General features: G+C 35.2%; 4 protein-coding genes and 1 long non-coding RNA gene across 5 annotated transcripts; 2 read left to right on the forward strand and 3 right to left on the reverse strand.

Annotated features, from left to right (window-relative positions):
• Positions 1-19,643: 19,643 nt before the first annotated feature.
• LOC131023840 (thaumatin-like protein 1) lies at positions 19,644-21,057 on the forward strand. The gene is made up of 3 exons (XM_057953452.1): positions 19,644-19,870; positions 19,957-20,614; positions 20,696-21,057. Exons 1-3 carry the CDS (start codon positions 19,810-19,812, stop codon positions 20,958-20,960), a joined length of 984 nt encoding a protein of 327 aa, XP_057809435.1. The 5' UTR covers positions 19,644-19,809; the 3' UTR covers positions 20,961-21,057.
• A 15,029-nt stretch (positions 21,058-36,086) lies between these two features.
• On the reverse strand, positions 36,087-42,011 carry LOC131023841 (calmodulin-lysine N-methyltransferase-like). The gene is made up of 7 exons (XM_057953453.1): positions 41,787-42,011; positions 41,510-41,687; positions 41,283-41,362; positions 37,946-38,006; positions 37,750-37,865; positions 37,012-37,144; positions 36,087-36,632 (listed from the first exon to the last, which is right to left on the reverse strand). The coding sequence occupies exons 1-7, from the start codon at positions 41,881-41,883 to the stop codon at positions 36,353-36,355; spliced, it is 945 nt and encodes a 314-aa protein (XP_057809436.1). The 5' UTR covers positions 41,884-42,011; the 3' UTR covers positions 36,087-36,352.
• Positions 38,830-39,852, forward strand: LOC131023842 (uncharacterized). Its single transcript, XR_009101538.1, has 2 exons — positions 38,830-39,382; positions 39,494-39,852. It is a non-coding gene; the product is annotated as an uncharacterized LOC131023842 (long non-coding RNA).
• A 6,184-nt stretch (positions 42,012-48,195) lies between the features above and the next one.
• On the reverse strand, positions 48,196-53,352 carry LOC131023843 (oligopeptide transporter 7-like). The gene is made up of 6 exons (XM_057953454.1): positions 53,040-53,352; positions 52,407-52,974; positions 50,296-50,865; positions 49,352-49,607; positions 49,074-49,256; positions 48,196-48,971 (listed from the first exon to the last, which is right to left on the reverse strand). Exons 1-6 carry the CDS (start codon positions 53,068-53,070, stop codon positions 48,357-48,359), a joined length of 2,223 nt encoding a protein of 740 aa, XP_057809437.1. The 5' UTR covers positions 53,071-53,352; the 3' UTR covers positions 48,196-48,356.
• Positions 53,353-53,368: 16 nt separating this feature from the next.
• On the reverse strand, positions 53,369-55,025 carry LOC131023844 (rhodanese-like domain-containing protein 17). Its single transcript, XM_057953456.1, has 5 exons — positions 54,846-55,025; positions 54,348-54,421; positions 54,202-54,272; positions 53,868-53,921; positions 53,369-53,516 (listed from the first exon to the last, which is right to left on the reverse strand). Exons 1-5 carry the CDS (start codon positions 54,986-54,988, stop codon positions 53,424-53,426), a joined length of 435 nt encoding a protein of 144 aa, XP_057809439.1. The 5' UTR covers positions 54,989-55,025; the 3' UTR covers positions 53,369-53,423.
• Positions 55,026-72,089: the final 17,064 nt, after the last annotated feature.

Here is a 72,089-nt window from a genome sequence, read left to right on the forward strand (position 1 = left end):
GAGACCTAAAATAAAAACACTTCTTAAAATATAAAATATAAAAAAAATTCAGCCCTTAGATCATCAAGATCTACGGTTGATTCGTAATCCTGTTGGATGAATTCGTGGTCCTGTGTTCGAATCCCAAAGGTAGCAAAAATTTATTTTTCACAATTCGTAATCCTGTTGTATGAATTCATACTTGTTCTACATAAAATTTGTACATTGAAAAACGTTTTTATTTTTATTTTAAGAAGTGTTTTCACGGTAGCCCATCCCTATATATATATATATATATATATATATATATATATAGGGTAGGGTTAATATAAAAACCCCTCTTAAGATGAAAACTAGGAACCAATTTAAAGCCATTGATTTAAATAAAATAGAGGGCTGAGATTAAACTACAGATGCACAATTTCGATTGCATATATGCACAGTTTCAATTGCATAGATGCACAATTTCGATTTGTTTGAGTATTTTGCATTGTTGGTTTCAATTGCATAAATTACATATTTTTTAAGTGCACAGTAAAATATAATAGATGCACAGTTTCTTTTGTTGACTAAATCCTAACCATTAGATCTAATATTTAAAAGGTCAAGATTAGGTTCCTAGTTCTCATTTTAACAGAGGTTTTTATTAGAACCTCTTCCTATATATATATATATATATATGTATGTATTTTTTTTAATGTGGATATGAAAAATAATAAAAGTAAAAAAGTTTTTGCATTACTTTTTACATGTTAATGGGGTTGGGCTAATACTTTTTACCTAAAACCATATACAAAGCTCCCATAATAATTTAGTGAGGTTTGAATAAAATGTTCGGTAGATCCAACATGGATCATGCAATCTTGAGGCAAATTTAGGTACTTTTTTTCTTTTTCTTTTGAAAGGCAAAAGATATTTCCTTTTTCCTAACTTACATAAATTTAGGCCTAATTTTATGTGTATATAGGCTTTTCTTTGTGTAGGAAAGTAGGTCAAACAATTTGCACTATTGTTAAAAGAAAAGACTTAATTAGTTTGGAATTCTAAAGATTATGCCCTATTTGCCAATATTATGATTTTCTTTTGAGGTGGTCTCCTGTGCACCTGGGTGCAAATGCCACTAACATTTACACTAAATGACACTAATACTATTTTATTTTATAAATGACACTATCATGTTATATAAATAACACTATCGCGAAATGACACTAACATTAAATGACAATATCATGTTATCGAAATAACACCGTACACCTGGGTGCACAGGAGAATTTGACTTTTCTTTTTGTATCTCTTATTTTTAATTATCTTCAATCTCTATTTCATTTCATTGGTTCTCGTTTACTTTGTTGGATTTGGGCGAATATTTAGAAATTATCGAACAATATCAAATATTTATTTTTTTCTTAATTTTAAATACTAGATAACCTAAAGCCCTTATTTCTTTTCGTAGAAATTATTTATAGAGGGATTTTCATTTTTTTTTGTGTGGGTGAAGAAATAAAAAATAAGCGTATTTTAAAAACTAAAAAAATTAGAAATAACAATTAATCTTATGACTATTAATATGATTAAATTAATTCTAGAGACGAGAGCAAGTTAAATTCAATTTTATAAATAGATTAAAACATGTGTGAGAATTAGAGATTGGACATTAGCTAACAATTTATTCTATCTAAATACGCTTGCGACATCAACCGACTTTACATTTCTAATGTCAAATCCTAAAACAGTTGAACCACGTGTTTTTAGGTTTGTACATTTCTAAAAAAAATTAAAGAGATTTGATTTGTACAATTTCGAAAATTTTAAATTTTTACATATATAAAATTATTTGTTTTTAGGGTTAATTACACCAAAAACCATGAACTTTGGGCCCATTTCCAAATTTTCCATGAACTTTGATTTTTATCAAATTTTCCCTGAACTTAAAGGCGGGAACAATTTTTCCATGAATTTCAGCTCCGGTAATACTCCGGTCTGAGCTGGCTCCTACGTGGCAATACCGAGCTGACAAGGCGCCTACGTGGCTCGGCTCGGCTCTGCTCTGGCCCTGCGTTGGCTCTGCTCTGGCCGAGAGCAGCTCTGGCTCTGCTCTGCCTCCGGCACCCGCACCAGATCCGGCGTCCCTGCCGCCGCCGCACCAGTCACCTCCATCCCTCGTTCTTCTTCTTCCCCAAACATCCATCGCCGCCGTCAACTTCTTCTCCCTCAAAATATCTACTTCTTCCCCAGATCTCGCGTCGCCGACCTCACACCACCCCTCGCAGATCCGCCGCCCCAAATCCCGATCTGAAAATTGGAAACTCAAACAGAAAATCCCAATCGACCACCTCCATTGCCGCCGTCCACCGCAGACCTCGCCCACCACCTCGCAGATCCGCCGCCCCCCTCCGCAGTACCTGGTTGTTGGCTATGCTGTTGTTAGCCAACGCCTAACAAGATGAAGTCGGTTGCGTGGAAACCCTAGAAACTAAGGGTGGCGGCGCAGAAGATTTCTTTCTGATTTTCACCGCCTCCGCCGCCGCGAGGCCGGCGCCTCTTCTTCTCCCCCTTTCCTTCCTTCCGTTTTCTCCCAAATTCTCAAGCTATAAACTACTTAGGGTTTTTAAATTTCCCCATTTCAAATATGATCCTCCGGCAAGTCGGTGGAGGATTGGGAGGACGAAAGCCGCCGTCTTTCCGCTCCCAGTTTTCGTCAAGTTCGATTACTTCATTCATGGTTGCTAAGCTCTGCAAGATCCGGCAAGTCGCGACTGCGCCGCCGCCCCTGCTCCCCTCTCCTCTATCTCACTCTGCCTCCCTCCCTCGTTCATCTCTCTCTCTCTTCCCCCAATCACCCACATCAAGAAGCGCAGCGTCCGCCGCCACCTTCATCGGCTCCTGCCGATCTCCGACTCTGAATTCCTGAAATTAGGGCTCAGAAAATCGGCCTTCCTCCAGCCATTACAGTCGCCACCTCCGATTCCAAGCCACAGTCCCCAGCCCGCATGCCTTGATTTTTTAGGGTGGCTGAAGAGGCGGCGACCTTCGCCGGGAACGGAGGAGAGAGATGAGGGAGGGAAGTCTGGGTTGAGAGAGAGATTAAACGACGTCGTTTTATTAATTCTCCGGCAATTCCATGTCATATTTCAGTCAACTGAAAAAGTGCCAGGTCAGACCGGAGTATTACCGGAGCTGAAATTCATGGAAAAATTGTTCCCGCCTTTAAGTTCAGGGAAAATTTGATAAAAATCAAAGTTCATGGAAAATTTGGAAATGGGCCCAAAGTTCATGGTTTTTGGCGTAATTAACCCTTGTTTTTAAATCATATGCACTCATTTCAATTGTCACATTAGTGAAATATATGTTGAATGTAACTTTATAATTAATAAGTATATCGTGAACTATTCTAAAAAATTTCCTACGTGGTTCTATTAGAGATCCTATTTTTATTAAAAGTTAAATGAAATTTGAAGGGGAAAAAAAATTAATTTCATGCCACGTGGTACCATCATATGCACTCATTTCAATTGTCACATTAGTGAAATATATGTTGAATATAACTTTATAATTAATAAGTATATCGTGAACTATTCTAAAATTTTTCCTACGTGGTTCTATTAGAGATCCTATTTTTATTAAAAGTTAAATGAAATTTGAAGGGAAAAAAAAAATTAATTTCATGCCACGTGGTACCATATGCAATGTCTAGAGTACTTCTACGACATTTAATTTCGAGCATCATATATATATAATCAATCAATAATCCGTATTATGTAAATGACAATCAATATAAAAAATTATAATACTTGGATAAGTGAGGTAAATAAGCTCAACTTGGAAACCCTTAATTTTATATATATATATATATATATATATGTGTGTGTGTGTGTGTGTGTGTGTGTTTTAGACAACAATTAAATATAGGTGTAGTTTGCAAGGTTGATAAATATGATAGGAGTTATTTCAGTTATTACGCCAATTTATTCACCAAACATTTAGCTTTCAATTGTCTATCTATAAAAAAAACTTAAAATAAAAAATAAGAATCATTTTCAGTACTTAGATCATCAAGATTTACGATTGATTCATCACCTTGTTGGATGAATTCATGGTCCTGAGTCCAAATCTCGTAGGTAGCAAAAATTATATTTTCGCAATTCAGATATATACACAAAGAATTCATACGTGTTCTACATAAAATTCATGCACTTCAACTAGTTCGTAATTTATATGTTGTGTTTACACTGTAGCCCTCAACATTCATGAGAAATTGAAATTAGATCAAATCCAAATAATTTCAAAGTAGAACAAACTTATTTTTCTTTTATGGATGGTATTTTACAATGAGAAGATTCTCTTTGATTCCACTATGCTAATTATTGCACTTGTTTTAGAAATATATCATACCCTTTCAACTCAAACATTTTTTTAATCTTCCGAAGACTAAGAAATTATTGAGTAAAAGAGAAATATAAAGATTTAAGAAAATAGGTAAACGGCTCCATCAATCTTAAATAAAGGCGTCATGGTATTTTCCACTTTATCATATAATTATTTCTTACCCGCACGAGAAAAGTTCATATAATTAGATAAACAACACTATCATATCCATCAATTCAACACATTGTTTGCCTATATCTATGGCTTCCTCTTGCTCTTGCTCTCTCACTTCATCTCTCTCTCTCTCTAAGAAAATTTTAGGTAATAAAGAAGATGGACACTAGCCCATCTCCTTCATCTCTACCTTCACTCACAACCAAAGATGAGTTTGAAGAGCTTGAAGTGGCGGAGTTCGAGGCCAATGCGCTATGGGAGCTGCTCCACGACGAGCCTACAAGGGTCGAAGGAGAAGCTCCCAAGCAAGCTACGGAGGAGGTCACATACTCGAATCCCAACTCAATCGTTGAGACCTACTGGTGCCTCAACGACGACGACAACAACAACAATACGGTCCAAGATTTCAACTGGTTTCGTATGATGGAAGAAACCTCAATACCATCCAATGACATGGGAGGCTGGTATGGAGAGCCATGCATGGAAGAGATTCTTGAAATAGGAGACTACTCATTTACACACACTTCACACACTGCAATTTTCTCAGATGAAATTGGGTATATAGGATTGTGGCAATGATAGTTAGAAAATCCCTCTATATCAATTGCCCAAATTTAGGGCTTTCTTCAACGGCCCTTTTACTCATAAATCACAAGATGATAGTAACAAACTAGGTTGCCACTAGCTATAATACATTCATACTTTTCACACTTTGTATCGGGTTGGGATACGGTGAGAATCCAATTTCTCTTTATAACGTACCGTAGTTTCCCCTCTTCTGCGTGGTTCGCAGGTTATTATCCTATTATAAAGACATCAAGAGAGATTGAGAAATCCATTTCTTGAAAAATGCTACAAAATTTTCTACTTCAAAATCATGACATGACATACATATCTTGAATCAATTTCATGGAGATTAATTCAATTAATGATGAGTCACTAAAACAGGCCTTTCAAGGTTAAATATAGTGGTACCTTGAAAAGGAACATTTCAAAGCGGGGACCAATCTCTTTCAGATCAATTGATTTACGTTTCTCGTAGAGATGATGCCTGCATTACAGGGTAAGTGAGAATGACCATGGGATAGGAAAACAATGGATAAAATACAACTGGATGTTATCTAAATATATTCAAGTGGCCTGCTAAGAAATATATTCTTCTGCGCTGGTAAAACCTCAATATTTGAGAAGTTCATCTTCGATGACAATGGATTGTACTGCAATAACGTATTTCATAAAGTCCAATATACCAGTGAAAGACGTCACATATGGAGCTGGACAAATCTTCAATCAATGAGATGGAGTTCCAAAATTTTCACTACATTCTACGAGGATAAGAAAACCAAAAAACAGGAATTCTCAGCATGTGCGTTGGGAGATTTAAGCAAAAGATTGTACAAACTACGAAGCAGTAGTCAAATATAGCTAGGCTTGTTTTAGATTAATTTCATTATTTAGTAAAGGTGAAATTAAAATATTATGAATTCATAATGGATGTCAGCATGAAATGACGAAACACTGGAATAAAAGACGACCCAGGAAGATTATGGGGATGACTTGTCTGTAGTAATGTTTTTGTTTTAGTTTGCGTAAAAAAGATGTGCCTGGTTGAAAATGGATACTAGAATTAGCTCCTCATCTCTAAAACACACCACACAGACACTACTAAAGAAATGATAGAATGGAGATAAAGATAAGGGGCTCAGATCTCAACCAGCACCATGAGAAAATAGATCACAAATTCAGACGAGAAGATGCCAACCTGAATGAAATCCAATCCGACTGAGGCTCACGAGTTTAATATTAGTATAGATAGATAAACTAATCCTTAGGGCTAGCTTTTGCTGTCAGGGGTTAGGGTTCATAGGATTTGAGGATTCTGGGCGACGAAGAGAGAGATGTTGAAGAGAAACGTGAGATTGAGGAGAGAGTATCTCTACCGGAAGAGCTTGGAGGGGAAAGAGCGCTTGCTCTACGAGAAGAAGAGGCCTTGGAAGGTAAACTATCTGCTCTTCCGTTTCAATTCAGTTCCAATAGGTAACGTTTTTGTTGTTATGTGTTATGGTTATTAGAGGGAAAGCCGATTCCTACTGAGCTCAGGAACAAACCGCTGGTATTTTCTGATGTAATTTTGGTGTTTTTGAATAGCTTGAGAATCTGGAGGATGTAAATAGTATCAAATTTGTTGCTTGTTTAGTGATTGATGTTCAGATATAAGAGGTGGATTGTGGGTTTGAATTCGAAACTGAGTTGCTTTTTTTATTGAATATAGTTCCCCGATCGAGCATTGACGATGAATATGCAAATGCAAGTGTGAGTGATCCTAAGATTTTGCTTATCACTTGACGTGATCCGAGTGCTCCCCTTGCGCAGTTTGTGAGTTTAATTTGGGCTTTTGTTCATAGTATGTATTGGTTGGTCATGGATGTTATGCTGTTTCTGTAGGAATTGAAGTTGGTTTTTCCAAATGAATCGTGGTGGTCAGGTTGGTTAGCTTCACGTCTGACGAATCCTTTATGTTGGATGAAAGATAAAGCAAGCCTATCAGTTTAATGCAATGCGCCGATTATATTTTAGGCTATCTCGGAAATTATTGAAACATGTCGGTCACATGATTGTACCGATGTGATATCAGTACACGAAAATACTTATACTGCATACTTTCGATTACACAATGTGGTGAGTAAGCACACTTCTCAAAATCTAGGCATTTAATTTTTTGTTTTGACATAATTCTGATGAAAGAATCTCATAGCTAGTTATAAAGATGATCATTAACATCTTTAACTCTAAGGTCTGTCATACTTCCATTAAACTGATTCATGAATCTTAATTTGGGGAACTATTTTGGTATCAAAGTTCTATCAGTGTTTGCATGACAAGTGCTGCTTAACTACGCATGCAGACTAGGATGGCCCAAACGTTTATGCCAAAGATCCATTTTATTAATAGCTAGACAAGAGATTTTACAATTGATATTGCTATTACAAGTGGAAACTACATTGACTGAAGAGTAATTTGGAACAGGAGAGGCTGACCTAGCATTGAACTGAGACAAATCAATTTGATATATACAAGCCTTTATCAAGTGTTCCCTTCAACAGAGTTTGGAGACTCCTCTTGTCCTTCACAAGGCAGCAGGTGTCATGAAATTCAAACAAGACATTGTTATCCTTAGTAAATTGTGAGATGCTAAGCAGATTTTTGGTTATTTGAGGTACATAGAGAATGTTGTTGAGAAGAAGAGATTTGTGAGGAGAGGTATGTGACTGAACTAGAGAGTGACCAATAGAGGAGATAGGGATTGTCTTACCATCACCAACTGTGAGATTTTCTATCCCATTGTAGGGGGATTGTAGCTGCAGGTGACTCAGATCATTTGTTATATGATTGGTGGCACCACTATCCACATACCAGAAACCTTCTTCCTCATTGAATTCATACTCAGGAAGTTTGTGAAGATTTGTAACATAGGCTTGTGGTGGAGAGTTTGGAGTATCTGCACCAGTAAATGAGACATCAAATCGCTTAAAATACTTTAAAGCTACATGACCTGTTTTTCTACATAGTTGACAGACAATAGCAGTTTCCCCAGTGTACTTGAAACTCCTTCCAACCATGCCTCTGCCTCGTGTACCTCGACCTCTTTGCACGTAGTTGGCCATTGGATCATTGATGTATGCTGACTGTTGAAGGCAAATTTCATGTGACTGCAGTGCATGCTGCATTTCCTGAAGTGATGGTGGTTCAGTTCGATGTGTGAGGTTGATCACAACAGCTTCGAACTCTGGTCCACATCCATTAAGGATGTAATCGCCTAGCTCATCTTCCTGAATATGATGCCCTGCAGCACTCAATTGGTCAGCATAACTACGCATATGAAGGAAAAAATCATCTATAATGAGAGATCGTTTTCTCTGTGAATTCAGGTAGCACGCGATTGTGATTGAAAAAGTTGCTCCAGTGTGTGCCAAATAGCAGCTGCAGGAACTAAGTGGCCTTGAAGCTAGCATCCAACTGACCAGGAACTGATCCTTGCGGATCCAGTTCATATATTCTGGATTTGAGCTTGTGATTGGTTGGTAGTAGCTGTGGTGGTGGAGCAGCCGTAGGAGAGATCAGATCTTCAAGTCCATGGGCTCGGATGCCAGAATGCATAGTTGCTTCGGTCTAGCCGAAGAAATAATGGATGCAAATTTGGTAAAGATGATGATGAAGCGGAAGCTTGAGTATAATCGGTGGCCAGGACCACAAATGAATAGGATCAACGAAGAAGAAACAATGAAAATAACAAATCAAAAGAGAGAAAAACAGAAACGATCTCAGATTTCGTGCAGCCGATTTGTTTTCTCAAAAAATGTTCTAGATACCATGTTAGATAAGCTAGGCTTTGAGAGAAAAGCAATATTCCGATTTCATTTCATAATGAATTGAATTACAAGGTGTGAAGGTTACATCTTTTATACTCGAGCTACAGAGAGAGAGAAGAGAAATCGGTTGTAACTAATTCTAATAACTAACTATGCTAACTGACTTCAGCTGAATAGACTTCATCTTCACACTTTGAGAGACGTCTGCATGCATGTGAATGTGATAATACTCCAGAAACAAGCCTATATATATGGGATGGAGGGAGTCTATAGAATATTTAATTAGCAAGCACAAGTGACCACATCATGCATGGCCCAAATTCTCATAAGCTAAAAGCGCAAACATTGAATGCTTTCGGTCTTCGTAATTAGGAAGCAGTTAATGTTTTTTTTAGGAAGCAGTTAATGTATCTCCTAACTATCTGACTGTTGTTACTCAACATATAATTTCGCGATATTAATGAATAATTAATATGGTTGCTAGATGTCATGTCGACTTACTCGATTAATAGAAGGCGGTTGGCTCCAATTTAATTTCGACCAAAATACATAAAATGCACTATTGGGTGATTTGCTTTCGTGTTCTAAATGTGTATTTAATTATATCAAACTTTGAACCTTGTGTATATAATTGCGAGCAATTTTTGAGTTTAATTACTTGATTATTAATCATAAAATTCGATTAGAATCTATAACTGTTTCAATAATGAAATCCAACAAATCATAAAAACCTGATTTTAAAAATGGATCTATGCAATATCAGTTTGATTTCTCATAATTTCCTCTTTATGCGAGAAAAATAAATTTACAAGATTTGATTAATTATATGTTAATTAAAATGCAATTTTAGTTTTTCCGAAGCAATGTAGTTTTGATTAATTTTAAGTTGTTTGTACCATACCAACTTTACCATGTACAATGAAGTTTATTTCATTTTTTCGAAACAGAAAGAGGGTTAGTGTAGTAATGAGATATAAGGAAAAAAAAAAAAGAAAAAAAAAAAGAAGAAGAAAAAAAGAAAAAGCTATAGAAACAAAAGGCGAAGAGGTATTTTCATCATTTTGATGTCTAACCCTCTGGTATTTTTGATGTCTAACCCTCTGGTATTTGAACATCCGCAATGAACCTTGTTAAAGTATTTTCTATACTTTATATTTATTGTCATTATGTAGATAATATATCTTCGGATGTTCTTTTTTGATGTTAGAACTTTGCCTTTCGATATTATAAGTTTAATGAGAGATCATAACAGTCTTATACTTGTCGGTTTTGTGATATATTTAGAGATATGTTTTACATGTTTTGATATAATAAACATGAATTCGAATCTACAGCTGAAAATAGGCACATTCGTTTTGTACTTACAGATAGACTTCAATAAGCCTACAACTTGATCAGAGAGAATCCTATTCAAACATGGGTGTTGCTAGGATTTCTCTATTTATATGGGATGAAGAAGACTGAAAGATACTGCCGTTTTTCTTGTTAATCTACTGCATACTGAGAGTATTTTCGTGACTTTTATTCAGAGTATACAGTGCATGTGAGTGTGTTCTGCTACTTCACTTATTTCATGTTTGGAAATTAATGAAATATCATAACCCTAGTTTTGATGATACCAAAACTCTTAGATTTTCTTTTTAATAGACTACAACTTTTCGAACTCAAGTGTTAGAGTTCAGTTATCTAGTTAGACTGAAGATCTGAAGACTGAAAACCATCAGATTGAAGATTTGAAGACTGAAGACTGCTCGACTGAAGATCGCATGTGAAAAGACTAAGGTCAAATACTGATGTATTTAATGGACGAAGACTTCACTGAAGATTCAGTTATAACTGAATAACTAATGCTGGCCACGTGGAATTAGCGGACTGATACTTAAGTCAAGTATCAATTGACATTCTTCCTCGGACTGAAGAATTAAGTTAAAAAGAAACCACGTACACACCAAGTACAGCCGCATTAAATGCAGAGATTTTGAAGATCATCATTTCCTGAGCAGAGCATTCTTTTTTGGTGCTAAATTTTCAGAAGCACCATGCTCCTGCATCTAGAGACATCATTCATCACCAAATCAGGAACCTCGAAGATTGAAGCCTTAGCCAAAATTCAAATCTATCTCACAACGGTCAAATTCTTGAAGACCATCTTGCCAACGGATCTATTCAAGACTTTGCCTATAAATAGAGCTAGAGGATCATCTTCAATCTTCACCGATTCAAACGCTTAAGCTGAAACTCTGCCAAAATCGCAACTCATCAGCCTATTCACTGCCATTCAAAGTGGGAATCGAAGAAGAGAATATCCAAAGATCAAATCAGTCTATTGATTACACAAATTCTCTTACATCCTTAGGCAAATCCATAGTCTAATCCCTAGCTTAAGTCCCCGATTACCTAGAGCTTATTCTCTGTAATCTAGTTGGTATTTCGAACCCTTTTCAACTGATCAGCGAAAAGAGAGTTTGAGAGAGAGAGTTCGAGACAGTGAGCAAGACAAGTGTAGTCCTTGCAACTGCGAGCTCAGAAAGAGATAAGAAGTCCAATCCAGAGTATTGGCACTGAAACAAAACTTTGTTTCAGTTGAAGGTTTGTTGTGCACCCGTAAGCACAAGCCTAGAGTGATTGTCAGTGTGATCAACTGACCGTGGACGTAGGAACTTGTTTCCGAACCACGTAAAAATTCTCGTGCTGTTTATCGCTTTCAGTATTTATCTTCCTTATCTGTGCACAAGCTTCTTACTTAACTGAAACTGATAAATTGCAAAGAGAAACTTAGAATCTGACAAGGTGCTAATCTCAAAGGCTATTTCTTAAGTTTATTTTTTGCTGCTGGTGTTATTAGTCTAACTGATAAATCCTTGGATAATCAGTAAGATTCATAACACTCATCTGATTTCAAAATCTAGACTAAAACCTTACGTGGATTATCAGTAAAGCTTTGTGCCTAACTGAAATCAAAATACTGAAGTTATTTCAGTATCAGTTTACACCCTTGTTTCAACTGAAAATATCTTTGACTGTTGACTTAAGTCCACTTCTTTCAGTATCAATCGATACTTACTTCAGTTATTCAAAAGATTTTCGAAAAATAACCTATTGGTGTATTCCCCCCCTACACCAGTTCAGTGATCCTCCGGGTCCCAACATTTCATTCTTATAAGTGTCGTTAGTTGGATTATTCTTTTATTCCTTACACCAGCCTGTTGGTGTAAGTTTATATTGTTGGGTTTAGGTGGTGAATGTGTAGCATTCACACACATTCACGCTTAGAATGTGAGTTGTTGTCGTGCTCTCGGTTATTCACGTTTGTGGAGGTTTTGGAAGATATAGAGGTTAGGAAGAACGAGTCTTCGTGTGTAAGTCCTTTGTATATCTTATCATCATTAATGGATAATTTACTTTGAACGTGACCTCCAGACGTAAGTATCTTATCAACGAATTGGGTAATCAATTTTAGTGTTTTTCTTCTGTACAATTTAAGCACAATTACTATAATTATCTTTCTACACGTTCTAATTTTATGTGGGTGCGAGATTTATGTGTATTGAATAGGTGACGATTTCAAACCTTGCAAATATCGGTAGTAAGATATTTATCATTTTAATTGGGTGAATGTAAGATTAATCTTTTTGAAATTGAACACACACGCGCTCATATCATATGAGTGGAATACTGAAACATAACGAGCTTACCACTTTTTAACTGTCTATGAAGAAGTTCCCAAGGGGACACCAAGCGGTGCGACCTCCTGTGTGTGAACAGTGAGGTCCCGGGTTCAAACCCCACTGCTCCTCCTCCCCAACTCCCCCAAGTCAAAAAAAAACTGTCTATGAAGAAATCTACATATTCAGCTTGCTAAAAAAGCAAAATAAAATATTAATTCTAATTATAAAAATATGTGGCAATGGTGGACATGTTAATTTTACCACTAGTAGACAAGAGAGCTACATATCTATGCATATATCCGATTTTTTAAAGTTAATGTGAAAGAAAGAAGATTAATTTTAAATCAATTAGAATGGAAAGAAATAAAGGGAACCAAAAGAAAAGGCGTTAGGTGAAAATCATATCATGATAAGGAATGACTAAACTCCATTGGTTGTCAGCATTTCTATGCCTTTTAATTTATTCACTATTTTTTCTATTTTGTTTTGCCTGCAGCAGTTTGTAGATCATATATATATATAGGAATATTATGTTACATACCTTTATGTGAGCACTTTATGTGAGCACCACTCATATTTAGCCCTCGTTAGTATTATTTTTTTTTATTTTAGATATTTATTTTTATTCTAATAATTCATAAATTATTATTTGGATCATTAATTTTATAAATAATACTCCCTCCGTCCCGGCCAAGACGCTATATTTGCTTTTCGGCACGGGATTTAAGGAATTGTAGATTAATGTTTTAAGTATGTAATAATAAAGTGATAAAGTAGGAGAGAGAAAGTAATAAAGTGATAAAGTAAGAAAGAGAAAGTAATAAAGTGATAAAGTAGGAGATAAAAGGTAATAAAGAAATACTCCACTTAATTAGTGTTAATTAAGTGTTTAAATTTTTTTATTTTTGCCAAATATATAAATGTAGCATCTTCGTTGTGACGGCCCGAAAAGGAATATGTAGCATCTTGGGCGGGACGGAGGGAGTATAAAAATCAAAGTCCAATTTGTTCATATTCCCTTTAACTTCAAATAATTAATAAAAAGAACAAATTAGACTTTGATTTATATTTTATATATAAAATTAATGATTCTAATAACGCGATTTATGAAGTATTATAATAAAAATAAATGTCTAAAACAAAAAAGATAATGCTAACGATGGCTAAACGTGAGTGGTGTTCACATAATATATGTAGCATAACATTCCTACACACACACACACACACACACATATATATATATATATATATTTTGAGGGTGATCATATTTTTTTAGTACTCCCTCCGTCCCATTAAAGTTGGCTACATTTCCATTTTGGGTGTCCCACTAAAGTTGGCAAAAAATTAACTTAATTAAAGCCACTATTTATTTTAGTTAAGTTCCAATTAGTTCATTTAATTAAAATTTTCTAATTAAATCTAAATCATCTTTATTTAAAAACACACACACAAAACACACACTAACACACGCACACAGCCACCCCACCTCCCCCCAGCGCCCCACCCCCTTCTCTCTTCTTCTCCTGCGGGTGCCACCCCCATGGTCGCCGCCGCCTCCTCTCGCCCCTCTGGCTGCCGTCGTCGTGGTCTTTGCCGCGACCACCGCCGACCCTTTCCCTCTCCCTGGCCTCTGCTCTCTCCCTCTCGCCCCACCTCTGACCTCCATGTCCCTTGTCTCAACTATCTCCCTCTCGCCACCCCCATGGCCGCCGGCGCCTAGATCTGAGGTAATGTGGTTAACGGCGGCAAGGCGTAGATCAGTGGATGTCACCGGAAATAGGAAGAGAGTAGGGGCCGCGAATGGAGGATCTAGGGCTCGGCGGCGGCGGTCTTCCGGCCGTGCAGTCGCCGAGAATTGAAGAAAGAATAGAAGGAGGATCTTGGATCTATGGCGCAACTTGGGGTGCTCGTTTCTTTGAAAATCTCTCAGATCTTCTTCTACCTAAGAAAATCTTTCAGATCTTTCTTTGAAAATCGTTTCTTGGATCTATGGCGTGAATTTCGTGAGCGATTCTGGCTCTGTTCTTCCCCTCAAGAACAATTTCTTGAAGAATTTCTTGGAGAAATCTGGTTTGGGCAAGATCTTGTTTTTTATTTCTGGCTATGCGATTCTCTTTGAGAAATTTGATTTGGGTGTCTGATTTGCGATTTGATAGAGGGGCGAGGGGCGATTGCGCCGGCACCGCCGGCGTCGATCAGAAAATGAAACAGATGCAGAGACGCATTGAGAAGAAGACAGATTTAATTAAATACCTTAATTTTGATGAACCACATTTAATTAAAACATAACATTCCCTTCTTAATCTCCGTGCCGAAAAGAACGTGGTCAACTTTAATGGGACGGAGGGAGTAAAATTTAGTTCTGTATTTCATTGGTGATGGTGTTTTACGAAACCAACACCTAAAACTATAAAGAGAAAACGTGAACTATACCTAGTGCAATTGACTGGAGAAGACGAAGTAAAGATGATCGGAAAACTTGCTCGAGAAAAACTAGCTGTTGTATTCAAAAGTATGATAGCGTAAGTAACAGTACACGAGCTCGGGCCCTATTTATAGATTTACAAACGAAGGGGTAAAATAGTAAAAACATCTGCGGTGCATGCGTCTTGCGTGATGGAAGGGTACGCTGGTAATTTCGATAATATGCGGGAGACCTTCCCGCGCGTTTGTTGGCTCCTCTGATGGAAATGTCTTTTCTGGCGGAGGCGTCTTCTCTGGTGATGTTGACATCTCTGGTGGAGGTGACTCTTCTGGTAAACACGTCTTCTCTGGCAAGGGCGTCTCCTCTGGCGGTAGTGACTTCTCTGGCACGGATATACTTTCTCTGATGGCAACGACTTCTCTGGTATTGACGACTTTTCTGACTAGGATGCTTCCTCTGGTGAAGATGACTTCTCTGACGCGGATGACTTCTCTGGCGTAGAGGACTTCTCTGACGATGACGACTTCTCTGATGGCATTGACTTCTCTGGCGAGTGTGTCTCTTCTGCCATATTTGACCCATCAGTGGGGTCGATTCCTCTGATTTGCATTCTTTCCCTACTCTGCACATATTACTCCTCATCAGGTGAATATTAACTATGCGTACAAACACAATTAATGTCGTGTTTCCACTGACATGCATGTAAGTAAGATTGATCGGTTCGGGTTCGATTATTCGTATCCAAATTTTCGATTATCCAAACTCGAAATATATTATATTTCACTAATTGTTCCCGAACAGTTTTAGGTGTTCGATTACCCAATAACCATTTCGGTTAACTGATTCAGTTATTTGGGTATTCGAATATCCATTTAAAAAATGGGTGCTGATATTTAGACACTGAATGTCTTAGACACTCTAGGAAAACCCGGTTTTTTGGCTCTGTGTAGAATGGGCCGGTTTTTTAGTGTTGTGTGTTTTTACTAAAATATCTCTTACTAAATATACTCAATTTATTGTTTTGTATTTTTCGGTTTTATAATTTTCGAAATTTAAGATTTTCTGTTTCCTTATTTTTCGGTTTTTAATTTCCGAAAATTATATAAATCATATATTTCGAAGTTTATATGATTTTTTATTCCGAAATTATTTTGATTTATTTGTTTCAAAATTTTATTATTGCTTTGTTTCCTCTAATTTAGGGATTCTCCTAAAAATAATTCTAGATTTGTTTCCACACATATTATTTTTTCCGAAAATTCTATTATTTATTTTTATCGAAGATTTTTTTTTCCAAAAATTATTTTTTCTTTATTTGTTTCCACTAATTTGGTGATTCTCCTAAAAATAATCCTAGATTTGTTTCCAAAATATTTTTTTTCTTCTGAAATTTAGTTTTTTTATATTTGAAAATTATGTTAGTTTTTTTCGAAGATTTATTTTTTTATTTTTTTTCAAAAATTATGTTATTTTTGTTTGTTTCTACTAATTTAGAGATTCCCCTAAAATAATCCTAGATTTGTTTACACTAATTTAGAGATTCTCATTCTTGAAAAAAATAATCCTAGATTTGATTCCACTAATTTAGAAATTCTCCTAAAATAATCCTAGATTTGTTTCCACATAATATTTGAGTGATATTTTGCCACCTTGTCCGGTAGTGGCAACCGCATTAGTCAATCGATAGAAATAAAAATAAAATGAATCATACGATGGGACATCGATCGAAAAAATAAATAACATATACTTGAATTAAATGTATTATAATAATTTTATATTTATAATATATTTAATTTTCTAATTTTTTTAAATTCACTAATTTATTTCAATCAATAAATTACACTTTATTTAATTGAGTAAAAAAAATTCGACTTCATTACTCACACTATAGTAGTTCATTTTCTTATTATTATACTGCGTTTAATACTTTATTATAATACATGACATAAAGTATTTGTTATTTAGTTTTTCGATCGATGTTTCATCATATGATTCATTTTATTTTTATTATTTTTCAACTTCACTAATGTATTTCAATTATATCCTTCAATTTTATTTCATTGAGTATAATTATTTCAACTTCGTTATTTACACTATAGTAGTTTTTGTTATTGTCATATCGATTACAATAATTTATTATAATACATTGTCTTCAAGTATATGTTATATAGTTTTCCGAGCAAAATTTTATCGTATGATTCAATTTATTTATACCAAATCTCCCGTAAAAATTCAATCCCCCAAAATAAATTTCTAGCTTCGCCACTGCGCACATGGCACCAGTGGGGTACTAGTTTTAGGAAAAAAACAGAGGGGTACTAGTTTTAGGAAAAAAAAAAAAAAAGAACCAATAATCTTGAAGTGGTACGTAGGACGTGGGACACAGAAATTATGAGATTCATGATTTCAAGCAGTCTGAACTTTAATTGGGAGAGAATATGTCGGTATAAAGAAAATATATATTGTGTTGGAAATTAATGTCTCAATTTGTGTTTCATTTAAAGTTTTAAAATTTTGAAATAAATTAATCTTTTATTCAAAATTTCAAAATTATAAAATAAGGTAGTTTAAGAGATCGATTATGGATAAAGAATTTCACAAAATTTCCTGTACACCCGAGGCCGAGGTATTAATGTCATTTTGATATAATGATAGTGTCATTTAGCGTTAGTGTCATTTTGAGATAATGTTATTAATGTTATTATATAACATGATAGTATCATTTGTAAAACAAAATAATATTAATGTTATTTTAAGATAGTATTAGTGTTAGTATCATTTACATCCGAGTGTACGGTACATTCGAGCGAGTGTACAGGAGATCACCTCAAATGATTTTGATTAATTCTACAGTAACCCACATCAAAGTCAATGAGTAAGCTGAACAAAAAGCACGTACATGCTAACTACCGATAATATGGTACGGAGTAATATATTTGATTTTTTTTTAACTTTCTTATCAAACGATATCCTTTTTTTTGAAATAATTCTTGATATTCTAACAATGTCGGAATTTATCAACGAATCACCAAATTTACAAGTGTAAAAAGTAAAATAAAATATTAGAGGGAGTCAATATTAGGAACTACTAATAAATTCTAATTGGGATAAATACCGTACAATATAAAGGGTTAATTGTATGAAAAATACATGAACTTTAGTCACTTTTCCATTATGTATATAACTTTTGAAAATTATATTTTTAATCATAAATTTTGCATTTGTTCCAATTTTTCCATAAAATTGAGGTCCAAAAAGTTGACGTGTCTTTAAACATGCAACGCGTATGTAACACGTCATTAATTAAAACGGCGTAGCACAGAAACAACGTCGTTTTGATACTGTGTTTCTCTATCAACTTCTTCACCGCCACCAAGCTGTTGTAGAAATGCCTCTCGCCTCATCCCACTCGTCGAGGATGATGGGCGGAGGGGCCAATTCCCTCACCTCTGCCGTCTACCATCTTTCCCCCACGGTTTCCAGATCTACGATTTTGCGGATCTCGCGGATTTGTAGATCTAGGGTTTTGCGGATTTGCATATTTGCAGCGGAGCTTCAGATGGAATCAGCGGCGACGCTCTCCATCGTCAAAGGAGGAGAAAATGGGGATCAGCGACGTGAACTGTGCTTCGTATTAGTGTGGGCGTGTGAGTTTAATTCCGGAGAGAGAGAATCGAGGGAGAGAAATGTGGAAGCTAAAGGTGGTGCCCTTCGCCAGAATTCCAGCGGTGTTGGTGGCTGATTCATTCAGCGTGAGGGCGACGCTGGTGGGATTTTTGCAGGAGGTGAGGAGAAAACCAATTCGAGTTTCATGATATTCTTAACTCAGCGAGTCGGGATCTCGAGCTTGTGCAGCTCGTCGATGGAGGCAGGGTTTCCTCGTCCCTCTTGCTCTGCCATTGCAGGGATGTTTTGCATGTTGTGACGATGATGGGTGTGACGAAAACCTTGCCGGAAATTAGAAGAAATAGGCGGCTGCTCTGAGTTTTGGGAAGGAGTATCGTCGATTCTGATTCCGAACTCCGGCGCTGATGTTGTGGTGGTTTCCGGTTGGGGATTTGCATTTTGGTTTTTGCTTTTTTTTTTTTTAGCTTTTACAAAACTACGTCGTTTTGCATGATCGTCGGTGCGTCCACATCTGCAAGCTTCCAATTGTTTAAATGGCACACTTCCGGTTGCCATATAGGCGCCACCTCAGCATCAAAATGGGTCGGAGCTCAATTTTAAGTAAAATTTAGAATAAATACAAAATTCATAATTAAAAATGTAATTTTCAAAAATCATGTGTAAAATAGAAAAATGACTAAAATTCATGTATTTTCGTGTAATTAACCCCAATATAAATATACACACCTCGTGCATTTTATGAGATGACAACCGCTATTTGTGGCCAAACAAACACAAATAACATAACTCAAGTTTAAGGAGTGCTTTACCGACTAACTAATCAGTACTCGCTGCTTCAGTATTATTGGGATTTGTGGGTCTGCAGCTTGGTACAAGTTGGCAGTTGGGATTAATACCACAGTGACTTCCATTTGGAATTCTAATACTATTAAAATAAGGCCTAATTAATTGAGGCCCCAAGAAATGAGTATAATATTTGGAGTGAACCGTGAGTGTGTGTATCTAGATTTATATATATATATGAGCACAACACATGATTAAGATTCCCTTTCCACTCACTCCTCTCCACTCATTACTACCTCCACTGCTCCTCCGTCGTCGCCGCCCTCCACCTTTAATTCATCCACCCAACTTTGGGGGAGGAGCAGCTGCACCACCACCACTATTATTACCCATTTCATTTCATTGCTCTACAAATTAAATGGCTTCTTACTTCAAGATTCTCTTGATCAGTCTTCTCATCCACATCTCCCAAGGTAAAGGTATATTTATCATTTGTTTTCTTGTAGGAGTATAAATTTAATGTTATGAATTAATTGGATAAGAAATGGATGATGGTATGATGCAGGAGTTAAAGGTGCAACATTCACATTTGTAAACAAATGTTCCCAAACCATTTGGCCAGCAATTTTAGGAAGCCCAGTGCTAGAGACCACAGGATTCGAGCTCCCGAAATCCGGCTCGCGCGCCTTCCAGGCCCCGACCGGCTGGTCCGGCCGCTTTTGGGGCCGTACCGGCTGCACCTTCGATGAATCGGGGCACGGCTCCTGCGCCACCGGCGACTGCGGCTCCGGGCAACTGGAGTGCAACGGCGCCGGCGCTACCGCCGCCACGCTGGCGGAGTTCACCCTGGGGTCCGGCTCCATGGACTTCTACGACGTGAGCCTGGTGGACGGCTACAACCTGCCCATGCTGATCGAGGTGAGCGGCGGATCGGGGCAGTGCGCCTCCACCGGCTGCGTGGAGGACCTCAACCAGAGGTGCCCCTCCGAGCTGAGGACAGAGAACGGCGGCGCGTGCCGGAGCGCGTGCGACGCGTTCAACACTCCCGAGTACTGCTGCAAGGGCGAGTACGGGTCGCCTGCGACGTGCAAGCCGTCCATGTACTCGCAGGCCTTCAAGAGCGCGTGCCCTAAATCCTACAGCTACGCTTACGACGACGCCACCAGCACCTTCACCTGCACAGCAGCCGATTACGTCATCACCTTCTGCCCCTCCCATCCTAGGTACAATTCCCGATAATCATGTGATTGAGGATTAATAAATTATATGGAAATCCAACTCTACATCTTTGTTTGCTTCTGCAGCCAAAAATCATCAAAATCGGATGATGCGGCTAGTTCCGGGTCGGGTTCGGAAGCAGAATCCGATACAGATACCGGGTCGGCAAGTGCAGGATCCGGGTCGGTTCAGGAGGCGATTTTGGCAGATGGGTCATGGTTAGCTGATTTGGCAACAGGGGACTCCACTACAAGACTATCTCCTAGTGCCACAGTACAAGCATTACTGGCACTAACTGTTGTACATCTCGCTGCTTCACTTGTACATTTTCAATTGTACTACATTTTTTAGTTCGATTCGTTTCCAGAAGCTTACGTTAGAGAAATAACCCGAAAAAGAGGTTTACGTGAAAATTCATGTCTTAATAAATAATTGATTCATGTGACAAGGACTCGCCTTATTTCATTTTGCAGTTACATACTATATAGTAGTATTTTGTAACATCTGCGGCAAATTGCATGTAGATATAGTAATAGGTGTGATTTGTGAATATGGAAGATTGATTTTTTTTTTTTTTTTTTGTAATGGAAGAAAATGTAAGTGCTTCAAAGTTGTTAGTTGTTAGAGCTTAAGCACTCTTCAGCCAAAACATCTTTATGGAATGCAATTTCCTTGAATTTTACAAGTCACTCTCTTCATAAAGCATTTATCATACATCAAACTCAAAATAAATTGCGAAAAAGTATTACCTCTCAAATTAATTTTTTTTAGACAATTTACCTCTCAAATTAATTAAGGCTACGTTATTCCTCAAAAAAAAAAGGTTACCGCTTTTCTTGTTTTTTTAGAAGGTCGGGATAAATTTATTGATCACAAGATCATGGAACATGGAGATGACCCACCACAAATGACGGGGGTTTATTCCTAACATGATGTGAATTAATATCTCTCCAGTCTTTGCTAAGCAATGAGCAATAACATTACTTTCTCTCTAGACATGACGTATAACGCACCGAAAGTTCTTGACAACAAAAATCAACAATGACACCAACTCCATGATATTTCTTGCAAGCTCTCTTGCAATCGGATTCCACAAAAGCATTAGAGTAACCCAACTCTTTGAGCCAAGAGAGGGCCTTAATCCCAATCAGCTCCCCTTCCTCCCCGAAAGTTTGATAGATTTGCCAATGATAAAGTTCCCCCCATGATCACGAACCACCATGCCAACTCCCATGGCATCAGCATCATTGAAAACTTCCCAAATAACTGATCCCAGGTGTATAGGGTGCCACCCCAAACAGGCAGCCGACGAGACCATTTGAGGACGAGCAGGTATGACTCTTTGGCGTGCAGAGAGCCATTCCAGTCGACTTCCTGCCGCCATCTCAACGGAGCGTGGCGGAGATGGATAAGTGCTCTTCCAAACCACCACGTTACCCGTGCCTTAAAGGGTGTTTGACTAAGCTTATTTTAAAGAGTTTATAAACTCTTGGCGCTTATAAAATGTTTTAATAACTTATAAAATATATATTTTTTAAAAACTTGAGTTAGAGGATTTTTTAGGACAATAACTTATGTTGATTTGGAAATTAAGACAAACTTTCGGATTTGTAAAAATAGGACACTAATTTTTTTTAGAGTAAAATATGACACTAATTAATAAGCGTCGTAAAAATAGGACATTTCTCGGCCGATAATTGGCCGAGAATTAGCCGAGAAATATCATGCGGGTGCAACACTTATTAATTAGTGTCTTATTTTACTCTAAAAAAAATTAGTGTCCTATTTTTACAAGTCCAAAAGTTTTTGTCCTAATTTCCAAATCAACCTAAGTTACTGTCCTAAAAAACCCTTGAACTCTAAAAACTTATAAGTTGTCAAAGTGTTTAGATAATTGAGCATATAAGCTAGAGAGAAAATTTTTAGTTAGAGAGATTATTAAATTGCGATTTTATTAAAAAAAAAAGAAAAGAAAAAACCTAAAAAAACCCTTGAAAGCACAGGAGAAGCAGACTAAGGGCCGTGCCTCATTAAAACCTTTTTACGGAAAACCCAAAGGGAAAAACCGTAAAAGGGAAAAAGAGTACTCGTCTAAAAAACGAAGGAAAAGGTGAAGAGCGGAAGGGAAAGTTTCCGAAACTCCGGTCTAACCATCGTCCCCAAACTATCCCGGCTCTCACCCAAAGAAAACAAGCTACACGGCCGGTAAGACGCCGTCGCCGGAAGCACAAACAACAAAACAAAAAATAAGGAAATCAACACGGCCGGTTATACGCCGTCGCCGTGAGTTCTCCACAAATCTCAACCCCAAAAATCCGCTTAAGAAAAGAAAAAACACAATCGGCAAAACCCCGTCGCCGGAAAAAACCCACGAACCAGAACCCTCCCAAAGTAAAACGGTGAAAAGCTCGGCTGCTGAGTTTCGAACGCCCGATCACCAAGTGTTTGATGAAAGGGCCGAACCAACTCCAAACTGTGCACCAAATGCTCGATAGAAAGCCTGCACCACGCAAGCAACAAATCTTCAAAACTGGAACTGCCCAAGTACGACTCCAGAGCAGAGAGACTCCCGAGCTGCATCCGATCAGCAGAGCCTGGTCCAGCCCTACGTTCCAAAGCAGCAGAATCCAAAGCTGCCGCGCTCCGGAACCGCCAAATACCAGCAAAGCAACAGAAGGTCCGACCAGCAGCAGCCAAAAACCGAAAGTCAGAAAACCTTTCCGTTCCAACCCTCTGAGTCCGAGCAGAAGAAAGCAACAAAGCCAACCCCCAAACCGAACAGTCGGGCCGCACCACAGCCAACAAAACAGCCAAGCAAGACCGCACCATTCGAACACGCAATCACCTCCACCGGATGTGGCTATGAGTGGCCATATCCAGATTCGCCGCAGTCTTAATTTCCTCAATGGCATGGGGCCACCACCCTTCCTCTCTTGAATAATTCGCCATAATATCAGCTAGTTTATTTCCTTCTCAGTTAGAGAGATAAAATCGAAGATATATGAAATTAGAATGATATGTGATGTAAATAAAAATTATAGTTTAATTATTTTTGTAGAATGGGTATTGCTTATAAAATAATGAGAAAATAAATTGGGGTAGAAGAACTTATAAATTTTTAAAGCTTATTTTGACAACTTATAAAATCTTTAAGAGCTTATTTTGCCAAACGCTTTGAAAGAACATATAAGCTCCTAAACAACTTATAAATTTTTTCAAAGAACTTATAAACTCAGTTTAACGCCCTCTAATTACATAAAACCATTCATGAAGAATTTCCTATTGTCCACTGTCTAACAAAATTGAAAACAAAAAATCATCAATAAACTTAAACAGTACGATCATGTAAATACTTTAATGGATGGTATTGTACACAATTTCATATTTAGAAATTCATAAATTCCAATTTTATCAATAACTTTATAAGTTGACCTTCCAACTTCTTGCACTCATACAAATATATAAGGACATCTTTCTTGCAAAAATTCTTACGAATATGTATGAGGACCACATCTAATTATAATTTCTTAATCTCACAGGAGATCACATTTTCTTCTTCTTCTTCTTCTTCTTCTTCTTTCGTTTTGTAGGTGTACGGTGCGAATATCTCAAAATAAGATTAGAAGTAAAATATCAAGAGGCAAAGGGGAATTTCTTAAACTTTTTTAGGGTCCTTTTGTGTAGTTATTTGATTCTAAGAAAATTACTTCTTGTGGGACACAAAAGTGTAAACTTTAAGGTAAAATTATGTGTGAAAGCATTTTGAGGGGACACTGAAATTGGTGGGTGTGTCTGCCAATAACGTTGCCTTTTCTTTAGGTGAAAAAAGAAAAATCTTATTCTCTGATTTTTATCAAATCTTTGAGTAAAAATTAGTCATTTTTTCCTTTATTTTTGATAGATTATATAAATAAATAAAAGAATTAAAAATCACACGACGATAAACTTAAACCCAAAATAGCATTAGTCATTTTGCTTTTCTGTGGTGTAATAATCATTGCTTTGAAGATAAGATTGTGATTTTATTATTTAAAGTTTGTCTTTACGTGAATTAATTATAACTTCATTATGACAAAGTTGAAAAAGGTTTGACTAAAATTAGTGGCGTTTTGGTCCGTTTATTAACTAATGATATGTTCAATTGCTTACTAGATGATATAGTAATACTTTTGACAAGTGGACTAACATAACATTTCATTTAAATGTATGGTTGAGCTTATAAGCTCCCCAAAATAACTTATAAGCTGTTTAGTATAAACTGTTTAGGAGCTTATAAGCTTCTTCAAAGTGTTTGGCAAAATAAGTTCCTAAAGAGCTTATAAACTCCAAAAATAAGCTTCAATAGTTTATAAGCTCTCCAAAAAAAAGTTCCTTTACCCCAACTTATTTTTTATAATCTCATATGCAATAATTTTTTTATAAATATTTTTCAACTATAATTTATTATTTTCATCATATATCATTCAAGTTTATTTTTATTCGATTTTCTTTCTCTAAAAAATATTTTCTCTCTCTAGCAAAATAATTCTTTCTCTAGCTTATAAGCTCAATTATCCAAACACTTTGACAACTTATAAGCTCTTAAAAATTACATCTTATAAACTCTTGAAACATCTTATAAGCTCAAGAGCTTATAAGCTCTTTGAAATAAGCTTAGCCAAACACAATATAAGTCATGCATTCCAACAATTATTTTACTATATATAAGAGAGTTTTATTGTTATATTATATTACTGTACAACATTATTAAACCGTGAAAAATATAGGATGCGTTTACTTTGATGGATAAATTTATCCATAGAAAATAATAGATAACATAAATTTATGCCTTTAAATATCTTCTTCATTTTCCAACATTTGACACAAAAGAGAGGCTCACCATTTTTACTTCCTTATTTTCACTTCAAAGATGGATATATAATAGGGAAAAGATGCAGATTTGTCCCCGAAGTAGTAGCCCCTATAGCGTATAACCCTCTTACTCACTGTGTGTGCAACTAAACCCCTAAACTCCGAGAAAATTGTGCAAATTCCCCCCTCTGACCTAACGCTGTTATGTGTCCGTTAGCGTTTGAGTTTAATTGCACCCTCTACTTCAGGGGTGAATCTGCACCTTAATTTTTTTTTTTATTTTTTTATAATTTCAGCAACCCACCTCCGGCATCAACTTAACCGCCCCCCGTACTCATCGGCTCAAACTTACACTTTGTCAGCTTGCACGCGCTCAATCTCTTGATCGTCGACTGTTTACCGCCGACATGCAGCAGCATCACCAACTCCAGATGTGCACTTGAATCGAATCCTGCTTGGTCCAAATTCATATCCGTATTTTTTTACTTAGGTCAGGATCCAGTCCAAATCCATTAGGTCCAAAAACACGAGATTCATGTTCAGATCCATTAGATTCATAGGGTCTCGAGTCCTGACCCGGATCCATTCTTTTTTCTCTTTTAAAATAAATTTACAAATATTAAATTAACCAAAAATAAAATCATAATTATTATCTAGAGTTTTAATAATCATTCAAAAATAAATAAATAATGTTTAAATATATAATATATACATAAACATATACACAATTAATATCATAAGATAAGCCTAAAAGGTTAAGGTGTTGGAGGAGATGCTGTTGTGCGGGGCGGTGAAGAAGCTGGTGGCGTTGCTGCATGTAAGCGGTGGGCAGTCGACAACCAAGAGATTGGGCGCGTGCGAGCTGATAAGGTGCAAGTCAGAATCGATGAGTACGGGGGCGGTTAAGTTGATGCCGGAGGTGGGTTGCTGAAATTATTAAAAAAAAAAAAAATTAAGGTGCAGATCCACCCCTGAAGTAGAGGGTGCAATTAAACTCAAACGTTAACGGACACTTAACGGTGTTAGGTCAGAGTGGGGAATTTGCAACCTTTTTTTGGAGTTCAAGGATTTAGTTGCACATACAGTGAGTAACAGGGGTTATACGCTATAGGGGCTACTACTTCGGGGGCCAATCTGCACATTTTCCCTATATAATATTATCCCGCAATTTTTGGTGTGATAATATTATCCATCCTTGAAATGAAAATAAGGAAGGAAAAATGGTGAGCATCTCTTTTGTGTCAAATATTAAAAAAAAAAAAAGATATTTAAAAGTATAAATTTGTGTTACCTATTATTTTTCATGGATAAATTCATCCATCAAAGTAAATGCATATATTTCAATTTCCTCTCACTCATCATAAATTATCTCAACGTCTTCGATGGGGCCCCTCATAAAGCAGGTTTCTGCTCTTGTGATTTTGAAGCAAAGAAGAAACTGGTCATTTACTGAACGCAAATTTTACTTTTTATATATATAGAAAAGTGTATAGAAATTTAGATTGGGGGAAGTAAGAGGTCTTATCCTTTTTGCGCAATAGAAATTCCAAAATGAACCGATCGTGTAACAAATTCTTTTAAGGGAGGGTACGAGTGGCAATAATCGAAAAATCAAAATATTAAAATATAATTTAGTTTTTCAATTTTTTAATTTGATTTGATTTTTTTTTAAATTCAATTCGATTTAGTTTGGCTTTTTAAAAATCAAAAATTGAATTTTATTTATATAATAATATATTAATATATAATATACATATAGTTATATATATATATATATAATTTTTAAAAATCCGATTTTTTTTAGTCTTTCAGTTTGGTTCGATTTAATTCTAAAAATTTCAGTTAATTTGATTCGATTTGATTTATCTTTTTAAAACATACTATAAATTTGGTTTGATTTTAACAAAAAATCGAATGCACACTCATATGTGTTGGTGCAATATGAACTAATGTATGAGGCTTAAGGTCTTAGATTTGAGTTCATCATTACACAATTTTTTTAGAGCTATTTAGATCCATATCCTCTTTTATAATTGGGAGAAATTCATATGTAGCCAAAAAATATAAGATAGGAGACCAAAAAAAAAAAAACACTCTAAACATAGATTGGATCTGTCACTTCACATCCGAATAACTTATGCATAATAGAATGAAAACATATATATTTAACTAGGCAATATATAAATGCAGATAAATAAAAGCAGTAGAAGATAGCATATAAAATTATGGTTCTAAAGCTGGCATTCTAGAAAGTAATAAATCAATAGAGAAAACCAATAACCAAGAACTAGAGAATCCAAGGCATGAAATATCTAACAAGAACACAATGAAAGATAAGAGAAGAAATATGTAGGAAAACTGTAAATCATATTCTATTAATCTGGAGCAAGAACAAAATCACTTACAGATATTAATCTGATAAATCCTAAATTGAGATCGTGAATCATCTAAATATTTTGGTGTAGAGCAAAATATAGAGCTGAGAGAAATCTAAAAGCTAGAAATTGAGATATGTAATGAAAACGGCTCTAGCCGCCTCTTAAATCGCGCACAAAGCTGCTAAAATAGGCTCACGGCGACCTCCGCGAGTAAACAATAATTATTTGATTTGGCGTTCACAAAGAGTACTATATTTTCTTTTTTTGGACATAACTTTATTTTCTCTTTTTAATTATATCCACTTATTTTTGTATGGCCCTACTACACTCAATTCAATCACAAATTATCATTGCTACTTAACACACATCTATCAACTAATTAATTAAATTTTTTATGCAGTCATTACAACCAACTTATGCAAGATATATATTGATTCATGCATTTATTCTTATATCTCATCACATTTATCTATTCTCATTTGATCTTCTCCTTATATATATATATATATATATATATATATATATATATATATAGGGTTAGCTTATATTGAGATTTTAAATATTTTGAGATTTTGAGATAAATGAACATATCAATAAATTCTTTGAACATAACCAATATAACTGATGAACATATGAATCTATTTAATTTATTTAAAAAACACGCCACTTGTAGGGATTGAACCCCAGACCAACGCGCGTTCATAAAAATTAATTGACAAGTTCATCAAAATGTACTTATATGTTCATTTATCTCAAAATCTCAAAATATATATAAATCTCAATTGAACCAATTCCTATATATATATATATATATATAGGGTTGGGTTAGGGTGAAAACACCCTTTAGTGTATAAAATAGGAATACATCCTAACCATTAAATTATAGATACAGACGGTCAAGATTAGATTTTAGATGAGTTTTTAATTCAAAATGGTGATTCGACTGATTCATGCAAATCTATGGACGGATGGGCATTATAGGCATTAAAATTATGACCGTATATCTCCAAGAAACTCATTCCCGAAATTAGTGTTGATTTAAAAGGAAATAAATCGTGATATGATTGCAGATTAGTGTTGGGTTTTTTGGAATATCCTATGGTGAGAACTACGAATAAGTTATGTATGAATTAGGTAAAAAAAGATTGGACTCATATTGGGCATAAGCAAATACGTGGTAAAATCAGATGGCAAAGTTTGAAACGTGAGTTAATACATAATCTCATCATTTATAACTTATAACAATATGAATTAATAAAAGTGAATGTATGAATCATAAAAACAAATTCTAAAGAAAATATAAATTGAACGAATTCATGTTCAATGCTAGATCAATTCATGCACTTATATCGTGAACAAATATATTATCATGTATGAATTGAATATGTATCTCAACAATTCGTGCTAAATCGTAATATAGTTCATAAAACTCATGTCTTGAACTACCACATCAAAGTGTATGAATTAAATTAAAAAAAAAACAATCAAATCACCCAGGTTGTATAAATCGAGCAATCTAAGAAATCTTTTTTGACAATAATATGTATACTAAATAAATGGACATGGATAGCTTCAGCAACGACTCCATATGATTCTTCAAGCAACGACGAGATCAAAGGAAATTATGCTTTATTGCGTTTTTGGTCTACAAACCTCCAATGCGCAGAAAAATTCGTAAAAGCTTAAAAGATAATCCACGGTTAGGTTAGGGATTTAATGATCAAAGAAGATTTGGTGTAGATATGGAAATAATTTGCTAATAAAAAAACGTATCAAATTAATGATTTATAAAAAGCTAAAATGACATGAATATCCTCTAATCAATGGAGCGTGTATATTTGTGCTAGATTGAAGGAAAAAAATATGACCGTGAGATCTATAAGAATCAATGGGTGATATGTATTCCTATTTTATACAAAAAAAACTGTTTTTATTTTAGCCCAACTCTATATATATATATATATATATAGTTGGACGCTCAATGGAGAACACTAAATATTCAAAGAACAGAGAACAAATCTCAGTCGTTGATTTTATATAATCTACCAGTCAGCATTTATTCATGTCATGTTCAACGATTTTTTTTGTTGAACATATGGAGAGTCGAATCCCAAAAATCCCAAAAATTAAGTATAATTTAATGAACATTCAACAAAATGATTAATATGTTCAATATAATTTGATGAACGTGGGCGTATTCGTGTTCTTCATTGAATGCGACCCTATCTATCATCGTAATTATGGAAATGGTACCTAACAGATATATCGATCACAATCTTCCACTTTTTCTTTTTTGTGACAAGATAACAGCCTTCCACTTAATATATTGTACATATTGGTTTAGAAATTAAACCATCCTCCAAAAAAAACAAAGTTACAAGTAAGACCGATCTATATATGTGGTCTGTAATTATAAAAGTGTGTTGCACACCAAAACATAAAAAATTAAAAAATTAAAAAAAAGCTGTTGCAGATGCAGTATTTGATGCCGAAAATAGTGTACGCCAATAATGCACACATATTTCCAAAATCAATCGATAGATACAAAATAATGAATGTCCCAACAAAATGAGATTTCCCCCACATTCTAAATTCTAGTGCTATTTATTTCTCGAGTGCGTTTGGATCACGTATATCTCTAATTAAACTAAACAAGCTGTTTTAAATTATTACATTAATAGTTTGTAATTGGTTGAATTTTGATGAGATGTCATTCTACAGTAATTTATAAGTAAAAATTTTACCACAAACATAGCTTCCCCAGCTTTCTCAACTAAAGAGTGGCACACTAGAGGCGATATATTTGAGTAAGATTTTGCTATTTGAAATCGTTGATTGCGGTGAATCGATCGTAATAATGAATCATATTATAATAAAAATAAGTATTGTTCCTATTTTTATAAAAGTTATTTAATTTATTATTTTCATTTGTCCTTATCAAATGTATTTAATTTATTTTTGATAAATTTTTCATTCATAATAAAGTGAGACCGTTACTCCACTCACAACACATTCAATCACTTTATTAAAATTCGTATCATTTAAAATAGATACTATATTTTATGAGAACAAAGCGAGTACTATTTGTATTAAGTATTACTATTGATCCGTTCCATTTAATATATGGTCATCTAATTAAGATAACATCATTTTTTAAGGTTAATTTTATCTATTTGTTCGATCCATTGAATATTTAGAGATTTATTTATGATAAAGATTTATAAATATAATGAAATTATCTAATTAAGGTTCTGTATTTTGTATCAAAGGAAATAAATGTAAAATTTTAGGAAAATAAAAATTTCTCATTAATCTCCTAGGATCATGAATAAAGAGAGTACAAAAACCTCAAATCATATTATATAACAACAACAACAACAACAACAACAACAACAACAACAACAACAATAATAATAATAATAATAATAATAATAATCTACATATATAATAGCAAAATAAATCATATCCTACGTGGTGTCGTATAATCCATCCATTTTAAGTTTCCTCAATTCTCATTCATTTTTATTTTTTTTCTAAATTTTTAATCAATTTCCATATTTAAAAATCATTAAATATCTAAAAATTATTAATCAATTTCCATATCTAAAAATCATTATATTAATATTCCATAGATCTTGATAAATCCTATCCTACATGGCGTCATATAGTCCCTCTATTCTAATTTTTTTTCCTCAATTTTCGCTCATCCTTATTTTTTTCTATATTTTTAATCAATTTCCATATCTAAACGCCATTAGATATCTAAAAATCATTAATCAATTTGCATATCTAAAAACCATTAAATATCTAAAATTCATTATATTTATTTTTAGAGACTCAAACGAGGTTGAGAAAAATTAGCGGAACATTACTATACATGTTTTGACGAGAACTGGTAGTAAAAACACTTTTGAGTAGGGTTTGACATGACTGGTATATAAATTCTAAAAAGATATTCTAAAAATATTTCGTATAATGTATAATTTCTACATTTATTATAAATTAATTTTTAATCTTTTATAATTTATGCTATTTATTATACTTTGTAATGTCCAGAAACAAACATATTTATTGTAAGCTTTTATTTAATTAGATAAATCAATAACTATAACAATTTATATTGGATATTTGGATATTTTATAAAATTTAATTGTGTTCAGATAATTAACAGATATCATTATATATGTCTGGAAAGAGAGTTACTCTCTTTCATATGTTTGTCAATTTGGACGGGCGAATAATTAAAATTACTTTTAAATCGGGTTTGGCACGAGTAAATATGTATAAGTTTTAAACGAGTGCATATATTATATGGTTTTTTATTAATCATACTATTTGTTATTAACACACACATATAGATGTTCAGAAATCCACATTTATTTTTTTGTGGGAGACTTCACGAATTGTAGAATCTAAATAAAAGATTATCTACATGCTTACATGAAATTTTCTCTATTTATTAATCTGTTATTATTTATTATTTATTGTTAATGTTTATTTTGAAATGTCATGAGTTTTTATTAAGATAGATAACTAATTATCGTAACAACTTATATTTGATTATTTAGATATTTAATAAATTTAAGCATATTCGGATAATTAGTGGATATTATTATTATGAATTTAGAATGAGAATGAGTAGTAAAATTATTTTTAATTGAGTTTAAAACGAATACAAGTATATAAACAAAGTTTATAATCTGCAGATTGAATCTATATATAATATAAAATAGTAACTTTTTACCGCCAAATTTTCTCTCTCCCATTTTCTCTAAAGTTAACTAATTTCTCTCACTTCTAACAAACTACACGTCACTCACTCTTTCTCTCTCCCTCCCTCTTTTTTCCTTTTTTCCTTTTTCTTTTTCTTTGCAAGTTTTCAATTTTTGTTTTCTTTTCTTTAATTTTTTTTTTACATTTAGAATTTTTGTTTTTCCTAAAATTTATACATTTAAATTAATTAAAAAATTTAATACGTATATCAAATTAAATATCATGACATGAGCTTTAATTTAATTTATAATAGTATATAAAAAAACTTTAAACTAAAAAGAAGATATTCAAATTAATTTTTTTTAAATTAATCTCTTTCTCTCTCTTATTTTATAAATGAAGTTAGTTTTTCATCTTTTTTGTTATTCGCATAAAATATTTTATGAAATCATGAAAATTATGTACATTTTATTATGCAAGACTGCAATTATTTTTATTACTCTTTTATTTCAAATTTTTATTTTATTTTTTCACTATATTCATGTTTTAAACTTGCATGAGTTTTTCATAATTTCTTTTTGCGTTATACTTATAGGTTTTTTTTTATTGTTATTAGTGTAGAGAGAAAAGGACCATAGTGCATTTAATTATTTTCATATGCTTTGTCGTATGTTTGGATTGCTTCGATAGATTATTTCGTATCGGTTATATATAAAAATATGAAATTTAATGATATACAATTGAGTTTTACATGCGTTTTAATTATAATATTTTTTAAAAAAATCCAACTTGGTGTAGGAGTTTATATTGGTTTATTTTAGAATTCTTTAATCTAATAAAAAAAAAAAGATAAATTCATAGATTTGTAATTTATTTTTCCTGTAAAAAAAGTAGAATTGAACATATGATTTATATTTATTTAATTTAACAATAATTTTATTGGTAATATATATATTTTTAAATGCATTAACTTTATAAATTCAATACAGTATTCTCACATTCTTACGAAAAACATAATTTTCACAATAACCAATCCATATATAAACTAGGCATGCGAATAAATTTTCATATAATATTTGAATCCCCTACTTTATGAAGAATGTGTATTAAAATATTTTTCATAAAATTTAAGGATATTTTTATTTAAAATATACCAACCTCCTTAAATTTTTTAATCTGAATACCTCTTAATTTCGATGTCCATTGTGCATCGCACGAATGGACGTATACTAGTAATTATTAAATTTATACTTAAAATTATTAACAAAATTTATATATAATAATCAATTCCCGTCAAAATTTGACAGGCAACAAACTAATCTATACTATATTAAAACAGCAGTTTTCAATTAGAAATTGATTTCAAATCAATTTCAATGGCAATTTTGAAAATATATGTAATATAAAGGTTATAAATAAATTAGAATACACTCATACCCTACTAATTCACCATTAGATTCACGGATGAACTAATTCCACGCCATTAAATTGAAATTACTCAATCCACTATACACGGTCAAACAAAATAAATTATGTTATGCAAAATAATTCAAAATTAAAATAAATGTCCACCAATTTCTCAATTCAATACAAAATCAATAATCAAAAGGCAACTTTTAATTTAAAATTAATTTCAAATTAATTTGAATTGCAATTTTGTAAAAAGTACAAATAACTATGTTAATCAAATTAACCGTTTATTATTGACTTGGTAACCACCGTGTTTTTTTTTTGTAGGGACCAATATTAATATTCCATTTTACATATTTCTATGTAAATATATTATAATAAGGCAATAATTATAAAATTAAATATGGGTAAATTTTAATAGATTTAATAGGTGATTTGAATATATATATATATATATATATATATAATATATATATATACATATATATATTGAAATTCAAATTTGTTATAATTTTAAATTTCTTACACGATTATATATATTATCCATATAATTTTAAGTTCCTTACACACACCCTTCATATAATTTTTTATATATAATTTAAATTTTTAATAGTATAAAAGATTGTTCGTGCATCGCACGAATGGCAAATCTAGTAATAATAATAACAACAACTACTACCTTAAAATGAAAATACACCCAAACAATACTACAATTCAATATTCAAAGTAGTAGTAGTAGTAACAACAACTAGATATTGACCTTAAAATGAACCCAAACAAAACTACAATTCAATATTCGAAGTATTTAAAAAAATTGTCCCAATACATAATTCAAATTTGAGCAAATTATAATTTATAGCCTAAACTTTCAACAAGTTTCAATTTATAGCATCAAATTTGATTTATTTTTTGTATATCAAGAACTTAAGAAATTATTCACAATCAACTAGAGTCTAACCTATTCTAACTAAAGGAATTTTTCAACAATAGATAGTTCATCATCATCGAACCATCAATTTGATTAGAATCACACTTAAGATTTAGTGCAACAAAGCCAACTTTCAAGCGCGATTTCTACCACACCAATGATTCGACGACAGTGGATTACCTACCGTTGAAAGTTTCTTTAATGTAGAATATATTAAATTTTGGTTTTGTGATGATTGATCATCATTACGAGTGTAATTTCAGTAAAGAACAACTATTGCTACAAATTCAAATTATTATGACTATAGTTAAAAGATTTTTCAAAATTTAAATATATAAAAAATAAATCAAAATGAAAATTATAAGCTAGTATTGATCCTTTAAATTTAACTCGGGAACTATCAGTCTATCACAATTCACATATGTTGGTCTACGTAGTAACCACTCTTTCTTTTCGTTTTAATTTTTGGACAGGTTCACTTTACAACTTAGATGTCTCTTGTTTTTCTGTTTCTTTCCACACCTTTTGAAGGGGAATTGGATTTCGATATTAAGATGCTCATCATCTCATCAAAGATGGAGACGAACTCGACTTCTTCCCCAAGTTCTTGTATATGCAATACAGTATTTAAAATATGAAGTTACAAAATTATCCTAACAATTTTGGTTTGATCCCTTTTAAATAAAATCAATAATTTTGAATACCCCCGTAAAGACTACAAGCGTCTCCTTGAGATTTTTAATTTTCAATTCATACAACTTGCAAATTTTGAAAATAATAAATAAATACAAAGATGTGCATTTTAAAGAGGGACACAATTCCCAGTTACTTGTGTTCATTTTCATATGCTATAACTGGAAGTGTCAAGCTCACGCATCAAATGGCCTTAACAGTAGTCTCAAATAGGAAAAATCCCAACTCGTTAGAAAAAATCTGCATAAATGATAGTAATAAATAAAATCGCAAAGAAAAAAATAGAAAAGCATAAACTTGATCCACAGGGAATCGCACTGCCACCTTTTGAAAGCATCTATCGTCTTAGCAGAATCTATCTTATTCTTTCAGAGAAATAAGTATGTGAAAAAATTGTCTTTAATGAGGATAATGGGCGGGGGGAATCTTTTGCATTTTTAAAGTTCCTGCACTCACCCTATTTTTATATATACCTACAAAGAAGATAATCAAACAAATCTTCCCTTAAACAAAACATTATATCCACTAATACTTTAAAGTAGTTTTGAGTTTATATTATATATTACTACAAAACTTTGAATACTATGTAGCATAAAGAAATAATCTGCACCAAATTTCGAGGAATCAATGAGAAGCTTAGTGCTTTCCTATGTCATAACTTTCATAAGGATAGATGGTTCCATCTAGAAATACTAGTAATAAAAAAGAAAGCTTAGATCAAAGCGTAGGCAGCAGACAAGAAACGGCAAAAGCAGAGCACAAAAAGAAGTTCACCGTGTAATGCTGACCAATAAAGGGTAACAGTGGTCTGACTCATAGTTGGGCCAGGAGTGATCACCGTTAATAATACTTTTATGCCGTCTCCAGATTTCTGCATCGTAGGTCTCGGTGATGGTGAAGTGCAGCCCACTAGCCTCAACTTCCAGCAGAAATTTGTCCAACGAATCGCCTCTTTTGGGGCTAAAAAGTATGGCTTCAGAGGGACCATGTTCTTTAAGCAAGCATCTGATTGTTCGAGCCAGCCCTTTGTGGAATTTCTTAAAAAAAGTGCTGCAAAATGACAAGCTAAAGTCAACACAATGAGCTTGATATAGTGATACAAAAAGTTCTCACATAAGTGCTTGCATGTGCAGCTAATGTATCATAATATATATGATTGGATGATCTTGAGCATAAGGCTCACCGGTAAACAAACTTCATCGGAATCTAGTCATTCCATGTCAGTACCCTTCATGAGCAATGCAGAATACCTATTTCCTAGTTTTACAACATTTTTTAATGCACAGGCAATAGATATATCATGTATAGTCACTAATTCTACATCCACAGATCTATCAATTCCTCAGCAAGAGCAAATTTAAATGTAGTGAATTCAGGGAAAAGCAGATGTGTGCATGAAATGACTTTTTAATTCATATAAACCAATTACCAGTCACTCGCAACAATGATGTCGAAGGTTCCAGAGATATCTGAGACTACATGCTGATCCCAGTGCAGGATCATTGACTTCACCTTTGTACTGCCGAGTGCAGCAGAGTTGATATTGATGTTATGCTGTATATCTGCTTGTTAAGAACCTTCATTCTACGTAGAACAATTCATGAAACATGCAGACCTACAATGTATTAAAAGTGGTCCAATAAGATCAACTTCTTTATTTCCATCAAAACAATCCTCAATGTATAGAAGTGTTCATGCTTAGAGTGTACTATTTTAAATCCCTTGGTGGCAGCACACAACATTAAGCTGTATACTACTCCTATGCATATTCTACCAGAAAAAGGTGAGATATACCACAGCATCATTATATTGATTTGTACTCAAAACTAATTGGTACCACTTAGATGCTGAGACTTCTTGCAGGCTTGAAGCCACGATGTTTCTATGTCATACTTATATCTTGGAAGTTTATCACCAAACAAAAAGTGGGGCTTCAAAAAGGTATTCAGAACTCTATTTTCCTGGTTTCCTATCTTAATTCAAGGTGCCAAGAGCTTGACAAGTACATAGCCCATTATTGTGAAAAATGCAGCATAATCAGTCATTTTGAGCATGCTGCACACTGCTAAATCAAAGAATTAAAACTGTCCAGAAAGTAGATACCATGAAGTAATATTCCTATACATAAGCCTGCCCTATCATTTGATTAAATAAAGTAAGAGGATACAATCAACAACTTGAGGGTTTCCATCTGATATCACCACTTCTAACGCTTCTGCAGCCATAGCAATAACAAAACCAGCAAGCCCGTACCCTGATCCAAGTTCAATAACTCTTTTATTCCTAAAAACATAGAGAATGAATTAGAAAAAAATCCAGCAGAAATGCTGTAGCAACCAAATGAATCAAGGTTATTAATAAACCTGAAATAATCAAGATGTGACATGCAATAATAAGCAAGTACATCCTCTGAAGGCCACTGACCTGTTAACAAAAAAAAAAATCTATGAATATAAGTGTTCCTCAGAACATGTAGTCATGGATTTAGAAGAAAGAGTGGTTTGAGCAGAAAAATATTATCATTTCTTGAATCATGTATACGAACTACAAAAACTTGGCTAGAAAACAACTTAGGAAAGTTCAATATAACTTTAAATAATTTTATTTCTCAGATATACATGAATGAGATGCAAAAAGTAGTTTTGGTTTGTCAAATACATCAGATACATACAAGACCAAATGTTTGGAAAATTAATGTACAAACTTCCCATATTGTATTGTGTCAAAATATGTCCCTAGAGAAGGATGTAATAACAAGACAAATACAGTAAAAACCAACAAGCTTGCATGTCTTAAACCTAATAATTCCAGAAATAGAATTGGCAACATGGACCTCCAGTTTGAGAGTGCTTGTTTTAAAAGCATAATAACAAACTTGAGAAAATGAATCTCCATGTTTTTTAACCTTAGCATTTAAGAAGATGATACTTAAACATAACTGATTGCTAACATCTTTTCTAATCACAGAAACATATCGCACTGCAAATGTGTCATCCAGATTTGTTATCAAGTGATTTTTCTTTTTTTGTCTGATTTAGTCTGAAGTCTCAAACCAGCACCAGACTTCCAACTATCAGGTCTCATTGTTACAAAAATAACCTATACAATACCTCATTGGCCTTCGTTGTGCCAAACTTGGCATAAGTAACTTTCGTCATGGGATTATGCAGATTAGGACTTTTTCCTAATTCTAATTTGTTGCTTTAGTGACTTTTTATCTGGCCCACAGGTTCCACTTTTCATTCAAGGGAACTCAGTTTTTGAGCTATAAGATCCACAAGAAAGTAAATGATGATAAACATCACCTGATGTTTGAATTACTATGCCATGTCCATATTAATCTAATATAATATAAATATCTAGAAGAGGCCCATCCAGGCACATCAAGCTTCACTTACCAAATGCTGAAAGGAAGAAGCAGAGGAGTAACAGTAGCACGAAAGAATGAAGAAATAAAAAAATTATGACAAAGGCAGACTCCTTAATTGCAGCTCTTGGTCGAACTTAGTTTGTGGTATACTGGTATTCATTTTCTATCTTTGGAAGATCTTCTGTATTTGTGTACCCTTTCTTCCCATATGATGTCCATTTGGTAACCCTTGGCTAGAAGTATATTAAGTCAATTCCTTTTACATCATGACATTTAATTTCATTCTCTCATACTATACATGAAAAAGAAATCCCAGAGAGAAAAGACCACTGAAGAAACAGAAGATTATTGGTTATTGCAGTCCCGATTTTATGGTGATTCCACATCTAGAAACACGACCATATGCCCTGACATCTCCAATCTCTGATATGTAATGCTCATTTTCTTCATCAAGATGTCACTCAGTTTTTTCCCAAGGCTGCTTTATAGTTAATCATTTCTGTGCAAAAAATACTTATGTTATTTCAGTTATATCTTACAGCCTGCATGCTGTTCCCAAGTGGACTGGAAAATGAACTTCTATAGAGATGTGAACACTTAGTGGTACCCGTGGCTAGGAATATACAGCTGTAGAGCCATGCAAGAATTCACATTGAACCAGACATGAAATATAGGAGCAAGCCAGTCCACCAGGATGAATGGAAGGCAATATTGCTGAACAGAGAAGTCATAATTTCTGTCCTAAAGTAGCAGTCCTATTACATGCACAACTGACTTGCAGATAGCCTAATATGAATTAGTTAGATTGAAGCCATTTTAGGAAGATTTCATGTCATTTTAACTGTTTCAAACATTTATCAAGTCTATGATGAAGCCAAGCCAATGAAACTAATCAATTTTTTTGTGATCAATCAACTTTTTCATCGTTGTTGATATATGACTATATATATATATATAGGGATGAGTTATACTGAGAATGCTATCTTTCGTGAGAAATGAGAATGATTGCATAAGCCAGTATATAGTGTTGCATAAGCTGCAGTATAATACTGCACAAATTTTTACCTAGGTTCGAATCCTGAAGGGAGCGAATATTGTATCTAATTAATTGAATTTCGCTATGCAGTCACTACAAACAACTTATGCAAATTACAAGCATCTTCTGCAACATATATACTGGCTTATGCAACCATTGCAATCGAAAACTATACTACAGAATGTAAAAGAGAGGTTAAGGCCCACATCTCTGTTCATATCTAACTCCTCTATAAATTCTGTTGATTGTTCAGATCAGTAATACTGTGGATAAATTGAGCCTCTGCCAGTTTGTAGATATCAGAAAGTAGAATAAATCACTCTTTTACTAACTTCTAGGAAAATCACACTCTACTTCAGACAGGCACGAAGAATGCCCTTTTAGCTGAATTGCTCAAATTCCTGATCTGGGTTGCCAACATCTTATGGAGATGGTGTCCTTACCTACTTCCAAGTACAACCAATGACAAACTGACTGACATGGGATTCCAGTAAATTGTGGTTCTCCTATACATTATCTTGCTATGGAGTCCTTCTTCTACATTATATATATGACTACTCACAGAGGAACCAGACTGATTGGCCACTAGTTCATCTTTCAATGACACGAACAGCGATTGTTGGCAATGTCATTCCTCAGTAATGAAACCTTTGCAGGCAGAATAGGGCAAACAACATAATCTAAGGCCCTTCAAAAAATTAGTTCAAACTGAACAAGAAAATCACTTTGATATGAAAATTGATTTAACCTGCTAAGGTAACTTACTAATTGACTGAGATCAAGCACAAGCAATTGAAGTTTGTGTAATTCTTTCAAGGCTTGAAATTTCTAAGATTCAGTAATCAGGTGATACAATCATTATCAACTTTTGTGTGTAGGAAAGCTCATTCAGATTGATGCCCTACAATGAGCCAACACAACAAGACTCCAAGTTGAAACTAGCTTGAGTTTGACCAGAATCAGAATAAACTACTATTCTTGTTAATTAATACTCTTCACATCCTAAATAACTTCATCTATCATCCTTCAAAAATCTGATGTCAAATGGGTGAAATTACAAACAGTAAACCAGTTGAGATATTTCTAAACCACTTGCTAAGGACAATCACTTCAAAAAAGTTTCACTGGTATGACCAGCTTCACAATGACGTGTTAAAGAATACTGAGCAAGTTCGATATTACTGATTGTTTCGACATGTTAACATTCTGGGGAGCTTCATTGATTGCTCGGAAGGTCAAATTAAGCTGGAAACAGAGCTAAGTAGTCATCAAGAGAAAATAACACTCTACTTACATACAAGTCCCGTATTGTCTATGTCGTATCGATTACAGACTTCAAAGTCATTGAGATCAACACAATCTTCCCATCTTTGACTGCATAAACATATTGCCACTAGTTACACAACCGCAACAAACCATAATTGAAGCAGCATTTCAACAGTACCAACCATAAGCTACGAGGGTACAACCAATTGAGCTAGCAACTGGACAACTATCGGTACATTAGCATCCGTAACTCACCGTAGACAAAGCTCAGGAGCACTAGGAAGAGGCAATGTGTAGCGGAAACAAACATCTCTCCTAGATAAAGAATCCGGATCTTCGCCGCCGTCATTCACCAAATGGCACGGTATCAGATTGAATCCACTTCTCGTTCGTCGCGATACTTTGTCTAAACTGATGTTTTCACTGGAATCATCTGCAAATTATTTGTTTGACGAGAATTTTCCAACTTTACACGAAATGATTTTGGCGCGTAGAAATGATTTCAAATGCAAATATGCATAGATAAGCTTACGGGAATTGGATGGACGGCGGAGAAGAGCGCGGCGGAGGATTTGCCACCGCAAAGACGACGGCTTTGGCGTTGACTGTGGCTGATCAGGCTTCATCATTGGCGTTGCCACGTCGAGCGACGTCGTTCCTTGTTCTGTGAATTTGAACAGTTGATCAGCTAACTACAACTATGTTATGTAATTTTGCACCTCCAGTTGTTGGATGTTGGTATTTTACACCCCGAAAATAATAAAAATCTATTTTATGTCCATATTTAAGTATAAGGGTTATTAATACTAAGGGCCTGTTTGGTGCACTGTATAGGGCACTAGTATACAGGCTTACATGATTGTTTGGTATATCTGTAATACTAAGGGCCTGTTTGGTGCACTAGTATCGTGCGATTGATTTCTGCAAGCATCTCGTACATCCCGTTTAGTCCATCACCTGCCTTTCTCTTCTTAGTTATGCCACGGGATGTTGCCTCTGCTTTTTGGCTCTCACTAGTGATGTCATCGACTACCAAGGACTCATACACATCATCCAAAGTTACTTGATAATCTCCATTGACATGCGCTGGAATAGGATCTTCACGGTGATTCAGATCATGAATTGCTTCAACAAGATCTTCAGCACTGTCGCCGGTGGCTCTGTCTTGACCAAATATCTCCCTCCACTCGTCCAAGTACGGCCAAATTTTGTAACGCATCAACCTCGCATTACCGTCACACTGTGATAAACATATATAGTCAGTTGCCAAATTCTTATATGCTTACATATATTTTGCAGGTATTTCAGTTTGCAGACAAATATAGAGTCTTACAATAACAGTATTATCGGTGAAGGAGTCTGCCCTTTTTATTGTGATTATAGTGGCTATCAGGTAATATATAAGGGCTACCGTGAGAGCACCTCTTAAAATAAGAAATAAGAACTAGGAAGAATGTATGAATTTTATGTGGAACACGTATGAATTCGTTGTATAAAGGTATGAATTGCGAAAAATAAATTTTTGTCACCTTTGGGATTTGAACTCAGGACCATGAATTCATCTAACAGGATGATGAATCAACCGTAGATCTTGATGATCTAAGGGCTGAAAATGATTCTTATTTTATATCTTAAGAAGTGTACTTATTTTAGCCCTCCCCTATATATATATATATATATATATATATATATATATATATATATATATATATAGGGGAGGGCTAGAATAAAAATACTCTTAAGTGTATAAAATATAAATGATTTTCAGCCCTTAGATCATCAAGATCTACGGTTGATTCGTAACCCTTTTGGATGAATTCGTGGTCCTGGGTTCGAATCTCAAAGGTAGCAAAAATTTATTTTTCACAATTCGTAACCATGTTGGATGAATTCGTAACTCTGTTGGATAAAATTCGTACATTAAAAAACGTTTATATTTATATTTTAAGAAGTGTTTTTACTGTAGCTCTCCCCTATATATATATATATATATGTGTGTGTGTGTGTGTGTGTGTGTGTGTGTGTGTGTAGGGTTGAGTTCAACAGAGAATTATCTTTTTATTCTATATATTTTACGAACAAATCAACATAAGTAATGAACAGACGTATTTAGTAAAAATGGAGAAAAACTCGCCACCAGCAGGATTCGAACCCGGGGCAAATTGTTATTCATGCGGTACATTGATTTGTTCAACAAAATTATAGATCTGTTCGTTTTTGTTTCACGATTTCTCTATTCTCTAAATATTTAGCATTCTCTGTTGAACCCTTCTCTCTCTCTCTCTCTATATATATATACATATATATATATATATATATATACACTAATGTAAATGAGATGTAATTTTGTAAAAGCAAATTTTGATAGCAGAATAATAATTTTTTTGCAGGATGAATTGTTGTGGGGCACAACATGGCTCTACAAAGCCAGCAAAAAGAACCTGTACTGAAACTATGTTACGCAGAAAATAATAATAATAAACTTCAAGCTTTAGAAGACGATGAAGAATGAAAATGAAATGCACTCTCATGTGAAGATACTATTAGCTAGCATAGTCATGGATCCTATTGTTTAACTTTGATATCTCCAACTGATAATAATGCAGAGGAACAACAGAAGGAGACATTTTGATTATAAGTTCAGCCAACATGCGGACACAAACTGTTATCAAGAAAGCACATCTACTCTCCGTATATTACTAGCAGTAGCACTATATTATTACAAGTGACAACATCAAAATGCAAAGGGTAATGAAGCTTCAAACCTTGACGATCTGATCCCATTGTTCGTCGTTGCATTCGATCATGTGCGTACTCTTTGAGTTAAAGCCCACGCCACTTCGATTGAGCATTGCAGATAGTGAGTAGTAATTCTTTTTCCACGTGATTGTCTTTGTGTTTATGTGTGGCATCCCTCAAGTTAGTAGAGGGAAATTCCTTATTCATTGCATCTTCTAACTTGTTCAAATAGCCTGTTCGGAATCCGTTGTCTGATTTCCAGCCTTGGGCCACAAGTTCCTTCAAGGCAGCCAGTAGGACATCCTCCTCACGTGTTAACCAACTTCATCGTGTTTTGTCAGTCTTGTTAACACGACTACGGCTACAGTCATAACTTCCTGCACCCAATTGATAAAAGCAACAACCATAACATAGAAACAAATGCATTTCATAACAGGCAATCACAATTTGAGGTTATTGCAGCCCAGCAACTCGCATTCATACATATTGTAATGAAATCCATAACAATCAGCCTATAGTAAAAGAGTTCTAGCACATGAATCTCCAAACATATCCAAAACCAAGAGTCTTGTTGTATTTTCCAAATACATGTATAAATCCGACTTGATCAAACAAATTAAATGAGTGTGCAGGATAGTAGTAATATTCAAATCTAGACCCTTTTGTGTCAACACCTACGATAATAAGATAATCATACAGAACCCAAAACAATTCAACGTTCACTGTAAATTTTAAAACTGAAAACTAGCATAAACTTTGAGGGAAAATGGCATCAAGCATCTTTGGAACATATCTGATTGTCCATACAACTTGGCAGAGAATTCATCAAATATCTATGCACGCTTACAATGCCACCAAATCACTAAAACCAACAGAAAATAACCACGCAAAATCAGAAAATATTAAATCCACAGTAGGAAACAAGGTCTGATATGATTTCACCATCTAATTGTATACCAAATACTGAAATACAGCAGCACAAATATCACATGAATGAGTCCTAAAGTCCTAACCATCATACACCCATCAACAAATTTAAACAATCGTGATTTCGATAGCATGAGTTGCACAATCGAACAAAATCGGAGAATCAAACAAATATGAAAACAACGAAAACGACGCACATACACGTAACAGATGAATGCCACTAACCTTGAGTCACGGAACTCATGGTATCACACGGTCGATCTTCGCAGGGTTTGGAGCCTAGAAACATCGCCTTGAGCTCAATCTCTAATTTCAGTGCGCGCCCAATGAAACTGCGTGTTTGGGTAATTGGGTTTGAACTAATTTGTATATTTATATTACAAGGGATATGATTGGCATTTCGAATTTAGTGAAGGGTTAAATTTGTAAATTGATGGTGTAATCTAATATGTATGCTTGCGTACCAAACACTCAGCATTTGTTCATATCTGGTGTTTAAACACGTATCAAACACATTTTTAAGCTATCAATGCACAAAACACAACTTGAGTTTAATTATCTAGCTATATCTAGACCATCATACCAAACACTCCCTAAGGTTTTAATGAGGCCTAGCTCAAGTAACACGGCTGAGACACCAAAAGACTCTTTATTGTGATTTGTGAGAGGTCTTGGATTCAATCCCGTCTGCATGCAGTGTAATTAGGGATGTCAACCGGGCCAACCCATCGAGTTTCGGGCTAGCCTTATCGGGTTACGTGTTATTCAGGTGCGGACTAATTGGGTTCAAAAAAATTTCGGGTTAGAAATTTTCAACCCTAACCTTAAATGTTCGGGTTTCGAATATGACTTTCTTCGCTTGCCTGACTCGATTTACACCCTTATGTGCAGGATCCTCAACAGTATTACAGGTCCTAGCCACTGCTTTCTCGTCCGTTTTCTCGGCTCCCAAATTGTTGTCACCCACTTTTCCCCACAGCGCTAACAACATCACTATATCGAGATTTGGTGGTGGTGTCGCTATCACTGCCTGTGGTGGAGAGTGCAGTGTTGAAGCATCATCAATTATTGTTGTTGGTGTCATCGTCTTGGGGAGGGTGATGGTTTGAAGATAAGGAGTAGGGAAATACTCCATTCATCTTCAAATAAATGTCATATGATACAAAATTATACATACCAAGAAGGAGTATAATTTTACGTGTATATCCTTAATTAAATTTCCTAATTTTAAGATTTCAAATTTTGACTCTTTCATCTCTTTGTCTATTAAGTGGAGAAGAAAATAAAGAAAACGCATTTAATTATAATATTAAAATATGGGTAAAATTGAAAATTTAGCTTATTTTACTCAAAATTTTACAATATGACATTTAAAAAAATCCGCAATATGATACTTGTTTGAAAATGAAAGGAGTGGATTAGTAGCAAAATAAAAGCAAGAATTAATAAAATTAAAAATGTCACCGCCAATTGTGCCAATTAAAAAAGAGAACCCGAATTTGAAGAGCCACATAAGTAATCGGGCCTCAATTTAAAAGCAAAGTTGAAAATTTAGGGCAAGATTAATAAACAGTTCACGAAAGGGAAAAAAAAATAGATTATTTCTGATTTTCCAACGCTTAATTTGCCATTAGACAAACCGTTTTATTTTCAGAGATGGTCTTGGGTATAATCAGGTGTATCGTACAATCAGGTTGACCCGTATTCAAATTTTGACCTGCATCCTGACCCAAATTATGTACTCCCTCCGTCCACCAAAAAAACTCCTACTTGCCCTTAAATATTTGTCCACGAAATAAACTCCTACTCTGCTTTTTGGACAATTATACCCTCCCTTGCTTTTAAAATTACTACACTTTTACCTATTGGACCCACTTTACTCTACCATTACTTATGTAATTAGTCTCCCTTAAACTTATTATTATTATTGTTGTTGTTGTTATTATCCTTATTGTTATTGTTATTGTTATTGTTATTGTTATTGTTATTGTTGTTATTGTTATTATCCTTATTATTGTTATTGTTGTTGTTATTATTATTATTATTATTATTATTATTATTATTATTATTATTATTATTATTATTATTATTATTATTATTATTATTATTGTTATCCTTATTATTATTATTATTATTATTATTATTATTATTATTATTATTATTATTATTGTTATTATTATTATTATGATTATTATCCTTATTATTGTTATTGTTATTCTTATTATTGTTATTATTATTATTATCCTTATTATTATTATTATCATTATTATTATTCTTATTCTTATTATTGTTATTGTTATTATTATTATTATTATTGTTATTATTATTATTATCCTTATTATTATTATTATTATTATTATTATTATTATTGTTATTATTATTATTATTATTATTGTTATTTTTATTGTTATTATTATTATTATTATTATTATTATTGTTATTATTGTTGTTGTTATTATTATTATTGTTATTATTATTATTATTATCAAATAGCTAGTGAAAGATTAGTAAAAGTAATCACAATACATAAACACTACCCTTTTAGTCTTTTACACCACCTGTACACCACATTTTTCAGCTTTCTTAGTCTCCGTGCCGAACCCCAACTGGGAGTTTTTTTGGTGGACGGAGGGAGTAAATGACACTACTCGATTATACAAATGACATTATTCTGTTATACAAATGACTCTACGTATAAATGACACTATAACATTATAAATGAAATTGTGTATAATTGACACTATTCATAAATATAAATGACACTTCTTGTAATTGACTATAAGATTGTAAATGACACTATAATATTTTAATGACACTATAAGATTGAAAATGACACTATAAGATTTTAAAATGTTAAAATTTCATTTATATAATCGAATAGTATTAATTATAGGCAATGTCATTTACACTATTTGGGTCAGAATACGGGTTCAAATCAGGATGCGGATCAGGGTTAGAATGCGGGTCAACCCGATTGTACCCATATTTTTGTGTTATTCCCAAATTTCTCTATTTTCTTGAATATGCTCTTTTAGTATTTGGCCCTCAACTTACACTTTTGTCATTTAATTACATTAAAAAAAAAAAACCAACAACAATACCTTACAATAGAGCCAAAACATGTGAAAATAACAACTAAAACCTGAAAACTTGTTCAAAATCAAACTAAAAAACTATGTAAATGAGTTAGGAAAGTGAAACTTTTCTTTTATTCGACAGTCACATTCAAAAAACTTACTAACATGAGAGCAAAAACAATGTGCACAATGTCCACCTGATTTAAAGATGAAATAAGTTTATAATAATAAACATAAAAGAGTACATCAAAATTCTATTAGTGAAGATATTCTATATCCATCATTACTAATATACAACATGATATATTGAAGCATACAAAAAAGTTGTGTGAATGAAGAGCAATGAGGAGAAAAGCAGTTCAAAAAATGGGGCATCCCTCAACAACAATGCCTTTAGCAGTTGGGCAAGAAGCCAGAGGGCATCCATCACTAACACTTCCCCACCACTCAAGGCTAACATTCCCCATATCCAAACATAGATACAGAAACACTCCCATGAAAGCCAATCCCGCATCAAGCGCCCCCGACAGCACATAGTTGTGTCGACTCCACCACTCCCGGTAGTATCGGTATGCAACATACCCCGACAAGAACCCTATGATGATCCAGCTGTTGTAGTTCACAGCAGTCGCTGGAGGCATATTGATGACGGACACCAGCATCACAGGAACTGAAACTTGCCTAAGCCACTGCTGCCTTGGGAAGGCCTTGGTGGCCACCCACACTACAACAGGAGCCACGGCCCCGACTAGGAAAGACCAGTTGATGGCAGAGTAGTAGCCAAGATTCCCAAATATCCTCTGTGGTCCGATCAATCCCCACACGACAGAGGCGTCATAGAACACATGGTCGCTCGGGCATGTCCACGGGCTGCTAGGAGGAAGCGCTTCCCGGTCACAGATGTTGGGGATGGTGTCCATGAGCCACCATGCTGTTCCTAGATGCACCACTGATGATATCAGAGTGCCAACTACCTGATCAATCAACATTCAAGAATGAGCAAGATTACGATATATATTGCCGATTTAACAATAATCTGTTTGGGGAAATATGGAAAACAAAAAAATGGAAGTAACCTGGGCCATGAACATCGTTCTAGGTGGTATTTTCATGTAATGTCCGAGTTTGAGGTCTTGAAGAAACACCAGCGCTTGTTTCATGCTGATGTAGCCATATACCTTGAAGCACATGTTGGCGACCGGATAACCGGGATAGAGGAATCCAATAAGGTATTCCGTGATCACGTTCAATCCTGGTATCTGATGACAATGTAGAGATTATAAGGACATCCACAACCAAGAAAAATATAAAGAATGAAGTGCAAACAGATTTAGGATCAGCTAGAGAGTCTCACTTGGTTTGTTGTGGCAGTGATGACTCCAACAGGAAGGGTGAAGAAAAAGGCAAGAGCACAAGCTAATAAGACGCCCCACCACGGCAACTGAAGTTGATCTATGTTATATTGACAGAGAAGTAAGGTGGCAGCAATATTTATGAAAAGTACACATAAGAACCACCATTCTGGAACTTTCTTGTAGTTTTGCATAAGCTTGGTGTGTACATCCATCGTCTTCTCCTTGAACGCAGATTTGCTCAGCAGCCACAGATCTCTAAGCACACAAAAGCTGTCAGTTTCATAACCCAACAAAGCAGTTCTACGGAACAATATTGACACCTACTCCCTCCGTCCGCGATATCGTTTCCACATTTGCCATTTCGGTCCGTCCGCGATATCGTTTCCACTTCCATTTATAGAAGTAGGGTCCACAAACTTCCACTCACAACAATTGTGGGACCCAAACTCCACTAACTACATATCCACTACAATCCACCACTTTTCTTAAAACCCGTGCCGTCCACAATGTGGAAACGATATCGCGGACGGAGGGAGTACAATTTTTACGAGCCATCTGATCTTAACAGATACACGTTCAGTTCATCTACTTGCAACGTGAGGTAAACCATGGAGTATTCTTCGTGCAAAATCAAACCAAATGGTTTCAGTTTTTGTCTTACCTCAGACACTATCCATTGATAACTAGTTGTCTAGTTAGCATCAGTGATTAGAAAATATAAAGTTAGAGAGCGAATTTGATACTAAGTAAGTAAGTTCTAGAAAACTCAACTAGTTTATACGTATTTTGCCAAACTAGTGGAGTTTCTAACATAGAAGGGCGTTCATAACACAATTTGAAGCACATAATCCTCAATAATACATGGAAAGGTCCATCTGTCTTGGTTATACAATATAAGATCATTAAAGATTGAATGCAATTCTGAGTCATTAGTACAACTTACTTGCCGTGGAAAAGGAGGACATGAACAATGGTGGCAGTGAGACAGGCGAAGCTAAAACCATAGGTCGTGGCGAAGAAGGTGGTGAGATAGAGACGGCCTTCACGCTCATATGCATCTAAGTCAACGTGGAAGTTTGAATCTATAATAGCCGAGATGTTGTAGACCTGCCCCTCCGATGTGAAGAGGTCATCTGAGAATATGGGAAAGGTCCTAGCTCTGAAGACATTGAGCCCGTACATAATAGGCGTAACTATGTACACACAGAAGATATATCCAACAGCAATGTTAGCAGTAGCAAACCACGGGCTAGCTAATGGGCTGCCGAGATATGAGGATATGCTCGACCAATCAAGGCCGATAGCACCTAATCCGAGACCATGGAGTCCAGAACCAAGCTGTTGAATGAGGATCGAAGAAGAAAATATCCAGCAAAGCCAGGAGATTGAAGTAAGCTTTGGGAAGAGATATCCCGGAAATACATAATAAGCAAAGCTGCAAATAAAGGCGATGAGGAAGAACTGATTCCGCGTCACTCCACCCTTGGCTCTGACTTCTTTCTCATGAAGTGCCCTGCAATTTATAAATCCGATGGTTACATACTTGGCATAGAAACATACAAGAACAATGCCACCTTTAGACACTAAGGGGTGTTTACTTTGGAGGATTAAGCTTGATAGATAAAAATAGTAAGGCTAATCCCTTGTTTACTTTGATGGATTGCAACTTTTGGATATCCCAAGGCCCTTCATTATTTCTATCATTCAAGCTAGTTTTGTTTGATTCTAATCCCATGAAAATGGTGGGATTGAAGATATCCTACTATTGAGGATAAAAATACTCAATCCTACATATTGTCAATCATGCCAAGTAAACGCCCCCTAAGTACATTCAAAGCAGGAAGTATCCTTAGGTCCGCAAGAGTTCTCTGAGACTAAAAAAGGTTCAAATGATGAAAATCACATTTTAGAAGGCAAGGCAAGATACTGAACCATGCATCCTCATTAGTCCACATGAGGTTAAAAAAACAGAAAATTCATAAAAGAAATTCCAGTTCTTGGTGTCAATAAATACACCTTGAAAGGTAGTATTCTTGGTATCATTCTGTTCATGGCTCTGTCCTAACAGCAAATTTATCAAGTTGGATTCGTTGTTGCAGCTATGAATTTAAACAAACAGAGGGGGCATGGTTTGAAGACATTCTTTCTTCTGTAAGTGCTGAAATTGAGGCAAAACCTACTCTGGAGCTAATAATGAAATTGCACAAGAAATGTTGAATCGTTAAATTTGAAGATGTATTAGAACAGTGCAGTAACAGGAAACAAGAGCTTCAGGGGGATGTTTACTACTCCCTCCGTCCGCCAAAATTATGTAAAATTGCTTGGGCACGATTTAATAAAATTGGTGATGATTTTGATGTAGTGGAGAAAGGGTCCCACCACTTTATGAGATGTGTGGTTGAGATTGAATTTTGAGTGAGTTTTTTCTAAATAAAGAGTGTTAGTAAGGATAAAATATTAAAGAGGATGGTGGGACCATTGCCATAAAAGGAAAGTGACATAATCTTGGCGGACGCCAAATATAGTAATTTTTACATAATCTTGGCGGACGGAGGGAGTATTAAATACTCCCTCCGTCCCACGAATCTTGACACGTTTGGTTTTGGCACGGAAATTAAGGAATTGTATATTAGTGTTTTAAGTGTGTAGTTAATAAAGTATAAAAGTGATAAAGTAAGAGAGAGAAACTATTACCTTATTTGAAAATGTGTCAAGATTCGTGGGACGACCCAAAAAGGAATACGTGTCAAGATTCATGGGACGGAGGGAGTATTGTTTAGTAAGATGGATTAGACATTTGAATTATTTCTACAATTTGAGAATACTTGCTTTGTATCCGGTTGAAAGAGCATTTTGATGTAGATAGAATCACTCATTCAAGCATTTTGTGAATTCTGAATTAGAACACGCACCCTAAGAGTTAAAAATGCTGAAGTTATGAACCAACAATAATTACTGTGTACTAACAAGCAATCATAACCAAATTAGAAAGTTAATCCCTGTAGCAGATTTTCAAAGTGAATGAAATGATTACATACAGCGGAGTAGACGCACCTGAAGAGAGATACCTGAACGAGATTTTGCGGCCACCACATGGCGGCGGGGTCGACCAGATACCGGCGGAGAAGCCCCGCCCAGCCGAAGCCCAGAACCTGCGTGGTGAGAACGACCCCGAGCGACACCCAAAAAGTCATCTTGCGGCCGTAGAAAATCTTGACGGCGCTGACGATATGAATGGAGTAAGGGTTGGCGGCGCCGGAGTTGGCGAAGATGGTGATGAGCACGTGCTCCTTGACGTTGAAGCCGCCCGGGTTGAGGGTGAACTGCCAGCTGCGCCCCCGGAAGAAGAGGCGGCGCGTGAGGGCGGCGGCCATGAGGTGGCCGAGGGGCACGACGGCGATCTGGGCGGAGATGGCCGTGATGGAGAGCGGCTCGCGGCGGTACCAGAAGAACTGGTTGAGGAAGGAGAGCAGGACGCAGGCAGCCGCCCCGAGAACCCACATCCGGAAGGTCACCACGGGCAGCGCCGGGTCGTCGGTGGGCGGCACGGTCAACGCCACCTGCTCCACCGGCGAGTTTTCCTCTTGTCCCGAAATGGAGGCATCGGCGGCCGATGTGCCAACTACACATATTCAATTCGGATGAGGCGTTTATTCATATCGAATCAAAATGAGATAGCTGACTTACTCAGTGGAGCACTGATTTCTTCTTCAATCATCTCTCACTGTTGCAGTTGCGGATAATCAGGATTCCAATTTGTTTAGTCAAAGTGGCAAGGATGGCGGTGATGATGTCATCGGAATCAGAATCCATTCGCCAAGATTTTAAACTAATTGTCTCACGTTGAAATTTGGGGCTTCGTTTCTTCCGGATGCACTTGGACGGGTATTCGGCCCGACCAACTTTGCCTCGACAAAAACAATACTACCAAATTTTATCATATTAAAAAAAAAATTAATACTTGGATTGGATGGATCTTTCATCTGTGTCTTTTGCTTCCTTGTGAGTGGGACATATTTTATTGTGAATAAAATTATATTACTGTAACTCAAAAAATTAGATTACAATAATTTATAATTCCGAAGAGTGTAGATTCTCAACCGCATATCCACTTTCAACCCAAGCTAAATATCCTCCTCCCATATTATATACATGCTTGAACTCCTGCAACATAACATCTTTGTGTTGGTAATATAATTTCAAATTACTACTAGTTTGAAATATTAAAGGATAATTCTATCTTTGAGGTCAAGATTTAAGAATAAATTAGTTTCAGAGAATTTAAATCTGGAATGAAAAATAACAGTGCATGGGTATATTCTCGGAATGGGTAACTGCGAGTGCATTCTTCCAATTTATATCAAAAACAAAATTTTAAAAGAGCAAATAAATAATACTATTAAAAATAACAACATCAATCAATTTGGTTTACAAAATAAAGGGTTACGTTAATGAGAAACACTAAAGTTTTGGCGAATCAAATCCGATAAATATATAAAAGAAAATGGGACTTACTGCATTAAGAAGATCAGTGGTTGCATACACGGACCTGACTCCACTTTTGCACCCCTGTTACACACACGTTTTTATCAATTACTACATAGTTCCATAATATTAATTATACAATGTCGAACACTGTGATACCAATATATACACCACTTGTATCATAATTTCCCACATAACACTAACAATACCACAAATCAACGATTTGTTTTTAGGGACACTGTTGTTGTGTGACGGATCTGACACTTAGATGAATCATATACATATTCTAGCTTTAGTGTAAATTTCCGACTAAAGCAAAAAGAAGAAAAAAGAAAAACCAAAAATGTTTTGATGAGAGACTTACCACAACGAGACGATCTTCCTTGTCACAATGCGACAGAACTTGATCCACAAATTTGGGGTTCTTCACCATACCTAAATAATGTGCCAAATTTGTTAACCAAAAAGGAAAAAAGTACAAAAGAAAACTTCATATTACAAATTTACAACCTTCCGGAGTATATAACCAGTAAGGAATGTTGAGGGCGTTCTTCAAGTGACCATTCTTGAATTCTTCTTCAGTCCTGTTCTCATTCAGCTTAATTAGTACTATAACAAATCAAAGAAACATAAACATGAGATTGTTGGAAATAATCTAATTTGGACAAACATATATGTTAACTAATTAAGTATCCACTGTGCACAATGTAATTAAACGTTGGCTCTCAAAAAAGAAAAAAAAACGTTGAGGGCGTTAGCCACGAGCATTGTAGCTTAGCGGTACTAGCTGAATAGGGTGAGAAATATGGAACTAATCTTATTGAAGTGTCCCACATTGGATTGGAGATAGTGGCATGAGCCACTTTATATGATGAGGCAACCTTCTCCCTTATAAGGCATTTTAAGGAAGAAATGGACTCAATATCCATTTTTAACAAATCTCATTCCCCATTCCCCAACTCAAAAAGAGAGAGAGAGAGTTTGAAGAGGTTAGAGAGAGATTTTAACCTAACATCAAGATAAATGTAGGCTTGAGCGAGGAGATGTGTAGCTGCATGGACATCCACAGTCACGACATTGGCTCCACCATCACTACAAATAACCAAAAGGAGAATAAACCCACTGTACAAAACAGCCTTAACTATACCCATTTTTAGACAAGCTGCAATTTCACTTGGATCAAAATCAAACAAATATAGCTGCTATATTAAAGATTCTTAGGATCAGAATCCAATTGGCCGTTTGATTGGTTTGCAGCAACCAACTGCAGAGGAGAATCTTGTGGGCAGGGCAGGGCAGGGCAGCTAAACTATTTTGACCGACCCATAGATTTCGTGCTGGGCTCCTTTTGGGCCCACTCAATGATAAAGCAAGCTACGCAGCCCACATACTCAAATTAAAATAAAAGTCCATGTTGATTGCTCAAACCTATCTCAATAAATGATTGCTTAGTCTGAAACCTAACAAAGCTCGTAATTCACCATTATATTTAGCGTTTTCTTTTAAATATAATCAAATAAGCTCCGCATATGAGCCAAGACCTCTGAAAAAAAAGAGTCTTTTACGTATCGAGCTTTGCCACTTAAATTAAGTCTCATTGACACCATTATATTTAGCATTAATTATATATTATATGTACTCAATTTTAAACGTTTTTTAGAATGTGTCCCGAAATTTTATTTTTCATTCAAAGTCTCCTAAATTTTTAGCATTTTTCAAAAAATACTTAGATATAAAATCCGACGACAAATTGAAAAATCACCTCTTTAGATTTTAGGTAGAAACTTTTTTTTTCTTTCAAAATCCATCTCACCTTATAAAACGACATTGTTCCACCTAAATATTCCATCGCCAAATTTTATATAACAAGACATTTTCTAAGAACGCTAAAAATAAAATAAAAAACAAAAATTTGGAATATTTTCTAAAATTTGCTTAAAAGTTATGGACACAAGGCATGATTAATGCTTATATTTATAACCAAATTTTTTCGCTATTTTGGTGTGCAAAAATATAAGTATTCATAGGCAGGCGGCAGAACAGGGTTGAAGATTTTTATTATTTGTCATTTTTTTTTATTTTGATGGTGCGTTCACTTTGAGGTATAAGAGAGGAATAAATCTCATTTGCCACTTTATACCTTATTTGTTTTGTCGTAGTAAAAAATTCGAGCATTATGTATGAAATTTTTAAACAACACTTTTTTCTTGGATAAAATATAATTTTATACCTAGCCACCTTATAAAGAGTGTGATAAACATATTATCATTAAAAGTAAATAAGATATTAAAAATATAATTTTTACTTTGAATAATAAATTTATACCTCAATGTATTGTTTTTATATTAAATAAAAAGTAAACAAACCCTTAAAGAATTAATTTAGTGGCCCTCGGTTACGAATGCACACAAGATATGACAATCTAGATAAAAGTGTTAGTGATTATGAATTCACGAATTTTGATTCAGTCATGAGAATGACACTGTAATAATAGTTGTTCATCTTTTGAAACTCACGCCCACAATCAAAATTCAAAAGTTTCAATGTACTTTGAGTTGTTTATATACCTTCTAAATTATTTATGGACTTGAATGATCGAGCTTTACATTCTTTTTTGTATTTTACTTTTTATATTATTCAACCAATTGATTGAACCTTATGCCTCATCTTAACTCTGGAATATTCTGTCGAAATACCCCTCTTCCAATTTCAAAATTAACATGTTCCCTCACCAAAAAATAGAAGAAACTGCAAATTGTATGACGTATCAATTAATTTGATGTATCATCATTGTCTAACAATCAATGGAAATTATGAAATTCTATTTATAGGCTATCGGCACCCTCCCTTAATAGCTAAGACCCCATTTTAGTAAAATAAATGATATTTTTGCATCTAACCGGCTTAATTCAATAGAACGAATATAAGTTATATAAGTAACACATATCTAGAAGCGGGGATGTCAATCCAGCTCGAAATTCGTGGAGTGACCCGATTAACCCGTCAATTCGAGAGGGTTATGATTGAAAATTTTCAATCCGATAAAAGTTATAACCCGATTAGCTCATAACCGAATAGTCCGACACCCGATAGGGTCGGCCAGACTAACCCAATTGACTAGCCCGAAACCCGAATACTTAACATAAAATATATATATATATAAAAATAAAAAAATATTATAAAGTCTTATCATTTCACTTCTCTGTATTTTTAATACAATACTTAACATAAAATATTTAGATATAAAAATTATATATATATATATATATATATATATATATATATATATATATATATATAGGGGAGGGCTACAGTAAAAACACTTCTTAAAATATAAATATAAACATTTTTTAATGTACGAATTTTATCCAACAGGGTTACGAATTCATCCAACATGGTTACGAATTGTGAAAAATAAATTTTTGCTACCTTTGGGATTCGAACCCAAGACCACGAATTCATCCAAAAGGGTTACGAATCAACCGTAGATCTTGATGATCTAAGGGCTGAAAATCATTTATATTTTATACACTTAAGAGTGTTTTTATTCTAGCCCTCCCCTATGTATATATATATATATATATATATATATATATATATATATATATTAAAAACAAAACACCCAAGGATGAAGGGTTAGGTAGACTCCCAACCAGTAAATAAATCAATTCAACTAGCATCTCATACATGACGCTGCCCAAAATATTGCATCTTTATATCTTTATTATGTAAGTCGATGTTGAAATTTTACTTATTTATGCGTGTATTTATTTATTACAAATATAATATTGTCAAGTGACATATATTAATTAATTTTTTAAAAAATAAATTTTAAGCTCGAATTAACCTGATGGGTTAGCCCGAAACCCGAATATTTAGGGTTAGGATTGAAAGTTTCTAATCCAAATTTTTTTTCAACCCGAATAACCCGTAACTCAATAGAAGTAGCCCAAAACCCGATGAATTTACCCGATTGACATCCCTATCTAAAATTATGAAAGTTATACCTTTGGGACAAAAAGTTAAAATATTACTTTTGTTCTGTTTGATCCATAAAATTGACTTCATGCTAGTTTCGGCTCATGTGATGTTCACTATTGTTGCTTTATTGATCGATCGACCAATTTCATTTATCATGCTTAGAAATTCGTAGATCAAATAATTTGGTTTAAATCGGTGAAAGGTTAATGCTTTATCTTCAAATTTACATATACTTTGACATCGACCATTCTTCCAATTTTGTGGAAAAATATTTGTTCCACTCAAGTTTTTGATGAATCCAAATGGGAGATGCACTATGAGGGGATATGGGCTTTTGAGAACGTTTAATGCAATCCAACAAAATAAGAATGAGCTAAGTGTGAGGAACCTTATCCAATATCGGCTCAAAGTTAAAATTCTAGAGCTATCAAAAATGGTCTGATCCGATATTATTCTAATTTTGATTTGCACGTACAAAAAGAAAAAGAAAAGAAAAAAATCGAACTAGCCTGACTCAATCCAAATTTGTCATACATAAAACTTAATTTTCAAACTAGACCAAAATAGAAAAAATGTGGCTTAAACTTTTTCGGCTCGATTCAACTCATTTGAAAGCACTACGTAACTTAACAAATTCAAAAGAAACCCTTAACTTTTGCAGCTATATATCCAAAATTGGCAACAGCCATTTGGAGCTAGACAATATGCCAGAGTGTGCAACTATATTTGAAGCATCAATTCTGTGGTCATATTGAGATAATATTGGTTATCTATATCTAGAAATTAAATATTCGAGCTCATGGTTTATCTCCAAAATCTTCACACTATCAAGATATTGTTTGTTTTGAACTTGAGTCCAGACAATGTTGACTTCCTCAAATCTCAAAAGCATGGGATAGGGAATTTTTGTCATGGATGTAAATGCGCTTGTCCACCAAATATTGGCTACATCAAAATTCGAAATAGATTCCATGTACATACTATATGCTTTGCAGAAGCTTTTATGAATTTGGAAGCTTAATGATTCGTTGTAGTTTAATTACTCTCGGAAAAGACTTCATAAACGACAACACTAATGTCGGCCACAGATTCATAGCTAAAATCGTTAAGTGTTAATAATTTGTTCACATTCATAATAAAGTTGTAGTAACTAAAAATGCTTATCTTTATAAAAATCTCGATCTCATGCCCAAATTGAAGTGAAGGGTCTGAATTATTATTGAATATCGATGATTTTACATTATTTTTTGAGAAAAGTTTTACATTTTTTTCCATACAAGTACAATTGTATAAAAAAATTATGCAGTTATTGTCAGTCAATCATTTAAAACATTTGATTTTTTTTTAATTATTAAACAATACATTAAAATCACAAATTAAAAATATTAATTGTGAAAAAAATTAAAAATTCATTTTACGCACTGAAAATGATTCTTATTTTTTTGAAGGAAAAATGATTCTTATTTTATATCTTAAGAAGTGGTACTTATTTTAGCCCTCCCATATATATATATATATATATATATATATATATATATAGAAGATCAAATGAGAATAAACAAATGTGGTGAGAATGGAGAATGATTGCATAAGTCAGTATATATGTTGCATAAAATGCTTGTAATGACTGCATAACAAAATTCAATTAATTAGATAAAATTTTCACTCATTTTAGGATTCGAACCCAAGTAAAAATTTCATACAGTATTATCTGCAGTTTATGCAACACTACATACTGACTTATGCAATCATTCTCATTTTTCACGAAAGATACCATTCTCGGTATAACTCCCTATATATATATATATATATATATATATATGGGTACACTCCAGTGAGATTGCTATTTTTCGTGAGATAATGAGTACAATGAATAAGGCAGTATATACTGATGTATAACGATATTAAAAAATTGGTAAAAATTTTGTTCCCTATAGGATTCGAACCCTGGTAAAAAATTTCGCCCTCTATGTAAATATCAGGCATATATAGGATACATGAAATTAACATCCATAAATCAATATAAGATCTCACCACATATAAGGGATTTCATTGGAACGCGCCCCCATATATATATTGAGTTAGTCTCTGGCCTGATACGCATTTACACAATATAGTTTAGAATTTTGTATTCAAAAACAAAGCTTTGATGTAGTCCAGTGGATAAATGCGTCCCTTTTTCACCTACAGGGTGGGGTTCAAATCCCCTTTGCCCCTGTTTTTGTTTTTGTTCTTTTTTTTCCAGCTTTTTATCTTTCTCATTTTTGCTATTTTTCAGTTTTAAATTTTTTGCATAATAATAAGAGTGGATTTTTAAAATGGCCACTTTCATATTGTAAAGATAAAAAATGTCCACTAAGATAAAAAACTTAAATAATGTCCACTGTTACCAAAATACCCTTCACATTAAAAATTAAAAAAATGTTCACTTTACATCACCCCCTTAAAAAATCCCGCAATTCACAACCCGTGTGAATTCACAACCAAAATTTTTTGGTTGTGAATTTACACTAGTTGTGAATTGAGAATTCACAACCAGAATTTTTTGTTTGTGAATTCACAACTAGTCGAATTCACAGCCAAAATTTAATTCACAATCAGTCGAATTTACAACCAAAATTTAATTCACAACTAGAATTTTTTGGTTGTGAATTCACACCAAACGAATTCAAAACCAAAATTTAATTCACAACCATATTTATGTTGGTTGTGAATTCACAATCAGTCGAATTCACAACCTGAATTTAATTCACAACTAGAATTTATTTTGGTTGTGAATTTGAGTTTTTAAAGTTTGAATTCACAATTAAAACTGTAATTTATTTTGATTGTGAATTCGAGTTTTAGTTGTGAATTAATAGATCTGGTTGTGAATTCAAGAATATTAAGTTGTGAATTCATAGATGTGGTCGTGAATTCAAAAACATTAAGCTTCTGTGAATTCATAAATTTGGTTGTGAATTTAAGAACATTAAAAAAAAAATTATACAGCTCAATCAACAATCAAAATACAACAAAATATTATTCGAATCAATTCAATCTACAATTAAAGTACAACAATTCCTTTGAATCAACAATCTCAACATTCAATCTCGGAATCAACAATCTCAACAGATCTTAGAACGAAAATCATTCACAGACGTATCAGATCTAAACTTTTTTTCAAGGAAGTAAAACAAAAATCCCCAAAATTACTCAAATATGGAATTAGGGTTTTTTTTTACTGGGAAAACGCGCCGCCTCTGAGCGCGCTGCACTGCGCCTTTCCTCTCACCGCCGAGACCACTTCCCGGCGGCCTCTGCCAGACGCCAAACACTGTCCTCAGCAACACCGCCTCCGTTCTGTACCGTGAAAGAGGAGGAGGAGAAGAAGAAGCCGAAGGAGCGCCGCCCCTACCTGACGTCGGAGATGGCGGAGGCGACGAGACCGGGGCAGAGACGACGAGGCCTAGGCGGCGGCGCTTCGCGGCGGGGGGTGAAGCAGAAGATGGCAGAGGCGACAAGGTCGGGGGCGGCGGCGCTTCGCGGCAGGGGGCGAAGCAGGAGATGGTGGAGGCGACGAGGCCGAGGCGGCGACGCTTCAGATTTCAAGCCCCAAGCCGCCTGGAACCCTAGATCTACCACGCCTGGAAGTCTAGAACCCTAGATCTGCAACATCCCCCCACAACCACTGCCGGATTTGAACCAGCAACCTAAGGATTAAGGCAGCGGCGGAGATGAAGGCGGTGGAGATAGACGGCGGCGGCGATGGAGATGAAGATAGTCTGGAACCCTAGATCTACCACTCCACGCCGCAGGCGATGAGGCAGGGGCGGCGGTGGACGACGTAGAGGAGGTCGGCGGCGTGCGGGCCTCACAGAGGAGGAAGGTGGTGGCACGGACGGCGGTGGAGGAGGAGGTGAGGAGCTCCGGGCACATGGGGAAGATGCGGCGGAGGTCGGCGACGGTGATGCATGGAGAAAGAGAGATAAGAGAATGAGAGAGGAGAAAGATGCGTGGAGGGAGAGAGAAGAGAATGAGAGAGAGAAAGAGAGAGTACATGTATTTAAGATAGGGTATTTATGTCTTTTCAACTACAAAGTGGATAGTTTTTATCATTTTTATCTTAGTGGACATTTTTTATCTTTATAATATGAAAGTGGCCAGTTTTATATATTTGCTCTAATAAGTACTTTTTTTCTGATTTTTTATTTTGTTTTGTTTGTATTTTTTTATTTTTACATTATTCCAAAGTAATTATTATTATGACAAAAAATAATTATTTACAAAAAAGAAAAGTAATTTTTTTGAAGCATTATTTTTCATTATTTCAATAATTACTTTTTCTTACAATAATGATTGCAAGAATAATTATTTGATTATTTTTTCCGTATTTTATTTATTTCTACGTTATTTAATAAGTATTAAATATACATTTGTTAGCACAAATGTAAACTTATGTTAATATAAGTATTTTCTTTCATTCAATATAAAATATTATATTTTCTAAACCCTAAACCCTGAACACTAAACCCTAAACACTAAATCTTAAACTCTAATATAAATATTTACTTTTAATAAGTATAAAATATACATTTGTTTGCACAAATATATACTTATGTTATTATAATATTTACCTTTCATTCAATATAAAGTGTTATATTTTCTAAACTCTAAACCCTGAAAACTAAACCCTAAAACTTGAACATTATACCTTGAACACTAAATCATGAATTCTAATAGGAATATTTACTTTTAATTAGTATAAGATATACATTTGTTCCCACAATTGTGTACATTTGTTTATAATAATTGTCACTTTTATTCAAGTAATCATTGTCCTAATGAAAAGTAAATATTGATATGATTTAATGTAATGTTTCCAAATTATTACATTTGTTCACGATAATTGTTACTTTTATTTATGAGAATTTGTACTTTTATTTATTTGCTCAAATAAATATTTTTGTAAGTAAAAGTAGTTATTGATGTGAAGAAAAGTAATGTTATTTTCACTCGTTAATACTTTTATTCTTTTTTTTTTAGATAAATGTTAAATAGAGCTTTATTAAAAGAAAGAAAAAAAAGGACCAACGAAACCCGTGAGAGCACAAGGGAGCAAACTATGGGCCGAGCCTCATTAAAACCTTTTAAGTAAACCCGTGAGGGAGAAACCTTAAAAGGAAAAAGAGCACTCGCCTATAAGGAAAACAAACCCCGTCATCGAAGCGGAAGTGAAGCAACTTCAAAGATTCCGGCCGAACCATCACCCTTAAGTTGCTCGGCTTCGATGCACTAGGAAAACGGAACCAAAAAACAAACAAGCGAAAGACATGCAACCTAAAAAACAACAAAAAGACCCTAACAATGAGAAACATAAAGGAAAGCAACGGATCAACGAGATGGCCGAAGAAAGAGCTTCGCCGGAGGTCCCCAAGCAGCAAACTAACCAAAGAACACCACCCACCAAGGAAACGCAGCGGGAGGAATCCAACGGCCGGAGAGACGCCGTCGCCGAGGACTCCCCTGCTGGTACTGGTGCAGTCGAAAGCAGCGCTCTTCCCAGCCCAAACACCAAACCTCGAACTCCAAACAACCACCCACGCACAAACAGCAGCTGACCAGCACCCACAGCAACCCATGCACGGCAGCAAACAACCCACACACCTAAATTCCGAGCCTCCCAAGACGAAGCAATCCGCCAGTCACCTGCGGACCTCTCTAACGTGACTATGCGTGGACATGTCAGTAGCTACAGCATGCTTGATCTCATTAATGGCAAAGGGCCACCAACCCTCATTCCGATCACCATTGGCCATAATATCCGCCGGCCTATTTCCCTCCCTATAAATGTGACTGGCCAATAAATTGAAATTTTGCAGACGATCAATAACACTTTTCCACGACGCCATAAAACGCCACGGGACATCAAGAGACTTCGACTGCAAAAGATGCACCACATACATGGAATCAGCCTCAATCCACAAATGCAACCAATTTCGATCATGCGCAATATTAATAGCAGTGATAACTGCCAAAAGCTCCGCTTCAAAAGCATATCCAACGCCTCCTTTAATGTGGAAGCAACCGCGCACAACCGACCACTTGTCCCTGAAAACACCACCTGCTGCAATGGCACCCGGGGCGCCCAGTGCCGAACCGTCCGTGTTTACTTTAATCCAATGATTTACAGGAGGCCACCAGTGAACTTCAACCATGCGAGGGGGAGCAGCCAGGCGCGTAGAAACTCCAATACTCCTAGTTATCAAATAGTCAGACCAAGTATTATTGCTATTCCCCAAAGCACCGAAATTACCATCCATCTCTTTAAAAAAAGACTTCACAAAAACAAGAACCGCACGGGGGTCAAACCGAGCACTGTCAAACACCGCCGAATTACGATAGTCCCAAATTCTCCACATAATCGTGAGGATACCAGCCTTCCATAAGGCTTGAATTTGCGGGCTAAAAGAAGAATTCCAAGCCGCAACCAAAAAGGAGTGGATGTCCATACACTCCCAAAGAGAGTCTTTATCGAACCAAGAAAGAAAATCTTTCCAGATAGATCGCACTTTCCCGCATTGCCACATAATATGATCAATTGATTCTCCATCCATAAGACAAATGGGGCACCCATTTGGAACAATCATGCCTTGACGACTCAAAATATCCAAAGTGTGAAGACGTCCATGAATGACCCTCCAACACAGGATAGAGCGACGAACCGGAATATACGGTTCCCAAATCCACTTTCCCCAAGAAACCTGAGGAAAACGATGACAGATACTTGAAAAGGCCAGAGCCGCCGTTACCTCCCCCTTAACCGAATGTTTCCAATATCGATGGTCTTTATCCCCTGTCATAGGAAGTAAAAGAATATCCGCAACAATCTCCGGGAAACGATTGACAAAGGAGGCAGAAAAATGCCACACCTCATCATAGAAGTAATCTTGTATCGAAAAATTAAGGAAGTCATGCATGTAGTGCGGTATCTTGAGCTTATCCACCAGCTTATACCCAAGCCAATCATCCTTCCAAAAGTAAGTGCTCTCACCCCTATCAATACAGGAGTAAGAATCATCCACCAGTCGGTTCACTTCCTGTTTTACACCAATCCAGACAGTAGAGTTCGCAATAGAAAGTTTAGCATAACCGAAGCTATTAAGGTACCTAGACCGAAGAATGTTATGAGCCCAATCTTGCCCTTTTATCATTCGCCAAGCCAACTTCATAAGATAAGATTGATTCATCAAAGTGAAGGAACGAACACCAAGACCCCCTTCCTCCTTTGGCGAACACGCTCGACCCCAGCTGACCGAACAGTTAGGTTTCAAATCAATGCTCCCTGTCCACACAAAGTTCCTGCACTTCCTGTCAAGCGAATTAAGCAGAGTTTTCGGCCATTTGTACACCATCATAGAATGGACAATCGAACTCTGAATCACCGATTGTACCAGACAAAGTCTGCCCGCCATAGAAAGCTGTCTCCCTTTCCATCTAGCAAACTTATTAACAATCTTATCAAAAATCGGCATAAAATAAGAGGCCTTTAGGCGACCAACAAAGATAGGAACACCTAAGCAGTTCATCGGTAAACTGCCAATGGAGAACCCCAGTTCCCGACGGATAGCCCTCCTTCTGTCAGTTGGAACACGCCTAGCAAAGAAAAGATTAGACTTATCTTGACTGCAGTGTTGGCCCGAGATCGATCCATAGTATTTGAGAATATCCTGAACTTTCCGGGCGTTACGAACAGTAGCTTTGCAGAAGATAATGATATCGTCCGCATAGAAAAGGTGAGTTGGGGAAGTCAAAGCACGACTAAACCCCATGGGGACCAGATGGCGAGAACTCACACAACTGCTAAAAATGCGACTTAACACATCCTCAGCAATCCCGAACAAAATAGGAGATAACGGATCTCCTTGCCGCACGCCTCGAGTACACGCAAAATAACCACTGAGCCGGCCGTTATAAATAATGGAAAGCCTTGCCGAATCAAAGATAATCTGAATCCATCGTATAAAACTCTCATGATAACCATTAGCGCGGAGGACCTGCATAATGAAGCCCCAACGAATAGTATCAAACGCCTTCTGAATGTCAATTTTACAAGCCATATTCATACCCCGTTCCGTACGCTGCATACAGTTAAAACCCTCAGAGCTGAGCATAATACAATCATGGATGCTACGACCACTGATAAACCCAAACTGATTAGCCGAGACATGAGTAGCAGCGACCACATTAAGGCGGAGCGCCAAAATCTTCGAGATAATTTTAAAGAAAAAGTTGGAGAGCACAATAGGCCTCAAATCCGCAACAGTCGTCACCGTCTCTTTCTTAGGGATGAGGATCATATTACTAGCATTACACCCAGTCGGCAGATAGGAACTTCGAAAAAAGGTTTGCACAGCCGTAACCACATCATCTTTAACAACACTCCAACACGTCTGAAAAAACATACCCGAAAAACCATCCGGACCCGGAGCGCTATTAGCATCCATACCAAAAACAGCTGCAGCGATCTCACTCTCGTCCGGGATATGAATTAACATGTTATTTTGTGCCTCCGAAATACAAGAATCAATATAAGCATCAATTACCAACTGATCCTCCAGTGGGCTCTCGTCATCTTTGAAGAGCGAAGAAAAATGGTCAATAAGATGCCTTTCAATAATCGTAGGATCATAAACATCCACTCCATCAATGAATAATCTTGTTAACTGCGTTTTCCTCTTCTTGAATTTAGCAATTCTGTGAAAGAAAGCCGTGTTCCTATCACCATCTTTCAACCAGGTCGCGCGACTTTTCTGCTGCAACAGACTGTTTTTCCTTGTGAGAGCAATATTGAGCTTAGCTTGGCAACTAACCTCAGCATCAAAAAGCTCCTCCGTATATCCCGTTTCAGAAATTCTATTATGAAGATTCATCAAATCCGTTTGACCTCGCGCAATAGAAACATCTACATTCCCAAAGATGTCCTTATTCCACACTCTAAGATCCAATCTCATTCTCTTAACCTTAAGCATAACCCGAAGAATAGGGCACAAAGCATCAACCGATTGATTCCAAGAAGCCAAGACCATGTCCATAAAATTGGAATGAGAAGTCCACATATTCAAAAAACGAAACTGACTACGACCCGTAGGGACATTCTGTCGACATTGTAAAACCAACGGAGAGTGATCCGAGGTGAGACGTGGGAGTGCCGAAGTCACAATAGAGTCCCACATATCAGCAAACTCTTGGGAGAAGAAAGCTCTATCCAGAACAGATTCAACATGTCTCGGGAGAAACCTCCTACCCGACCAGGTGAACCTCAAACCCTCAGTCGGGGATTCGAGCATCTGTGTATCGTCAATAAAGGTGCAAAACTCCGTACAAGAACCCCTATGCGGAGAAACCAAACTGAGACGCTCATGTGCTCCCTTGACAGCATTAAAATCACCAATAAAAATAGTGCGGCCCGAAACAAACCGAGAAAGGTCGCCCCAAAGAATCCTGCGATCGATATGGTTGTTTGCCCCATGAACAACAGCAATCCGGAAATCCCAGCTCTGCCAAACACAATCAACAATAACAACTTGATCCGAAGAAAAAATAACTGTAACATCCAAGGAGGGATTGGCCAACACCCAGATATTAGAACACCGACCACCACGATTATTATAGCGAATCGGAACCATATTCAGAGAATGCCAAAAACCAGGACGAATTCTATGAAAAGCCGTCTTTGGCTCAATTAAACCCACCAAAATAGGAGAAAAAGAACGACAGTGTTCTTTTAACAGATTTTTGGACTCATCCGTCAGACCACGGACATTCCAAGCGATAATATTCATTATTAACATTGTGTATTCGCGGAAAAAATTCCGCTTCTTTCCACCTCGTCAGCCCAACTTTCCTTCGCGACGTTATCCATAGCTTGGATACTCTCCTTATTGCTATTGTCAATAATAAACTCCCGAGATTTGACCCCCGTTTCACCTGAGTTTCTTAACCTTGCCTTAATACTGTCCTCAGCATGTTTAGTAATTTTCCCGATCGCCCGGGCTGCTTGTTCCTGTTTAGTTGGGCGCCCCCGGCGCTTACTAGCGGGAACTTGCATCGGAGCCTTAGCAATAGCCAAGATTTGTTCCAGACGTTGTGCCTTCACCGCGTTTTCCAACGCGAGAACGTCCGAATCCACCCTTTCGGTATTGTCCCGCTGGACATCAATATCTTTCCTCTGTTCCTCCATAATCTCTTGTTCAACCCCAACCTCGTCTTCCAGCTGTTCACTCATGCAATCACCATCAGAACTGTCAGCAACTAAAGGCTCATCAAGAACCGAATGTGTCACCGGAATAAGGATAGATTGTAGCAAGTCAGGACCTCGCACCCCCTGGACTTCACTCTCCTGTTGCAGATTCTCAAAGCGACTTCCAGAACTAACATGCGTCTTAGGACTTTCCTCTTGAAAAGTCGCAGCCTTATCATTCAAATCATGCAACGCCGGTGAAACAGTTTTTTCCTTTCCACTCCTAGGAGTGACCTGTTTAAATCCATCAGCATCCACTTCCGCCGAGACTTCCCTATCTCCCCCATGTTGTATTTTATCCTGCACAGGGTGCCAACGTGCAGAAGGAATCTGTGGTTGTTTATCATCAGATTTCGGATCAGTTTTTCCTTCACCATTTCCATTATCTTTTTTCTTACGACATTTATCCAATGAGTGCCCCGTAACTTTGTACCTCGAGCAGTAGAACGGGAGGTTCTCATAAGAAAATTCAACATAAAAAGAGGTGTCCTCCCCATCAATAAGAAGAGAATGCGGAAGAATCTTAGCCATGTCTATCTCGATCAAAAGTCTAGCATATTGCCCGAAGTCGCGCGTAACTGAAGCTCCATCAATCTTCAGGGGATGCCCAACAAACCTTCCAATACCAGTTAATAACTCCGGCCTCCAGTATTCAATGGGGAGGTAATGAATTCTCACCCAAACGTTGGCTAAGGAAGAGTGTTCTTTGAAAGGATCAAAATTTTTCACCCAGTCTCTAATACGAACGTGCCCTCCAAATATTTCCCATAAAGCTTTTTCCTTAACATGAGACTTATCCTCAGCATTCTTAAACACCATAGTGTAATATCCCTTACCCAAAGGAATAAGTTGCCAATCCTCCCGTAGATTCCAAATTTTCTGAAGTTCTTGCTTCACAACAAGCGCCGGCTTCGGCTTGTCTCCTTTCCTAAGCAATAATCTACCAGTGATGGCATGAGAGAACTCCTGAATAGCCTTAGCATATTCCTCTTTAGGGATTTTAAAAGAGAATTGATCTCCTTCTTTAGTAGGCTTGAAAGCATGAAACCGATGAGCCGGCAAATCCGGTCGACGAGGAGCCCGATTACCTGTAATATCTGCATAGGAAGATGAGCCTTTTCCAACATCGATTCCCTTGCCATGCAGCGGATTCCTAGGGTTCAGCGAATCCACTTTATCAACTAATCCTTCCGTCGAGTTGTTCCTTCCAATCGTGCCAGCATGCTCAGGATTGGATTCATGTAAAACCATCTTATTGTTCTCCGCAGAAGTAGTAGAACTAGATGTAGTCGCAGAAGCCTTAGAGTACGAAGCAAAATTAGACGAGACCGGGGGAAGGTTGAGCCCGTCTCTCCGATGAAGTTGGACGTTATCACGCCGGCCGAACTCCATCAACAGGCGCCGCAAAAAGACGGCGAACAAGGGTAATTAGGGTTAGGGCAAAAACGCTCTCATCGCCTCCTGAACAACGTCGAGAAGATTTAGATAAAATACTTTATTCTTAACAAGGGTAATTAGGGTTAATACTTTTATTCTTAACAATTTGGTCAAGTAACAATTATTGTGAACAAATGTAATAATTTAGAAACATTACATTTCATTGTAACAATAATTACTTTTTATTTGATTAAAAAAAATTACTTTTTATTACGACAATAATTACTTGACCAAATAACTAAGAATAAAAGTTCTAGCGAGTGAAAATACCATTAATTTTCTTCACATCAATAATTAATTTTACTTACAAAAATAATTACTTGAGACAATAACTAAAAGTAGAAGTTCTTATGAACAAAAATAAATATCATTGTGAAGAAAATATTATTAAAACATTACCTTTTATCATGTCAATGGTTACTTTTTCTTAGGACAATTTTTACTTGACTAAATAACTAAAAATCTAAGTTCTAATGAGTAAAAATAAGCACTACTTTTATTCATATCAATAATTACTTTTTTGTACTATAATAATTACTTAATCAAATAATTAACAATACAAGTTCTAATAAATAAAAGTAACTATTGTCATAAACAAATGTAATAATTTAGAAACATGTGTTCACGATAATTGTTATTTTTACTCAAGAACTTATGCTTTTAGCTATTTGTTCAAATAATTATTATCGTCAGAAAAAGTAATTATTGTTATGAAGAATGTAATATTTTAAAGTATTACATTTTTCACAAAAATATATAAAATAATGCAAAATAAAAAACAAACAACAAAGAAAATACCATAAAGGATAAAAAAACCAAAATATAAAAAAAATGCAAAAGAAAAAAGTAAAAAAAAAAAAAAAGGAAATACTAAAAAGAAAAAAAAGTAAATATATAAAAAAAATGCAAAAAAATGAACATAACAGGAAAAGGAAAAAAAATGGAAAAACCAGAAAAAAACCTAAAATAAATAAATAAAAGGGAATTTTTTTTGCAATAAACCTAAAAATAAAGAAAACAGGAAAAGGAAAAAAAAGCATAAAAAAAGTAAACAAAACCAGAAAAAAAAAAAAAAAAAAAAAAAAAAAGCATAAGAAACGTAAAAAAAAGTTTAAAAGGAAGAAAAAGGAAAAAATTCGAAAAGTGGGGGTATGGAGTTTCGAACGCGTGACCATTGGAAAATGGTGAGACACTATCGCCTACCACTGCACCACTACATTACTTTCTCTATTTTCTCTCAAAAACTGAAACTTATACGTGCATAGATGGGTCAACCGCATACTATGCGGTTGACCGCACACAATAATTTGCGATATATATTTAGTTTATTAATTGATGGTTATCACCAAGATATAATCGCTGTAATGCTTTCTCCTTGTTTCCAACTTGATACTTTTGTAATAATTTGTATTAATCTCGATTATATATTTAATTTGAAATGCTTATCGCCTACATATCTTTTGACTTTTCGTTTATTGAAAGAGACCATTAACACTCATAGAGAAATTCATGGTCGATTATGCATTCATTGCTTGCTTTTAGTTTCATTTTTCTTTTATTAATGACGATAGATATCAATGGTTTTTTCTTTTCAAATTTATAATCCTAGTCCTTCCATAGTTCTTAAACGCAATTATACAACACGGGCTTTTAATTTTTTAATTAATTTGGAATTACAGGATCCTCAAATAAAAAATAAGAAATCAACAAAGTTTACTTGATGTGCACCCTAAAATAATGTTGTTTTATTACTAAAACTAGTGTTGTACAATCGCGATATGCTGCAAACATTTGTACTTTAATTTTTCGAAATTTATGAAAATTTGAAGGGTTAATTGCCTATAAATACACAAACTATACTCAAATTTTAGTTTTTAACCAAATTTATCTTTTTTGTCAAAAAATACATAAACTTTTAATTTTTTGGAATTTGACATGACCCCAAAAGTTCGTTGGCCAATAACTTGATATTCTGAATTCTGATGGCCAATCTGAAGGTACAATTGGAAAGCTATTGACGTTGTCTTTCTAATAATACTTATAATGTTGGATTTTGGTAACCGAAAATGGTCGAAAAAAGGAAAAAATATAGAGTTTCGTGACCTCGACTTTCATGCCATTTTTTTACTACTTCCGATTATCAAAACCTAACAATATAAGAGAGAGAGAAGAGTGTTGGACGAAGCTCTTTTGTTTTAGGGTTAGGAGTCATTTTCCACTAATTAAGTATTTTGACCATTTTCTGAACTAATTAGTGTAACTAATCACACCCTTATTATTTCTAAAATAGGAAACAGACCATTATATATGGGACAGTTCAAAAAGGAAAACATGCCATCGATAATGGGACGGAGGGAATATAAGCTTATTTTCTTGTAGAACTCAACCATATATATATATATATATATATATATATATATATAGGGTTGGGTTCCGGTGGATTCCTATGCTTATAATAGATCCGTAGATCCAAATCTAGACCACACATTTATGACATGTGGCGCATCAAGATGGTGACACGTGGCAAGGCATTTCAAGGCAAAATCTGGAGA

Source organism: Salvia miltiorrhiza, chromosome 4, assembly GCF_028751815.1.
Source record: "Salvia miltiorrhiza cultivar Shanhuang (shh) chromosome 4, IMPLAD_Smil_shh, whole genome shotgun sequence".
NCBI lineage: Eukaryota > Viridiplantae > Streptophyta > Magnoliopsida > Lamiales > Lamiaceae > Salvia > Salvia miltiorrhiza.

What these genes read in the sequence shown, in the direction of transcription:
- LOC131023840 (XM_057953452.1), top strand. Translation starts at nt 19,810, where the DNA reads ATGGCTTCTTACTTCAAGATTCTCTTGATCAGTCTTCTCATCCACATC. An exon ending in CCACATCTCCCAAGGTAAAG is followed by an intron (nt 19,871 to 19,956) that starts GTATATTTATCA and finishes GGTATGATGCAG; the next exon opens with GAGTTAAAGGTGCAACATTC. An exon ending in TTCTGCCCCTCCCATCCTAG is followed by an intron (nt 20,615 to 20,695) that starts GTACAATTCCCG and finishes TTGCTTCTGCAG; the next exon opens with CCAAAAATCATCAAAATCGG.
- LOC131023844 (XM_057953456.1), bottom strand. Translation starts at nt 54,988, where the DNA reads ATGGGTATAGTTAAGGCTGTTTTGTACAGTGGGTTTATTCTCCTTTTG. An exon ending in CTGGTTATATACTCCGGAAG is followed by an intron (nt 54,273 to 54,347) that starts GTTGTAAATTTG and finishes CACATTATTTAG; the next exon opens with GTATGGTGAAGAACCCCAAA. An exon ending in CCACTGATCTTCTTAATGCA is followed by an intron (nt 53,517 to 53,867) that starts GTAAGTCCCATT and finishes GTTATGTTGCAG; the next exon opens with GAGTTCAAGCATGTATATAA.
- LOC131023841 (XM_057953453.1), bottom strand. Translation starts at nt 41,883, where the DNA reads ATGATGAAGCCTGATCAGCCACAGTCAACGCCAAAGCCGTCGTCTTTG. An exon ending in CCGCCGTCCATCCAATTCCC is followed by an intron (nt 41,688 to 41,786) that starts GTAAGCTTATCT and finishes AATAATTTGCAG; the next exon opens with ATGATTCCAGTGAAAACATC. An exon ending in AAACCCTCAAGTTGTTGATT is followed by an intron (nt 37,145 to 37,749) that starts GTATCCTCTTAC and finishes CTTAACAAGCAG; the next exon opens with ATATACAGCATAACATCAAT.
- LOC131023843 (XM_057953454.1), bottom strand. Translation starts at nt 53,070, where the DNA reads ATGATTGAAGAAGAAATCAGTGCTCCACTGA. An exon ending in GTTCAGGTATCTCTCTTCAG is followed by an intron (nt 50,866 to 52,406) that starts GTGCGTCTACTC and finishes TATAAATTGCAG; the next exon opens with GGCACTTCATGAGAAAGAAG. An exon ending in TCACTGCCACAACAAACCAA is followed by an intron (nt 49,257 to 49,351) that starts GTGAGACTCTCT and finishes CATTGTCATCAG; the next exon opens with ATACCAGGATTGAACGTGAT.